At 39.7% G+C, this 72,089-nt stretch overlaps 3 protein-coding genes across 3 annotated transcripts; all 3 read left to right on the top strand.

The window, feature by feature from the left end:
- Positions 1-44,478: 44,478 nt before the first annotated feature.
- SYN1 (Rad21/Rec8-like family protein) lies at positions 44,479-48,597 on the top strand. Its single transcript, XM_079065046.1, has 20 exons — positions 44,479-44,531; positions 44,707-44,775; positions 44,872-44,930; positions 45,009-45,053; positions 45,145-45,164; positions 45,248-45,324; positions 45,411-45,531; positions 45,631-45,706; positions 45,786-45,864; positions 45,960-46,078; positions 46,148-46,212; positions 46,297-46,473; positions 46,608-46,770; positions 46,977-47,059; positions 47,149-47,344; positions 47,743-47,809; positions 47,906-48,036; positions 48,112-48,205; positions 48,292-48,404; positions 48,515-48,597. The coding sequence occupies exons 1-20, from the start codon at positions 44,479-44,481 to the stop codon at positions 48,595-48,597; spliced, it is 1,890 nt and encodes a 629-aa protein (XP_078921172.1).
- Positions 48,598-50,497: 1,900 nt separating this feature from the next.
- LOC145130013 (uncharacterized) lies at positions 50,498-54,471 on the top strand. The gene is made up of 4 exons (XM_079064863.1): positions 50,498-51,106; positions 51,423-51,908; positions 52,826-53,323; positions 54,004-54,471. Exons 1-4 carry the CDS (start codon positions 50,606-50,608, stop codon positions 54,085-54,087), a joined length of 1,569 nt encoding a protein of 522 aa, XP_078920989.1. The 5' UTR covers positions 50,498-50,605; the 3' UTR covers positions 54,088-54,471.
- Positions 54,472-59,703: 5,232 nt separating this feature from the next.
- On the top strand, positions 59,704-60,479 carry LBD21 (LOB domain-containing protein 21). Its single transcript, XM_079063405.1, has one exon. The coding sequence runs from the start codon at positions 59,760-59,762 to the stop codon at positions 60,243-60,245; it is 486 nt and encodes a 161-aa protein (XP_078919531.1). The 5' UTR covers positions 59,704-59,759; the 3' UTR covers positions 60,246-60,479.
- The last annotated feature ends 11,610 nt before the right edge of the window (positions 60,480-72,089 follow it).

Genomic DNA, 72,089 nt, shown 5'->3' with positions numbered 1-72,089 from the left:
TGTTGATTAGAGGAGAAATCGAACCTTACTAGACATGGTTCGTTCCATGATGAGTCGGGCTTCACTTCCTATATCATTATGGGGGTATACCTTAGATACTGCCGCCCATATCCTAAATCTCGTTCCTACCAAAAAGGTTTCCAAGACAGCTCATGAAATGTGGAGTGGAAAACCTCCCTCACTCGCATATATCAAGGTCTGGGGTTGTGCGACTATCGTTAGGTGTGAGACCTAAGACAACTGGAACCTAGAGCCGAGAAGTGTATATTAATTGGTTACCCACAAAAGTCCTTTGGATACTTGTTTTACAGAATAAATGAAAATGTGGTATTGGTAGCTCGAAGGGGAGTCTTTCGTGAGAGAGAGAGCTCATATTCAAAGAGGACAGTATGTGTAGAATTGATCTTGAAGAAATTCAAGAGTCGGCTGATGAAGAAACTTTGGTCGATACTAGTACTCAACATGAGGATGAAACGCCTGTTGTGCCCGTTGAAAAGTCATTACCGCTTCATCGATCTAGTAGTGTATGTTCATTGGTTACCCACAAAAGTCCTTTGGATACTTGTTTTAGAACAAATGAAAATGTGATATTTGTAGCTCGAAGGGGAGTCTTTCGTGGGAGAGAACTCATATTCAAAGAGAACAGTGGGAGTACAATTGATCTTGATCAAATTCAAGAGTCAGCCGATGAGGAAACTTTGGTCGATACTAACACTCAACATGAGGATGAAACGCCTGTTGTGCCTGTTTACAGGTCATTACCTCTTTGTCGATCTAGTAGATTTAGTATGCCACCCGAGTTTTATGGATTTCCTATAACTGCATATGGGAATATGTTTATTAGTGATAAACCACTAATGAAGTTGGATGATCCAACTAGCTATAAGGAAGCGATGACAGACCCTAAGGCTCTTAAATGGAAAGAGGCTATGAATAGCGAGATTTAATCCATGTACGATAACCAAATATGGAATTTGGTTGATCAAACACCCGGTATGAAGACATTGGGTTGCAAAATGGATCTTCAAGAAGAAGACTGAAATGGAAGGGAATGTACACACATTCAAGGCTAGGTTGGTGGCGAAGGGGTATACTCAAACCCAAGGGATTGACTATGATCAAGTCAATTAGGATAATGCTTGCCATAACTGCCTTTTATGATTATGAGGTATGCTAAATGGATGTCAAAACAACTTCCCTTAACGGAAAGCTTACTGATGATGTCTATATGAATCATCCAGAAGGTTTTGAACATGACATATATCCTAATAAAGTGTGCAAGCTTGAGAAGTCCATCTATGGACTTAAACAAGCTTTTCGTAGTTGGAATCATTGCTTCCATGAAAAGGTCAAAGAGTTTGGAATTTCTAGAAGTGAAGATGAGTCATGTGTGTATGTCAAGGATAGTGGGAGTGTTGTAACCTTTCTAGTTTTGTATTTCGATAACATACTCCTTATAGGAAACAATGTCCCAAATTTGCAAGAGGTGAAATCTTGGCTTGGGAGATGTTTCGCTATGAAGGATCTAGGAGAGGCGACGTACATGCTTCGAATAAGGATTTATAGGGCTAGAAAAAAACGTCTAAAAGGATTTAACCAAAGTACATACTTAGATAAAATATTGAAACGTTTCAATATGTAAAATTCCAAGAAAGGGGATTTGCTCATACATCATACTGTTAAATTGAGCAAGACTCAATGTCCCAGTAGTGATAAAGAGATAGATGCTATGAGTCGAGTCCCGATCCAAGTGTTGGGCATCCCGGGCGACGGCCCAAGGAAGCACCTTGGTCGGAGGGGGGGGAGCATACATCTAGGCTCGGTACTATATATATATATATATATATATATATATATATATATATATAATTTTTAAAGCCCAAATGTTTTTTATGATCTGGTCCAGGATGAGAGATACAAGGTGGAAAACAAAAAAGTATCAAGCACGTGATTTCCTGGATGAACTTGGAGTAACTAGTGTTTTTTAGTTTGATTTTCGAAAATTTGAAGCCCGAGGGAAATTAATTCTCGATTTCTCATCTACTTACACTAACTAAGGTATGTAGTTGTTAGTCTTTTTTACCGAGGTACTGATTTTGGATTAGTGATTTTTAGTCTGATTTTCGGAAATTTGAAGTCCGAGGGATATTAATTCTTGATTTCTCAGCTACTTACACTAACTAAGGTATGTAGTTGTTAGCCTTTTACCGAGTTATTGATTTTGGATTAGTGATTTACTGATTTTTGAAGTTTGAATGTAGGCATCTTGAACTCACATTCTCGATCTTGAACTTATGATTTAGACATTTAGTAATTTTGATTGGTTATTGACTTACTGATTTGTATGTGTAGTGATTTTGGTTACTGATTTGTATTTATTTTCATTCTTCAACCATCTATATTGAATATATTTTATGAAAATGTTACTAATTTTTATTGGTTACTGACTTACTGATTTTGGACTTTTGAGTGACTCTGTAATATTAATTTTGCGATTTCTGAATTCCATCCTGAGAACTTCAAAATCGCTGCTCAAGGTCAAATGATTTCCAATAGCAACTTGAAAGTTGAAAGTTGAAACAGTGACTTATTCAAGGAACAAGGAATCTAGGTTTTATCTTTCTTTGCTTTAACCCTTTTGAGTATTATTTATTTGATATGTTTCCTTGAAAACAACCATGTGGCCCTCAAAATAGGAAACAAAAAAAGGATTAAGAAAAAAAAATATAAACATTATTGCACTCATGTTTTATAATTTCTTTATAAGTATGTGTTTAGTTTATTATGCGATACAAACAGACGGGCTTTATTTTTGTACCCCGCTAAGGGAATGGAAAATCAATGGACCGACCCTGCCCAAAACCATGTGTTTTATTAAGCTAATATGGATACATGGTTTGGTTCTAACACTAAATGTGGCTTATATCAAAATCTCTAAAGCCCATGGTTTCGTTTATGTTTTATTAAATTTGCTTGTTGTTTACAAAAAAATTATTAACGGTGTCATTTTTTTACCTTGAGCGTCAGATCCGCTTGGACTAACCCTGGTTGTCGTATTCTATCAACTCTGTAGTTTACTTGTCTTTGTATTTTCTTTTGAACCGCAAAATGTATTTTGATCAAGGTCTTAATTTTTGTTTGATAATGGGCAAGCGTGAAAAGATGTAACTTCCCGAAAATAAGACCCAAAAATTTCATTTTTAAATTAATAAAACCAATATTCCAAAAACATCATCATCATAAATATCCAAACGAAACAAATGTATCAGTCATCACATCATATCAGAGTAAGTCAAGAAAATGTGGAAATAGGTGGTGTGTGTCATGCAAACATCACGAGCTCTTCCATTTGAAAACCAAAGTACCTGAAACATAAACTGAAAACCTTAAGCACAAAGCTTAGTGTGTTCCCAAATACCACATACCATACATATATTTGTCATGGGCTACCCCCATTGTCTTTTCCTTGAAATGCAATGGGCTACCCCCATGGTCTGACATCCAAGTGCCATGGGCTACCCCCATGGTCTTTCCTTGAAATGTTGTAGGCTACCTCATGGTCTGACATCCAAGTGTCATGGGCTACCCCATGGTATTTCCTTGAAATGTCATGGGCTACCCCCATGGTCTGACATCCAAGTGCCATGGGATACCCCCATGGTCTTCAAAGCAAGTATCACAAAGACAACTAGCATTCCACAAAACAAGTAATGTGCCGGCATTGGTGCCTTCGACCCATTGATATAGTGAGAAGACTCACCTCAATCCAAGATAACCGAATAATCGAATTGCTGCTACCGGAAACCTCGCACTGGCATTAACAATTAATATTTCATCAATAATTGATTCCAATTCAACCAAGAATTCTAGCCAATAAACCAACCTTCAGGGTAAAAGTCCATTTTACCCTTTTCCTTACTTTGCCAAAATCCAAAGACCAATCCACTAGCATCATAAGCCCAAATCCCTCATTTGACACCATAAGGCCCAACTATCCAAATTGGTCCCATCCCATCATGGACCTATCCCGAGAAGGCCCAATATCCTAAAAGGCCCAAAATATCCAATGGTCAACCCTGCTCAAACTTCTGGTCAATGGTCCAAGGTCAAAAAGTCAACATTTTAAGGAATCTCAAACAGGCCGAGTACGCCCCGCGTAATTAGCTAGTATGCCCAGCGTACACCCTTTGGGGCCAGTACGCGCAACGTACCAGATGGGTATGCCCAACGTACTCCCCTGAACCCCATCCTTTTCCAATAAGCACTTAACCACTTAACTCCTTGCTCCAAACTCTCAAATCTGATTCTTATGGATGACTTATGGAAACTTTACTTGCATGCATGGCTTAATGGGGCTCTAGAGCTCAAAAGAGATTAATAAAGGGTCTTAACACATGCATGAGTCCAAATAAACCATAAAGTTTGCTTTTTTATGCTTGAAGAACCCTTTAAAAGTCCAGATCTACAAGATTGAGCCTTTGAAACAACCTTAACCCATAAGAACCAACCAAAAGGGACTAAAATGGCCATAAACAAACCCAAAAGAAGATCTATACAATGAGTATACAAGATAGGGACTTTATACCTTAAAAGTCACGAATTAAAGATGCTAACACTGGATCTTTAAGCTCCTCTCCAAGGGATGAGTCTTCAACCTTCTTCTTCTTTTACACAAACCACCACAAACACTCTTCCAAGCTCCAAAACTCACTCAAGGCACTCTAGGGTTTCAATAAAGGCTAAAGGGGATGGAGGTTGGCCTAAAATGTCGAGAGGAAGGATATAATGTTGCTTATATAGGGGTAAAAATCCAAAATTAAGGTTTGGTGCTGAAGGGAGTACACCCCACGTACCCCTTCGTACGCCCAATGTACTAAAGGAGAACCCGTGATCAACTTAACCATTACGCCCCGCGTACACGACGAGTACGCCCCGTGTACTCATTGAACCTCTAAAACCCTAAAACTTCATTTGGCCCTAACTCCTTCGTTCTAAGTCCGTTTCCGACGAACTTTATATCCACGGAAAGGTGACGAGAAGTCCTACACTTCTATCAACTCACCCCCGCCTTAAAATTTCCCGAACAACGAACCCAAAATTCATAAAGACCCGAACTGCCAAATTACGATTATACCCTTGGGCTCTGAAACACATCTGAACTCTTAGATCATCTAATCTATATTACCCACAACCAAAAGGGCCAAATCCCTTCTTCCCCAAGGCCCAAAGCCTTATGACAACTGATGATCGGGCCACAACCCCGAATAATGAAGCGATCTGAAACCGAGTGTTACAACTCTCCCCCAATTAAATTAGATTTCGTCCTTGAAATCGCTCCTTACTAACACTCAGTCACACCAAACAACCTAAACAACCCATTCACACCCTGATACGAACAGAAGGAACATATCACACATACAACAACACTCCCAATCCTGCGACCGAACCAGGTCTTCATATTTCTAAACTAACCCTTGAGGAATAATCATTACCACCCCGACCGAAACCCAGTCTGACTCCTTGTCAAACAACCCGCTACGAAGCACTGACACATCAACTCCACATTGCATCCCAGACTCATCAAGACGCTTCCAACCGCCGATTATCTTGTTACTTCTATTGGGATCAAAACCACTAATCATTTATTGCTGCAGACCACTTATACTTGAAATGTAACATCCGGATTTTCAGGGATATTATCGTGTAGTTTGATCTTGTGATTAAAGAAGAGACTCGACGAGTTGAGGGTCCAACTCGCCGAGTCGAGTCGGGTTTTTCCCGTGGACTTAATGAGTGGACTCGACGAGTCCGAGGAGGGACTCGCCGAGTAGGCGCTGATTAGAGAAACCCTAATTTCTGGGGTTTGGGACCTATTTAAAGGCACTTATAGCCTCATTTGCGGCCACCCTTTCCCTGGAAGCAAACCCTAAAGGTCATTTGAGCTAGAAAGTGAGAGAGAAGCTATCTTGGGATTTTTAGTGCATCATTTGAGAAGAAGAGAAGGAGATCAAGCAAGGATCAAGAGGGGGAAAGTTGGATCCAGTGATAGATCGTCCAGAGCTTCCGAGGAAGGTAAAAGTCTGCACCTTTCTCATTATTTTGGTTAGATCTCATGTGTTTGGAGTTCTAGGGCTTTTACCACCTTTGGTTTGGGGCTTTGAGTAAAATGGATTAGCTAGAAGCCTAGTCCTCAGATCTGGACCTTATGAGGTCCATAGAGTCCAAAGGTCCCAACTTTATTCATCCAAATGAGGGTTGCTGTGCTTAACACCTTAAGAAGGGCTTGTTTTGGCATTTTGAGGCATTTATGCCATGCATGAACGTAAAGGTCGAGACTTTATGTGTCTCTGGTGTCTTAAAGGGATAGATCTAGGGTTTGGAATGAGAGATCTGACTTTGGACGTCTGAATGAGAAATCAGACCGAGGGGACTCGTCGAGTCCATGAGTTGACTCGACGAGTCACTGAGGGTTTGTCCCTAGGAACCGAATCAGGCGATAGCTCGACGAGTTGGGGGTCAACTCGACGAGCTGAGCTGGACTGTCACGAGGTTTCTGAGGAAAGTAGGTGGACTCGACGAGTCGCAAGGGTGCACTCGGTGAGTCGGGTCAAACATGGACTGTTGACTCGAGTTTGACTTCTGTTGACTTTGGGGCTTTGATCAACATAAGTAGTAGAGACCATGGAGGGGTAAAATGGTCTTTTATCCACTTCAAAGAGTTAAAGAGAGGAAGAATAGCCTTCGGTCATTAGAGTTATGATTAGAGTATCACTTAGAGATATTCATCCCTTGTGTTAGGTGGAGGCTAGTTCGAGATTCGGGAGCGGGGTCTTTACTTGCTGCTGGTCAGGTGAGTCTTCTCACTATACTTTACCTTGAGTGGTAATTAGAGTTATGTGAGAGAGTATCTTGTATGCTATGTATGTGATGTGTTGCACTGCATTATTTCTATGTGATTTATGCTGTGTGTATTCCAGAGTTTACAGAGTTAGGACCGGAAGGTCTACAGAGTTAGGACCAGAGGGTCCACAGAGTTAGGGCCAAAGGGCCCACAGAGTTATAGCCTCGAGTGGCTAATATGTGTTATATGTGGTATTTTGGGGAACTCACTAAGCTTTGTGCTTACCGTGTTATGTGTTATGTGTTTCAGGTTTTCTCAGGATCGCGGGACGGCACCGGCTTGATTGTACACACCAGAGAAAGAGTTATATTTTGAGGATCCTGGATTATTAATGGAGTTGTGTTTTGTAATTTGAATAAACGAGATTTCTATACAATATGTTATGAAAAGTATGCGATTTTAAAATGAAAAATCTGTTTGAAAAATTACGGTGTTACAAGTTGGTATCAGAGCCTTGGTTTGAGGGATTCGGAGGCGCCTTCGGGTAAATCTGGACTCAAACTGAGGATTTGAGAAATTTTTTTAAAGAAATGATTTTTCTAAAGCGAACAAGAGTTTCTAAGAGAAAAAAAGAAGGAGCAGTGTGTACAATCAGCCAGAGCCTGAACGGTGATTTCCCAAAATACCCTTATGTTTGTATTATGAGATATTTATGAGGTATGCTATAAGATATTATGCTTGCTAGAGATAGGCTAGGTATTTCATATGTTAGGACTAGAGTGGCCTGATTTGTGATGCCTTAGCCTAGGAGTTACTGTTATCTGTAATGTGCTTTCGAGTATGTGCTGAGTAAGAGTATCCAGCTGGGATCCTCTAGAGAGGGATTTGAGTAGAGGAGTAATCTAGGAGAGATACCTAGATGAGCATTTGAGGAGTCTACTGAGGGAGTAGTCAGATGCCCGCGTGGGGTAAAGTTGCTTGGGTTCGGTGGTATCCTTAGAGTATGAGGAGAGCAAGTGGGTAATGACCTAGAGTGGTTTTACATGTTGGTAGAGATTATTCGATGCTCGAGTGTTGCTTGCTTCGTGCTTTGTGGAACTCTTGATGATGAGAGTCAGCTACTACGATATTCAGGAGGTAGATGGCTGTCATCATAAGGAGTTCTTCAGCAGCTGATGGCGGAGAAGTGTGAGGACCTAGGAAGAGCCTAGGAAAGTTTGACCCTAGTCAGATGAGTACGCTGACAGAGTAGAATATTTTGCAGAGGAGCGAACACGCATGAAGGGGTTGGTGATTGAGAAGGTCGAGCAGCTACTTAGGAACTCGGGGATGGTCCGTGTGGAAAGTATGGGTAGATGTGGCAGGTGGTATGGGCCCGTACTACTGAAAGCAGAGGACCCATACTCGATACAGGGAACATTCCAGAGGTTTTAAGTAGCAGATCGAGAGGTGATTTCATGGTTCGAGTACCATGATTTGTAGCAGATTGAGAGGTAATTTCGTGGTTTGTGTACCATGATTTGCAGCAGATCGAGAGTTGATTCCATGGTTTGAGTACCATGATTTACAGCAGATCGAGAGGTGATTTCATGGTTCGTGTACCATGATTTGCAGCAGGTCGAGAGGTGATTTCATGGTTCGTGTACCATGATTTGTAGCAGGTCGAGAGGTGATTCCATGGTTCGAGTACCATGATTTGTAGCAGATCAAGAGGTGATGTCATGGTTCGAGTACCATGATTCATAGCGGATTGGGAAGAGATAACATGGTTCGGGTACCATGATTCATAGCAGATCGAGAGGTGGCCATATGGTTCGAGTACCATGACCCGTGGCAGTTAGTGTTATTAGTTCTACCAGTTATTCCGTGGTGATTGGTTAGACCGAGATCAGAGGTGAAAGAGTATGGGGTCATAGGGCCATGATGAACGAGTTTTTGAGGAGCATCCCTTGAAAGGGAAATCGAGTTAGCTCCGAGGAATTTTTGGTAAGATGGCAGATGAAGTTGCAAGGCTCAAGGATGAGTAGAGATGGCAGTTATGGAGGATTGCGGCATGAGTCGAGAAATCAGCCGATAGTGGAGATGTCACCTTCTGTGACATAGATAATATTATTTCCGTTTCCTGTGGGAAACATAAGAGGTGTTGAGAATTCGGTTTCCGAGCTTGGGGGTAGAACCCTGCGGGTTAGCATTGATGGCGACCTTCCATCAGAGTATTTGGACAGTATGTCTGCCAGGAGGTAATGTTAGAGCATGAGCAGGTTGTCAGCGGGGACTGTGATGGTTAAGGACAAGGATACACCCTACTCGAGCATAGTAGGGCATGTATTAGCTGCAGCGGCAGACGATCAAGAAGAGGATATTGGGGAGGTGGTTCTTATTGTCTATGATGAGTATCGAGTGTGGTAATGAGTACTCCAATCTTATTACAACCCACGTGATGGAACGTTGGTTGAAGAGTCGAGGATGAGGATATGTTAGTTCGTTATTTTCAGACTGAGAGTCAGCGTTACGACTGGACAGTTGAGATGTCCGATAGTGGGATAGTACGAGATTCAGAATGAATAGAGGTAGTCATGATGAGAGGTTTCTGAGGATTCCATCGGAGATTCGGGGTATTTGGAATTTTCTCGATCCCCATCGGGGAGATCATCGAGCATTACGTATCACCTTCCAAGAGTAGGTGCGATGTTAGTGGTAAAAAACAGTCTGTGGGTTAGATTGTTGGCGAACCAATTAGTGATGGTTCGAACCCTGAGTGGGGGAGAACCGGGTACTTTTGAGGAGATCCGAGATTTGTTCAAGAGCGGTTAGAGAACTGGATAGAGAGGCCTGCGGTGCGGATTCCTAAGACCGGGGTTTTTGGTGGTCAAGGAGAGGTGCCGAGTGAAATAGGGCATGTGGCACGTGTTTCAGAAAGGATGAGTGTCTCCAGGGCGAGTGGCCGTTGGTCGGAGACCTTGTGGTGGTTAGGAATCCTTCAAAGTTAAAATGGTGAATTCGAGGTGGTTGGCTTGTGAGGTTAGTTCGGCGGTTGAGAATTTCTGGTTCAGAGTATGGGCTATTATATGCAGTATGGGAAGGGAAGAAGTTGATTGGGCAACCAAATTCAGGGTCGTTATGAGTATTCTTGCATGAGTTTTGAGCAATAGAGGAGGAAGTTTCAGATTGTCATCTTCGTGTTCTGAGTCGTTGGCAATTTCTCCGTCTTTTAATTTGGGAGATGGAGTATTCCGGGGTTACAAGAGACACGAGAGAAAGACCGGTTGCGAGATTCCGAGGAGTATGATGCCTTGAGTATGAGATCAGTGGTAGAGTCAAGGCACTACGAGGCGTTGTGATGGTATTCCGGGGTATCCGAGTTTAATGTCCTAAATCTCAAATTATTTTGAGTTTGAGTTTGAGATGACGAGTGGTGTATCAGGTGTCTACGGTTCCAGTGGGAGCCCTTCGGATATTGACATCTAGAGGGATTAGCTAAGAATGTGGATTCCAGCAGGGAAGGATGTTTTGTCATGGCGGTTGCTGTCAGAATCTGTGATGCATAAATAAGGACAAGTGTGGGTGTACCTATCTATGTTAGTCCGCGGAGCATGAGTTAGTGGAAGTAGTGTCGTGTTGGCGTGAGAATGAGATTGTGGGGTTACGAGTCAGAGAAAGGGTGTTGTGATGCTACGGGGAGCCGTAGTACTCATTAGTAAGAGAGAGGGAGTTGTGATGCTACGGTTAGCCGTAGTACTCACTAGTCAGAGAGAGGGTGTTGTGATGCTACGGGGAGCCGTAGTACTCACTAGTCAGAGAAAGGGAGTTGTGATGCTACGGGGAGCCGTAGTACTCACTAGTGAGAGAGGGGGAGTTGTGATGCTACGGTTAGCCGTAGTACTCACTACTCAGAGAGAGGGTGTTGTGATGCTACGGGGAGCCATAGTACTCACTATTCGGTGAGAGGTTGTGGTGATGCTACGGGGAGCCGTAGCACTCACTATTCAGTGAGAGGTCATTGTGATACTGCGGGGAGCCGTAGTACCCACTAGTCAGCGAGAGAATGTTGTGATGAAGTGCTCTCTGATCAGAGCTTGACGCAGAAGAGTTTTAGGCTTGGGTGGCCCTAATATTTGAGTTTGTGGAAGCCTGAGGTCGAACCAGGGGCGAGGCTGGGGTCTCCATGTTTGTCGAAAGTCGTTATATTCTGAATTGAGTAGTGGTTTCCGTGGCCAAAGAGAAGTGGATCAGTGAGGTTCGCATGGGTTGCGGGTCATGAGTCATGAGTTGAGTGGTTTATTGGGGCGAGTGGTTCCAGCTCTGGGTCAGATCGAACTCTCGAGTTTGAGTTTGGCTCTGGTACTGCGTTGAGTAGGCAGAATGAGACTCCGGATTCTGAGATGGGTTCCATTTTGAGGAATATTGTTGGTCATCAGATGTTTTGGACCGGAGTGGGTCAGTTCGTTGGTGCGGGAGGTACCGCAAGGCGCTCGTATCTAGGGAGTAGTGTTCGACAGAGGTCGAGGGTGAAACGAATTTCGTATTCACTTGAGGAAAAGCGAACTTCGTGACTTGTGTGCCACACTGGGCCGAGATAGCTAGTGTGGGAAGGAAGTCAGTGAGACATGTTGAGATGTGTTATAGGTGACCTTTGGAGGTTCAACCGTAGAGTCAGAAGTTGACCTAGTGCTCAGTATTAAAAAGGGGTATGAAGAACGAAGTTGGGACTTGTGATTGTGATGTCTGAGGACACTTCTGAGCGAGCCTGGTTATTCTCTTGTGTCTGAAGGGCAGAGTGTTGAGGATTCTTTGTTCGGATGGGTTCTGATAGCAGTTTAGTGTATGATCCCTGGTGGGGTGTGGACCCTTTCGTTTCTTGGGGCGTGATTTGGATCATTATCATGTTGATATGAGTGAGCGGTAGCCGACTGTTGGATTTGGTCTTGTGAGAATCAGAGGATCAGTGAGTCATCAGGGTTTGATATTCGAGGAGCGAATATCATGGTGATCGCTTGAGTAGGCGGTCTGGCGGCGGGTCAGGCCACTAGAGCTTCCAGATAGTGGGAAGAAGTATATTAGCGACGGAAGAGTTGGTTCAGTTCTGGTCTTGGGAGTTTAGTGTGGTTTCAGGTGTCCATAGAGAAAGATATCGGTGTAGTATAAGATCCTTTCGGTGGTGCCTTTTTGGGTTGATGATTTCATTATGTGAGTGGTTAAGGAGTGATTTCGAGGGCGAAATCTAACTCAAGTGGGGGAGAATTGTAACATCCGGATTTTCAGGGATATTATCGTGTAGTTTGATCTTGTGATTAAAGAAGAGACTCGACGAGTTGAGGGTCCAACTCGCCGAGTCGAGTCGGGTTTTTCCCGTGGACTTAATGAGTGGACTCGACGAGTCCGAGGAGGGACTCGCCGAGTAGGCGCTGATTAGAGAAACCCTAATTTCCAGGGTTTGGGCCCTATTTAAAGGCACTTATAGCCTCATTTGCGGCCACCCTTTCCCTGGAAGCAAACCCTAAAGGTCATTTGAGCTAGAAAGTGAGAGAGAAGCTATCTTGGGATTTTTAGTGCATCATTTGAGAAGAAGAGAAGGAGATCAAGCAAGGATCAAGAGGGGGAAAGTTGGATCCAAGAGGAAGGTAAAAGTCTGCACCTTTCTCATTATTTTGGTTAGATCTCATGTGTTTGGAGTTCTAGGGCTTTTACCACCTTTGGTTTGGGGCTTTGAGTAAAATGGATTAGCTAGAAGCCTAGTCCTCAGATCTGGACCTTGTGAGGTCCATAGAGTCCAAAGGTCCCAACTTTATTCATCCAAATGAGGGTTGTTGTGCTTAACACCTTAAGAAGGGCTTGTTTTGGCATTTTGAGGCATTTATGCCATGCATGAACGTAAAGGTCGAGACTTTATGTGTCTCTGGTGTCTTAAAGGGCTAGATCTAGGGTTTGGAATGAGAGATCTGACTTTGGACGTCTGAATGAGAAATCAGACCGAGGGGACTCGTCGAGTCCATGAGTTGACTCGACGAGTCAGTGAGGGTTTCTCCCGAGGAACCGAATCAAGCGATAGCTCGACGAGTTGGGGGTCAACTCGACGAGCTGAGCTGGACTGTCACGAGGTTTCTGAGGAAAGTAGGTGGAGTCGACGAGTCGCAAGGGTGCACTCGGCGAGTCGGGTCAAACATGGACTGTTGACTCGAGTTTGACTTATGTTGACTTTGGGGCTTTGATCAACAAAAGTAGTAGAGACCATGGAGGGGTAAAATGGTCTTTTATCCACTTCAAAGAGTTAAAGAGAGGTAGAATAGCCTTCGGTCATTAGAGTTGTGATTAGAGTATCACTTAGAGATATTCATCCCTTGTGTTAGGTGGAGGCTAGTTTGAGATTCGGGAGCGGGGTCTTTACTTGCTGCTGGTCAGGTGAGTTGTCACACCCCAAAACCGGAACAGCGGAATCGTTCGGGGGTGGAGGACGTCATGTTCAGTATCACAACAATGAATAGTAGTAAACAAGCAACAACATCATCCATTGCATTAATAATATAATTTAATACAAGTGTGTTCTGTAAAGTTATAAGACACCAAAAATGTAAATCAAAATATGAAATGAGTCTTGAAAGAGCTCCATCTTCTCAAAATCTGGCTCCGGTACCTGTCTACTGGTGATCTGAGAATACAAGTTATTTTGAAAGAGTTTATCAGCTTTAAAGCTGGTGAGATCATAAGTATATTAGTGTATGTGTTTATATGAAAGTGTTTGTAAGTATGTAATGTATAAGTTTGTAATTGTTTGTAAATTGTTTGAACTCTCCTAGAAAACCCTATGTTTCCTACTAACAGTAGCCTTCTACCAAGGCATCTAGTGGTTGTGTGTGTGTCTCTTGTAAGAGTATGTATTTTCCCAAATCTGACTATCATTAACCAAAAATATAGTTTTTACATTATTGTTTATTGTGTGAAGATCACAAAGTGAATGTAATGGGAAAATGAAATAGTATTGTAGTGTTGTATTAAGTAACTACTGTTGTACTAACTACCTTAAACCAATTGTTATTTAAAGTACCATGTGATTGGCCTCTACCATACTACCGACTATAAACACGACGATGTAAGACGTCGGAAGAAATGACGTTTGGCACCCGTAGACTTGCAAGTCCCACTGTAGCGAGCAGCAAGGTGTAGGATAGTCAATCCAGTATAGATCTATACACAAACTCAACGCTCTCCATTTAAGGAGATTCTGGATACAAAACGAGCCATGACAGGTGATGTCATGCCCCGTTACGTGGCTCACATAACTGTGTAATGTACTTGTATATGTATTGTATGTACTAGCTGTATTGTATGTTCTCTCTCTGTCTAGTATGTATGTATGTTCTCTCTGTTTTTCACAATAGTATGTTCCCTAGTATAATGTATAGTATGTACTAGCTGTATTGTAATGTATAGTATGTACTAGTTGTATTGTATGTTCTTTCTCTGTCTAGTATGTATGTATGAACTGACTCCTTGTATGTTTCATTGTTCTAGTAATAGTATTAGTAACTTCCTAAACTATGCCTATTATAGTTTACTAGTAATGCTGTTTGTATGTATTGACATGTTTGTATACCTTTGCTACCCAAAGGCATTGAATAGAAAGAAGTAACTTTTATATCTATATACATATACATAATATATAATTAGGATTCAAACGACCTTCAGACAAATAACCGATACCTTAAGTCCACAACCAAACGAGGAACAGGAGGTAAGGTGGGCTATCAGTCCTAAGTCCTTTCAATCCTACTTATATAACTATATCTACATAGATACACATTTAATAGAATATACGTTTAAAAGAGTTTAATAAAAGTAATTGACATGCAAAAGAGTTTGTAAAACAGTTTGAAGTAAAACAGTTTGAAAAGTAAGAAATCCACTTGTCTGGTAGTTATCAATCACATGTGATTGATATAATAACTATAATTGTTCAACTTGTATCCCCCCCCCACAATAAAAGCATTTAAAATCATTTAAAAGGTTGATTAAGGGGTATGAACTCACATGTAGTGAGTGGTTTGGATGAACGGATGGTATAGGATGCTAAGTGTCAAGTGAAGACTTGAACACACACAAGGATCCTAGTTAACATATAATAACACATATATGTATCCAATTAGTCATTTAACAACTAATTAACCAAGTTAAGACACCCTAGGACATTAAAAACACCTTGATTCAAGTGTTATAAGTACTAAGGATTGCATCTAAGGGTTGTAGGGCCTTGCCTTTGAGTTTAGGGTCCAAGGGTAAACTCTTTATGAGTTTACGGTTTTGGGACCAACTCCCTTGGAGTTTACGGTCGTAAACCCATGAGTTTATGGCCGTAAACCCATGGCACTTCTACCATTTTGTGTTTTGAAGTCCTAAAAGTCATAATGAAGCACCCTTACTTCAAGTCTAAGCCTTAGGAAGTGATTGTGGCAACATTTCACCCCTTTGTAGATTTTACGGCCCATGGACCATTTCTCCATGAGTTTACGGTCGTAAAATCTAATGGTCCTTGATGTTTTCGATGTTTAAGGTCCTATATACTTCAAGGATGAGATCTAGACTTGAAACATCCCAAAAACACAGTCCGAAAATTTCGTTTTAAATCAGTAGTAAAACCATATTCATCAAACGTCATATAAGAATCATAAACAATGTATCTCAAAATATCATAATAACTGTCAAATATATCAGAGTATAAACATCCCAGGCTGAACAAATGGTGTGTGTACTGCAATCTTCCCGAGCTCCTCTTTTGAATACTGAGTACCTGAAACCAAAACTAAAAACTGTAAGCACAAAGCTTAGTGAGTTCCCCCAATCTAACACATACCATACAACGACATGTAAGCAAATATTGGGCCCCGCCCACTGCATCGGGCCCCGCCCGGCATCGGACCGAAGTCCGGACTAACTTGGGCCCCGCCCACTGCATCGGGCCCCGCCCGACATCAGACCGAAGTCCGGAATAACTTGGGCCCCGCCCACTGCATCGGGCCCCGCCCGGCATCGGACCGAAGTCCGGACTAACTTGGGCCCCGCCCACTGCATCGGGCCCCGCCCGGCATCGGACCGAAGTCCGGAACATATAACACATAACATAAACATGCATGAATCACAAAGACATCAAGCATACATAACTACTTCTCGGGTTTCCCCGGCATCGGACCGAAGTCCGGGACACATAACATATAATAGGTAAGCTAAATCACTGCATCGGGCCCCGCCCGGCATCTGACCGAAGTCCGGTACTACTAACATCTAAACGGGCCGACATTGGTGCCTTAGACCCGTTCCTACTGAAGGGAAACTCACCTCACACTGCTGAAGTCCCGTAGACACAATCCCACACTGCTGAAGTCCCGCAGACTCAACCCCAACTGCTAGATGACAGATTCCCGAACTGTCAACACCAAAATAACACCTAATTAATAATTAGGTTCTAACACATAACTATAAATACATACTTTGGATAATTACTGCATTACTCCTAGCTTGGCTTACCCAAGCCCAAGGCCCAATCCATAGGCCCAAAGTCAAATAGGGATCAAAGCCCAACATATGGCCCAATTTTCCAAATTGGGCCCAAACCTCTACATGGACTTCCCTTAAGGCCCAATTGTTCAATCCAGTCCAACATGTCTCATTCTAGGGGCCCAATATCATACAACCATCTAGGCCCCAACTATGGCCTAATTTTCCAAATTGGGCCCAATCCTTCATATGGGCCTTACCCTAAAGCCCAACTAATTACTCTAGTCCATTTAATTATTCTTGGATGGCCCAACACAAAGCCCAAGTGAAATTAGGGTTTTCTCACTTAGCCCATTAAGGACTTAATCCATTAAGTCCTTTACTCTACTAGATAATTGACATGGAGAAATTGGGCTTAATACACAATCCAATCTCAATGGCCCAAAAGTGGGTCCAATAAGTCCAAGGCCTAAATACTTGCAATTAGGGTTTTCTAAACCCTAATTAGGGTTTTCTCCCAAACATGGCCCAATAGGCCCAAAACTAATCCTTAAGCCCATTAGGGTTTTGCTAGGTCAATTAGGGTTTGCTAGTGGGGCACCACCCACTACCACCTCGGGTAGTGGTGGTCCATGGCGGCTCACGGCGGCGGCCACCACCTCACGGTGGTGGTTTGGTTCAATTTCATTATTCCAAATTCAAATTACATTTTACAAAACTAATCTCAATTAATCACACACACACACACATACTAAACTAATCACACACACAGCCACAATGTGGTAGCCGGCGGTGGTGCTTGGCGGCAGCCACCACCTCACGGTGGTGGCGATGACTTCTTTTCAGATTCCGGCCAAAGATTCCTCACTCACACACTACATCACGTACACACTAAAATAAACACCCACCGACAGCCCTTCATCGATCTTGAAAGAGGGAGTTGACGGCGGCAGCAGCCACCATGGCCGGCTGCCATGGTGGTTCCTCACGGTGGTCTTCAGCTTCACGCAATATCGAGCGACGGCGGATGGGGTGAAGGGAAAAGAAATAACAGCGGCAGCGGTGGTCTTGGGGTGGAGGTGGCGTTTGGCAGCATCTCCCGGCAACAACCACCATGGTTGGCTGCCATGGTGGTCTTCAAGCGTTTACAGCCACCCATGCCCCACACACACTCCCATGATGACGACAGAACACGCACAAACATCACATCCTTGGCGGAGAAGATGGGGATACGACGGCTCCTACGTCGGCCTCGTCTCCAGCAGTCGCCGGCAGCAAACAGCAGCAACGGACTCCGGCAGTCGTCGGTGCTCTAACGACACAGCAGGTGGCGGTCACACTCTCGCCGGCAGATGGGATGGTCAATGGTGGCTTCTGATCTCCACGAGGATGGTGGTGCGGCGCCGGAAGTCAATAGGGGAAGGTGGCGATCGGCGGAGGGAGGATGGTGGCTCACTACGGATTCACTCTGGCGGCTGGAGAATCCCGACGATGGCGGCTGCAACAATGGGTTAGGTTTAGGGTTAGACGGCTGCTGATGCCTATATACCCCGTCCCATAAACTTTATTGCCATAATGCCCAACTTAGCCCCTCCATCCAGAAATCATTACAAAGAAAATCACAAAACATACCAAATAGACCCTGCTCTCAGAAATCTTTACAAACTGAATCCAAAACTTACTTTTTAAACCCTGATCCCATAAATTTCTTTCATAATAGATCCCTAAATCACTAATAAACCCTTAAGTCTTAAAATATTTTCAATTTTAGTCCATAAATTACCAAACGCACCCTGACCTCCGAAATTTTTCACAATTTAATCACGGACTTACATTTATCAATTTATTTAAATAAACGGGGCGTTACAACTCTCCTCCACTTAAATTAGATTTTGTCCTCGAAATCATTCCTTACCATTCCTTACACGCCAACTACTCCAGTAACATGGCCATAATCCTGGGCACACCCTAGCCTCCTCAGGGTAGCCATGACCAATCTTGCAAAGCCTTAAATTCCACTGGTGAAAGGATTCCTCGCAACAGTCTACATCTACTCTGTCTGATATCTGCTGCCTTTAGATGGTCTGGTCCCCTGACAGACCACTCATACTAAATCATTATCGATGAAACCAGCCTGCTTATCTCTCAACTGACCCCTCAACATCCTGCTAGCTCGAAATTCCCACTACAAAACAGGTTCACAAACCTAATTATCCCTGTAGATCACTTATACTTGGCCAATGCTCAGCTATTTCCGCTGTGAGTGACTTGTCACTTCCCAATAAACCAGCTATCCTGCATGTACTTGCACTTAGGGCACAATTACTAACATTGCCCAAACGCTGAAACTGCCCGAACACTGAACTGCCTGAAGCAGTATGCTGCCACATGGCTGCTTCCCGAAATCTATCTAGGCCTTCCTTGTCTCGACCGATTCGCCAATCATCTGAAGTACCGGGTTTCGGCCCGGTTGCAGAGCCAAAGGACTCCCACTTAGTCGCCTCACACGACTTCTGAACAAACTCTTTCTCTAGAGCTAGTTGCCACTAGTTACCATGCCAATGAGGCTCTAATAACTTTCTGATCTAACAGATCGAGTCCATACGTCGAATCCTGACGTCACCAAACCCAAGGCTAAAAATGATTGCTACATGACCAGTGGTAGCCCTATATCACAAGCAATCTTATACAGTCCATTGCTTCTCTGATCCCACAACTGTAGTGGCACTCCTGCAGTCGTATCACTGACTCAACCTGATCTAATCCTTCTGGGTAATTCCGAAATCCAATCCGTGGATTTCCATATCCTTACTGCTACACCCGAACTGGTGGGTACTACTGTTCCTTCCGCGTCCTAACAACGCGCTCACGCTATCTACCAGCCTAGTGAATGCTACGGCTACACCCGCAAACTTACAACACTCTATCACTATATGCTTCTAGTGAATGCTACGGCTACTCCCGCAGACTTACAACACTCTAATACTATCTGACTGCTAGTGAATGCTACGGCTACACCCGCAGACTTACAACAATCTAATACTATCTGGCTGCTAGTGAATGCTACAGTTACACCCGCAGACTTACAACACTCTAACACTATCTGACTGCTAGTGAATGCTACGGCTACCCCCGCAGACTTACAACAGTCTAACACGATCTGGCTGCTAGTGAATGCTACGGCTACACCCGCAGACTTACAACACTCTAACACTATCTGACTGCTAGTGAATGCTACGGCTACACCCGCAGACTTACAACACTCTAATACTATCTGGCTGCTAGTGAATGCTACGGTTACACCCACAGACTTACAACACTCTAACACTATCTGACTGCTAGTGAATGCTACGGCTACCCCCGCAGACTTACAACACTCTAACACGATCTGGCTGCTAGTGAATGCTACGGCTACACCCGCAGACTTACAACACTCTAACACTATCTGACTGCTAGTGAATGCTACGGCTACACCCGCAGACTTACAACACTCTAACACTATCTGACTGCTAGTGAATGCTACGGCTACACCCGCAGACTTACAACACTCTAACACTATCTGGCTGCTAGTGAATGCTACGGCTACACCCGCAGACTTGCAACACTCTAACTCTATCTATACTGGATCGAACACGCGCTTGACCCGCACTCTGCTGAACTCATGTCCTGACTGGAATCCCCAACCGGATTCCCTAAGGCTTGCTAGTGAATGCTACGACTACACCCAAGGCCTTATCTTGCAAACCCCTTGGACGAATTCTCTAGGGTTTCCCCTAGGGTTTTAGTCCACCCCCTTCCAAGGGAGTTCTGGATCCTTCCATTCAACTATCAGTTAATTGCAAACTAGTCCCTGCACTTTATAATCAATTCTTTTAACCCCAAAATCAATTCTGATTAATTTCTAGCTAACAATTAATTAAACATAATGATTTCTAATTAATATATTAATCCATTAACATATTAATAAATCATTTATATATATATATATATATATATATATATATATATATTAATTTATTAATCTTATAAATTAATATCTCTCCTTTCATAATTTCCTTGTCCAGTTGCTAGGTTGAGGGCAACCCAAAAGGACTATGCTGCTATCAATTCAAGTACATACCAATTATAGTTATGGGCTTAGACACCTAATCCAACAGTCTCCCACTTGGATAAGTCTGTAACTATAATTGCTAGTATGCCTTCTAAATTTGATCAGCAAATTGTAGCTTCCAAAAAGCTGCTGCCGAACTCTGACACAGTCAGTTACGTGTCCTAAGATAAGTGATCATATAATCCTTCGTTCTGCTAGATATCCCTAGACATAAGACATGGAATGTAATCAATCTCTTTGTCCAGAATCTATGTTTCCCGATTCCTGATTTGTGATGATGTAGGACTTCTAATTGAACACATCAATTTATTCCTGGCTGGGCCCAACACATAAGTCAACACCAAATCATCGAGGGGCCCACATATATCGCTTTTCCTATTAGGGCAAAAGGAACGAATAAACATTGACTCATATGCTTGTATCTTTTACTCATCAAATTATACATGACAATACGTTTTATAACACCAAGTTACTGATGCGTTTTCGTATCACCAATGCATGACCGACTTGTAAATTGCAACTCATATATCTTCGTTTCAAGATTATAAGATATTATCGTCTCAGTATTACTTGTGATGAATTCCATGAAGTGATACTCTGAGCGAGGGTTTATCCAGTACTCAAATCTCAATTTCTGAGTACTCATGAACGTTGCAGCAATTCTATTGCCATGTCTATCCTTAGACAATCTACAATCTAGTTCATGACAGTCTTAATTCACTACTTACTTTCAAAAGTATGAGTGACTGTGGAGTTTGAATAATCTTATTATTCGGGAAGTAAAACATGCAAAAATGAAACACTATAATAAACAATTGACAAAAGGCAGAAACCAAACTTAGAAATAATACTTTATTATTTAATCACCAAAAGTCAATTACATTTACTTTGTTACAAGTTTCAGAATAAAACTAATCTAACTACTAAAACTAATATCATCTTTCAGTCCTATGCTCCGAGCATGCTGAATATGCTTAGCCCTACTCAGACCCTTTGTGAGGGGATCTGCTGGGTTATCTTCAGATGAAACCCTCTTTACTATAAGATGGCCTTCTTCAACTCTATGTCTGATGAAATGGTACTTTCTGTCGATATGTCTGGTCTTACCATGATCTCTCGGTTCCTTTGTCAAGGCAACCGCTCCTTCATTATCGCAGAACAGTTCCATAGGCTCCTGGACGGTTGGAACAACTCCGAGATCTCCGATGAAGTTCCTCAACCAAGCTGCTTCTTTCGACGCTTCACTCGCTGCTATGTACTCTGATTCACAAGTAGAATCAGCCACCGTATCTTGCTTGGAACTTTTCCAAGTATCTGCTCCTCCATTCAGTAAAAATACCCAGCCTGATTGAGAACGGAAGTTATCTCTATCCGTCTGAAAGCTGGCATCACTGTAACCATCTACTCTCAAAGTATCATTGCCACCAAGCACAAGGACCCAATCCTTTGTCCTTCGCAAATACTTGAGTATGTTCTTAACTGCTATCCAATGAGCTCTACCTGGGTCTCCCTGATAGCGATTGACCATGCTTAAAGCAAATGCCACATCAGGGCGAGTACATGTCATAACATACATGATCGATCCGACAGCGGAAGCATAAGGTACACGACTCATGTCATCTATTTCAACATCTGTACTCGGGCATTGAGTCTTACTCAATTTGGTATTGCTCTGGATAGGTAGCTCTCCCTTCTTGGAATTTTCCATACTAAACCTCTTTAGTACCTTATCCAAGTATGTGCTCTGACTAAGTCCAATTAGTCTCTTCTTTCTATCTCTCAATATTCTAATCCCAAGAATATAGGCAGCTTCTCCAAGGTCTTTCATGGCAAAACACTTTCCAAGCCAAGACTTAACTTCTTTCAAGGTTGGAACGTTGTTACCAATGAGTAATATGTCATCGACATACAACACCAGAAAAGTTACTATACTCCCACTAGCCTTTATATACACACAGAACTCATCTTCATTTCTAGAGAAACCAAACTCTTTGACTTTCTCATGGAAGCAAAGATTCCAACTGCGAGATGCTTGTTTCAATCCATAAATGGATTTCTCAAGCTTGCACACTCTATTGGGGAACTTTGCATCAACAAAACCCTCTGGCTGACTCATGTAAACATCTTCAGCCAACTTCCCATTAAGGAAAGCAGTTTTGACATCCATCTGCCAGATTTCATAATCATGAAAGGCAGCTATGGCGAGCAATATCCTAATAGATTTAATCTTAGCCACTGGCGAGAAGGTCTCATCATAGTCAACCCCTGGGGTTTGAGTGAAACCTTTTGCAACCAGTCGAGCCTTGAATGTGTGCACATTTCCATCCATGTCTGTCTTCTTCTTGAAGATCCATTTGCATCCAACTGTCTTACGACCTGGTGCACTATCAACCAAATTCCAAACTTGGTAATCATACATGGACTTAATCTCGCTGTCCATTGCCTCTTTCCACTTGGAAGCCTCTGGGCCTGCCATTGCTTCCTTATAAGTGACTGGTTCATCTAAGTTTACCAGTGTTCTGTCACTTATGAATGTGTCACCATCTGAAGTAATATGAAAACCATACAACTCAGGTGGCACACTCACCCTAGTGGATCTTCTAAGAGGTAATGAGTTATCGATTGGTTCAACAGGAACTGTTTCCTCTGGTTGAGTGCTAGTGTCATCTAAGGTTCCTTCATTGGCTGAATCTTGAATTTCTTCAAGGTCAATAGTGCTCCCACTGTCCTCTTTGAATATGAGCTCTCTTTCAAGAAAGACTCCTCTTCGTGCTACAAAGACCACGTTCTCACTAGGCCTGTAGAACAAATATCCAAAAGACTGCTTTGGGTAACCAATGAAAACACATTTCTCACTTCTAGCTGCTAGCTTGTCGTGATTCTCTCGTCTTACGAAAGCTTCACAACCCCAGACTTTAATATGTGCTAACGAGGGAACTTTCCCTGTCCACATTTCGTGAGGTGTTTTGGCAACCTTCTTTGTAGGGACAAGATTGAGGATGTGGGCGGCTGTCTCTAAGGCATACCCCCAGAAGTGAATGGGAAGCGAAGCCCGACTCATCATAGAACGAACCATGTCTAACAAGGTTCGATTACGCCTCTCAGCTACACCATTTAACTGTGGTGTCCTAGGAGGAGTCAATTGTGAGACTATCCCACATTCTTTCAGATAGTCGTTAAACTCGATACTAAGATACTCCCCGCCTCTATCGGATCTAAGTATCTTTATCTTTCTGCCCAATTGATTTTCAACTTCATGCTTAAACTCTTTGAACTTTTCAAAAGTTTCTGACTTATGCTTGATCAAGTAGATATATCCATATCTGCTATAATCGTCAGTGAAAGTCACATAGAATCGATTAGCATCTCTTGTAGTTGATCTGAAGGGCCCACACACATCCGTGTGTATGAGATCCAACAGACCTTCACCTCTTTCACAAGACCCTGTGAATGGTGATTTTGTCATCTTTCCCAACAGACAAGATTCACACATATCATCTGACTTTAGGTCAAATGATTCCAACACTCCATCCTTTTGGAGTTGGGCTATGCGTTTCTTGTTAATGTGTCCAAGACGATAATGCCACAAGCATGCCTTGTCTACACTATTAGACAAGTCAATATTAAGTACACTATTTCCTAGGCTATCAACACAAGTCACTGTTTCATACACACCATTACAAGGCAAAACTTCAAACATAAAAACACCATTCTTATAAACAGAAATTGAACCATTCAAATCATTAAAAGAATATGTAAAACCTTGTCTGAACAATGCATGAAATGAAATAATGTTTCTCGTCATCTCAGACGAATAGCAACAATTTATTAAATCTAATCTAACATCATTACTAAGCAGAAGCTGATAAACTCCGATCTTGGTTACCGGTGAAGACTTTCTGTTTCCCATGATCAGGTTTATCCTTCCTCGCTCTATCTCCTCACTTTCCTTTAGACCCTGCAAATCAGAACAGATATGAAAACCACATCCTGTATCAAGGACCCATGAACGAGAAGATAATGAGTTATTAGCAGAAATAGTGTAAATACCTGCCGAAGATGGCTTCACTTTGCCATCCTTGATATCTTGCAGATATTGTGGGCAAGATCTCTTCCAATGCCCCTTATGGTTGCAGTAAAAGCAAACTGCCTCTTTTGGATCAGAAACATGGGGAGTGGAACCATTGGGCTTAGCCTTTGGGCCATTACTAGATGACCCAGCTTGAGCCTTGCTCTTCCAGTTTTGTTTGTGAGGACCTTTCCTCTTTTTCCCCTTTCCCTGTCCAATATCCAAAATAGGGGCACTCGTAGGTGTGGAGGGTATACTTTTACCCTTCATCCCTGCCTCAGCTGTCTGCAACAAGTTGTGCAATTGGGCCAAGGTCTGCTCAGTATTGTTCAAATGGTAAGTTAGAATAAACTGACCGTAACATTCAGGAAGTGAGTTCAAGACCATGTCAATGGCCAATTCCTCATCAAAGTGAATATTGAGCTTGACCAAACGCTCTATGTAGCGTTGCATTCTTTGCACATGTGACACAACCGACTCCCCATCTTTCATCTTGCAAGCCATGAGTGACTTGACTACTTCGAACTTTTCTTGACGAGCTCGCTTATGGTACTTTTCCATAAGGTCCTTGTTCATCTCGAAAGGCCAGTAGTCCTCATAGTACCTCTGCAGTTCTGGGGACATAGTTGCCACCATGATGCATGCCACTTTGGTAGCATCATCGTAATGTTTCTTGTAGGCAGCAAGATCTTCAGGAGTAGCTTCATTCTCATCAAGCTCTTTGAGCTCCTTTTCAAGAACATATTCTTTGTTCTCGAAACGAAGAGCCATCTTGATGTTGCGCATCCAATCGTTATAGTTTGAGCCATACATAACGACTTTGGAGCATATATTGAGCAAAGAGAAGTTTTGGTTGGAGGAGGACGAAGCAGAAGTGTTTCCAGGAGTAGACATCTGAAAAGAAAGAAAGTTTTAGTTAGATTTCAAGATACCTTAATAGAATAACCCAAAGATATAATATCAAGGTTAGGATCCAACTATGAAGATTCACAACTTAGAAATGGGATGCCGAGATCCAAGTGCAAATTTCATAAAGGTAGGTGAATGACGATTCACCAATTCCACCATTAGACAAAACAAACGAAGTGAAATTCCTAATTCTTTTGAGATACATTGAAACTATTCAATGGCATGTTTTAATCTCAGATTATGCTCTTCTATTTGTGACTGGGATGCCGAGGATCACAAAGAAGATGTGAATAACCATGCAAATGTGCTTGGTAACCTCATTGTCTTTATCATTAACTATTGATGTGCTGGTAAACCACACACGCTCCATCAAAATGACAATTATGAGATACCCATTACTACTCTTTATTAGTGCCTTTTAGTGTGTTGGTTAACCACACACGCTCCACTAACGACCAATAAAGCATAATGTGCAATTTCATGGATTAGCATACTTTTCACATTTTTCCTAAAGTAACTAGAGTTGGGATTTTGAAAATAATGTTCTAGTACTTTCTTTAATATCATTATACTTTTAATGAGAAGTAGTTGTCCTATCAAATCCGTTCTGCTAACGACCCTCCACTAATCAAGGAAGCGGTGGGTGAGAGTGGACACCCATTCAACTACCATTTTATAGGCAATATCCTTATACCCCCCTTATAGATTAGCTTCGTGAATGAGGCATACTAGCGATTTGACTGACCATATTCTTATACATATATAATATTAAACTTTTAATTATGATATATATAAGGTGTGTTTTAAAACATTTTAAAACTTCAAGGGTTTATAAATTTCGAAATTTAAGCTATTAAATTTAAATAAACCAATTAACTAGATTTAATATTTATCTTTTAATTAACTATTAATCAAATTATTAAATCTTGTAAGGATTATCTAATTAAATTAATCCATTAATTTAATCCTAATCCTTATCCTTCTAAATTTCGAAAAATAGGGTAAGGATAATTATCCAATTAATCTAATTAAGTAACAATTATCCAAAACAAGAAACCCTAGTTATCCTCTAGCATATTTCAAACTTCACAAGGGAGTAGGCTAGGGTTTTCAAAACCCTAACCCTAATTTCGATTAGGGTTCTTTGGAGGCTAGGGTTTTTTTCGAAAAAACCCTTTTCATCCAAAACCCTAGAAATCGAAAATTTGGCCTTTAGGGTTTAATAGCTATAAACCCTAATTTGCAATTCAACAATTATAGCAATTCAATTTAAAACAAACAATGGCTCTGATACCACTTATGGGTTTTAGGTAAAACAAATAAACTAGAAAACAATTCCTAAGTTCACATGCAACCTACTTTGGATCTATGTTTTAACTATTGAACATATAACTTTGAATTGCAAAACAAGAACCCTAGAGGAGAGAGGCTAATTTCGAAATTAACAAACTAGGGTTTAGGAGTTACATACCTTTCAATTGTTATAGCAAACAATTGATAATCCTCTTGATCTTGATCTTGATCTTCTTGGAAGCTTAGCACCACAAATGTAATGCCTCTAATGGAATCACACCCAAGAACTAGCAAGAAGGAAACTTGGAGGAGAGAGGATGGAGAGAGTATGCAATTTCGGCCTTAGGGTTTCTTCCAAAGAAATCAATACCCTAAAATGTGAGCCAGGAGGCTCCTTAAATAGTTGAGGGAACTAGGGTTTAGGGAAAACCCTAGTTATCCTTTGCTTAGGGCCTAAGCAAGACCCAAGGCCTTATCTTGGACCCCTTGGACGAATTCTCTAGGGTTTCCCCTAGGGTTTTCGTCCACCCCCTTCCAAGGGAGTTCTGGATCCTTCCATTCAACTATCAGTTAATTGCAAACTAGTCCCTGCACTTTATAATCAATTCTTTTAACCCCAAAATCAATTCTGATTAATTTCTGGCTAACAATTAATTAAACATAATGATTTCTAATTAATATATTAATCCATTAACATATTAATAAATCATTTATATATATATATATATATATATATATATATATATATATATATATATATATATATATATTAATTTATTAATCTTATAAATTAATATCTCTCCTTTCATAATTTCCTTGTCCAGTTGCTAGGTTGAGGGCAACCCAAAAGGACTGTGCTGCTATCAATTCAAGTACATACCAATTATAGTTATGGGCTTAGACACCTAATCCAACACAAAACTGCTCCCGCTTCTGAATCCTTGGGCGATTCTCCCCCACTTTGATTCAGCTAATGCCTTACAGCACACAAAACTGGAAGAATTCCCAATCCTTCTCACCACCCATGACCAATCTGCTAGAAACCACGCTTACCATTGCTAGTGTTTTCAACACTAGCTAATCCAAAAGATCACACAACTTCTAAAAATCCGAAGAAATCTCCGGTAATAACCCGCTAGACCCAGGAAGCTCCGAATCTCAATTGGAGACCTCGGAATCTCCCACTGCATCACGGCCTCTAACTTGGCCGGATCGACTAGAATACCCTTCTGATTGACAAGGTGCCCAAGAAATTGCACCCCGCGCAACCAGAACTCACAATTGGAGAACCTTGCGAAAATTCTCTCCCTTCTCAAAGTCTCTAGCACCTCCCTCAGGTGCTTCTCGTGCTGCTCCTCAGTCTTGGAATAAACCAAGATGACGCTGCGCTTTCCCAATCCCGCAAGTGATGTACTGAATCTAACCCTGCTGGTCTCTCAAAAGTTGATCCGAAATCTAGGGTCTCCTCCCGAGACCCTTCAATATAAGCAACTGATCTGGTTCCCTCTTACCAATGTGCTCCAAGTCCATACCCCATTCTCAAGCTCCAGAAGTCATATCACTCAGGGTCTTGCACCCCGAGATACTCACAATCTCCCTGCTATCATTCTACAGTATGTTCTAATAACTTACCTTCTTCATTTCCTCATTTACTGCATACTGTGGTACCATATAAACTCTTTCCCGTGACTTGGCAGTGATCTCTGCCACAGTCTCAGTCGTCTGGTGGAGATCTAACAACTCTTGCGCCAACTGCTGCGCCTCAATCGCCTGGGCACACTCTGCCCAGAATCTGGTCTAAGATTCATCCCATGACATAGCATTAACCGCATTATCACTCAACTCACTACCAACTTCTTCCTATCAATCTCGTGCTCTATCCCTCGGGGGACAGGAAGTAAGTCATATCTTGTCTCCTTTCGAGACAATGTCTGGGACAAAAGTGTTGGCGACATCTGCCAACCACCTGCTGCTAACAATGGGGTCCCTAACCCCCACGACAATCTGAAACTTCACAAACTCTGAATTCCCGAAACATCAACGTACGGGTCCCCATCATGTCTGCAACCTCAGTGCAGAAAGCGCTCGGCCTTTCATCACAAATCTCTATAATGCTATCCTTGATCATACTGAGGATCACAGGAGTCTGGTCAATGATATTGCACATAATCTCATATGGAATGAACTCCCTCATCTGATCGTCGAGCTGCCCGACTACAGAGTCCGAGCCTGATCCCTCGTCGACACCAAAACTACCATCTGGTCTGCCACGTAGCACCATTATACTCGGCAACATACGATCACTAACATCACAATACTCATCCAAACTCGAGGGATCTCACACACTACAAGTTCCCTGGGTTCATCTCAGCCTTCCTTGATTCGAGTACGGATCCTCTGCTTTCAGTAGTACGGGCCCATACTACCTTCCACATCTATCCGTAATTTCCTCCAGAACTGCCTTGACTCCACCAAGTCCCTTTTACTGCTACTGCTCTCTGCTACTCTCATCCTAGGCTTACCCTAGGGAAATCTCCGACCCAAACCAGTCCTCAGCTGCTGAAAGCCTCCTTGTAATGCCAATTAGCCATCACCTGAATACCATCACATGTGACGAGGCTCAGATAATCCTTCGAGTAAAAGACTCGTCCCCACAACGGTTAGACTCAGACAAGAGTTGCGCAATAGGGCCAAATCCAGCACTCTGAGATTATTCAACCCTGATCACATGTGACGTGACGTATTCACCTAATGGCTAACTTCCATCACTCAGAGTCCTACAAAGCACAAAGCAAGCAACATTCGGACACAGGAAACTACTCAAGCGAATCTATTCTCATAACGAGAAACTGTACTAGCATACAATGCTAAGCTCATACTATCAGGCATAACCTAAACAGGCTATCCTACTACTGTCTACTCAATACTAGCATGCAATTCTCATAAAGCTGAAACACATATAGCAGGCACATAAGGCATCCTCCTAGATCCTTAGTCCTATTCTAGCATGTTGTTCTACTGAAACTGAAACTGATAATCATAACATAAACTTGTATGGGTAATTTGGGAGTACTTACTTGAGCTCGGCTGATTGCATGCACCACACCCTTTTTCTCTTTTCAAAGTTCTTTTCTTTCTAAAAATTCTCTTTGCTTTTCTAAAACTCTTTTCTTTTTAAGTTTCTTTTTGCTTTTCTAAAACTCTTTTCTTTTTAAGTTTCTTTTTGCTTTTCTAAAACTCTTTTCTTTTGAAAACTTTATACCACTTCCTTAGTTTGAGTTCAGACACACTCGGGAGTGCGCCCGAATCCCTCAAACCAAGGCTCTGATACCAACTTGAAACATCCCAAAAACACAGTCCGAAAATTTCGTTTTAAATCAGTAATAAAACCATATTCATCAAACGTCATATAAGAATCATAAACAATGTATCTCAAAATATCATAATAACTGTCAAATATATCAGAGTATAAACATCCCAGGCTGAACAAATGGTGTGTGCACTGCAATCTTCCCGAGCTCCTCTTTTGAATACTGAGTACCTGAAACCAAAACTGAAAACTGTAAGCACGAAGCTTAGTGAGTTCCCCCAATCTACCACATACCATACAACGACATGTAAGCAAATACTGGGCCCCGCCCACTGCATCGGGCCCCGCCCGGCATCGGACCGAAGTCCGGAACATATAACACATAACATAAACATGCATGAATCACAAAGACATCAAGCATACATAACTACTTCTCGGGTTTCCCCGGCATCGGACCGAAGTCCGGGACACATAACATATAAAAGGTAAGCTAAATCACTGCATCGGGCCCCGCCCGGCATCAGACCGAAGTCCGGTACTACTAACATCTAAACGGGCCGACATTGGTGCCTTAGACCCGTTCCTACTGAAGGGAAACTCACCTCACACTGCTGAAGTCCCGTAGACACAATCCCACACTGCTGAAGTCCCGCAGACTCAACCCCAGCTGCTAGATGACAGATTCCCGAACTGTCAACACCAAAATAACACCCAATTAATAATTGGGTTCTAACACATAACTATAAATACATACTTTGGATAATTACTGCATTACCCCTAGCTTGGCTTACCCAAGCCCAAGGCCCAATCCATAGGCCCAAAGTCAACTAGGGATCAAAGCCCAACATATGGCCCAATTTTCCAAATTGGGCCCAAACCTCTACATGGACTTCCCTTAAGGCCCAATTGTTCAATCCAGTCCAACATGTCTCATTCTAGGGGCCCAATATCATACAACCATCTAGGCCCCAACTATGGCCTAATTTTCCAAATTGGGCCCAATCCTTCATATGGGCCTTACCCTAAAGCCCAACTAATTACTCTAGTCCATTTAATTATTCTTGGATGGCCCAACACAAAGCCCAAGTGAAATTAGGGTTTTCTCACTTAGCCCATTAAGGACTTAATCCATTAAGTCCTTTACTCTACTAGATAATTGACATGGAGAAATTGGGCTTAATACACAATCCAATCTCAATGGCCCAAAAGTGGGTCCAATAAGTCCAAGGCCTAAATACTTGCAATTAGGGTTTTCTAAACCCTAATTAGGGTTTTCTCCCAAACATGGCCCAATAGGCCCAAAACTAATCCTTAAGCCCATTAGGGTTTTGCTAGGTCAATTAGGGTTTGCTAGTGGGGCACCACCCACTACCACCTCGGGTAGTGGTGGTCCATGGCGGCTCACGGCGGCGGCCACCACCTCACGGTGGTGGTTTGGTTCAATTTCATTATTCCAAATTCAAATTACATTTTACAAAACTAATCTCAATTAATCACACACACACACACATACTAAACTAATCACACACACAGCCACAATGTGGTAGCCGGCGGTGGTGCTTGGCGGCAGCCACCACCTCACGGTGGTGGCGATGACTTCTTTTCAGATTCCGGCCAAAGATTCCTCACTCACACACTACATCACGTACACACTAAAATAAACACCCACCGACAGCCCTTCATCGATCTTGAAAGAGGGAGTTGACGGCGGCAGCAGCCACCATGGCCGGCTGCCATGGTGGTTCCTCACGGTGGTCTTCAGCTTCACGCAATATCGAGCGACGGCGGATGGGGTGAAGGGAAAAGAAATAACAGCGGCAGCGGTGGTCTTGGGGTGGAGGTGGCGTTTGGCAGCATCTCCCGGCAACAACCACCATGGTTGGCTGCCATGGTGGTCTTCAAGCGTTTACAGCCACCCATGCCCCACACACACTCCCATGATGACGACAGAACACGCACAAACATCACATCCTTGGCGGAGAAGATGGGGATACGACGGCTCCTACGTCGGCCTCGTCTCCAGCAGTCGCCGGCAGCAAACAGCAGCAACGGACTCCGGCAGTCGTCGGTGCTCTAACGACACAGCAGGTGGCGGTCACACTCTCGCCGGCAGATGGGATGGTCAATGGTGGCTTCTGATCTCCACGAGGATGGTGGTGCGGCGCCGGAAGTCAATAGGGGAAGGTGGCGATCGGCGGAGGGAGGATGGTGGCTCACTACGGATTCACTCTGGCGGCTGGAGAATCCCGACGATGGCGGCTGCAACAATGGGTTAGGTTTAGGGTTAGACGGCTGCTGATGCCTATATACCCCGTCCCATAAACTTTATTGCCATAATGCCCAACTTAGCCCCTCCATCCAGAAATCATTACAAAGAAAATCACAAAACATACCAAATAGACCCTGCTCTCAGAAATCTTTACAAACTGAATCCAAAACTTACTTTTTAAACCCTGATCCCATAAATTTCTTTCATAATAGATCCCTAAATCACTAATAAACCCTTAAGTCTTAAAATATTTTCAATTTTAGTCCATAAATTACCAAACGCACCCTGACCTCCGAAATTTTTCACAATTTAATCACGGACTTACATTTATCAATTTATTTAAATAAACGGGGCGTTACAACTCTCCTCCACTTAAATTAGATTTTGTCCTCGAAATCATTCCTTACCATTCCTTACACGCCAACTACTCCAGTAACATGGCCATAATCCTGGGCACACCCTAGCCTCCTCAGGGTAGCCATGACCAATCTTGCAAAGCCTTAAATTCCACTGGTGAAAGGATTCCTCGCAACAGTCTACATCTACTCTGTCTGATATCTGCTGCCTTTAGATGGTCTGGTCCCCTGACAGACCACTCATACTAAATCATTATCGATGAAACCAGCCTGCTTATCTCTCAACTGACCCCTCAACATCCTGCTAGCTCGAAATTCCCACTACAAAACAGGTTCACAAACCTAATTATCCCTGTAGATCACTTATACTTGGCCAATGCTCAGCTATTTCCGCTGTGAGATCAACTAAACAAGGAAGAAAACACTTACTTTCTTGAAGATTTTGGAGAAACTTTGGATGATACTTGAGAGAGAAATGGTTCTTGACTTGAAAGTGTGAAAAAAAGCTAAAAATAACTAAGTGTCACTTATATAGTCCTTACGGTTTACGGCCCTAATACCATTTGGGCCGTAAACTCCAAACTCTTGAAGTTTTGGGACCTTATTGTTGCACAATAAACCCTAGGGCATCCTCTCTCCAGTTATCTATTGAAGTACTAAGCTTTAAAACACTTAAACTGACTCCAGAAAGCTTAAAAGTTAGCAGAAACAGTTCTGACTTCTATTGAAGTGAATGGTTGTACAGAATAGAAATTTCGGGTTGTCACATGATTCTTCTCACTATACTTTACCTTGAGTGGTAATTAGAGTTATGTGACAGAGTATCTTGTATGCTATGTATGTGATGTGTTGCACTGCATTATTTCTATGTGATTTATGCTGTGTGTATTCCAGAGTTTACAGAGTTTGGACCTGAAGGTCCAAAGAGTTAGGACCAGAGGGTCCACAGAGTTAGGGCCAGAGGGCCCACAGAATTATAGCCTCGAGTGGCTAATATGTGTTATATGTGGTATTTTGGGGAACTCACTAAGCTTTGTGCTTACCGTGTTATGTGTTATGTGTTTCAGGTTTTCTCAGGATCGCGGGACGGCACCGGCTTGATTGTACACACCAGAGAAAGAGTTATATTTTGAGGATCCTGGATTATTAATGGAGTTGTGTTTTTTAATTTGAATAAACGAGATTTCTATACAATATGTTATGAAAAGTATGCGATTTTAAAATGAAAAATCTGTTTGAAAAATTACGGTGTTAAATGAAAGCAGGCTCAGATAATCCTTCGAGTAGAAGACTCGTCCTTGCAACGGTTAGACTCAGACGAGAGCTGTGCAACAGGGTCAAATAATTTACTCTGAGATTATTCAATCCAAGCTGCAAGTGACTTAGCATATTCTCTGAATAACAAGCAACTCCACACACGGGTCCCAAATCACTAATACTGCCTTGAATTATCTCGATGCCCCTAGCTGCTTTGCAAAAGTTGCCGAGACCTCCCTGGTCCCAACTTATCTGCTAACTAACTGAATCACCGGATTCCCACCCGGTTGTTGAGTCAAAAGGCACACACAGTCGTCCCACACGACTTCCGAATGAAAACCTCAACTAGCAATAATTGCCCTATCTATCCTGCCACTTATGGCTCCCACCGATCATAACAGCCCGACAAACTTGACGCCTCCAAAGCCAATGCTAATAGTGATTGCTACATGACCAACTGTAGTCTTATATCACAACCAAACTCCAACGACCTACCACTTCCTGATTCCATGCATGATGTGGCCTTCCCACAGTCTCAAGAACTGACCCATCCTGGTCTAATCCATCTGAATAAATCCATGACCAATCATGGATTTTCCACACCCTCACCGCTACACAAGGACCAGTGAATGCTACGGGCCACCCCGCAGTCTTACAACACTCCCACACTAACTGCCAACTAGTGAATGCTACGGGACATCCCATAGTCTTACAACACTCATATCTTGCCATGGCCACTACTCATGGTCTTACCGCTCATCTATCAATCCATCCATACTCACCCTGAGTCAAACACGCAGCAGACCAAACGCCCAAACTAGGGCTCGGGTCATGCTTGGAACCCCAACCTGGGTCCATCAAAAACCCGATTATCCATCACCAAGAAGGCGCGAACCAACTGCTCGAAGTTTCATGAACTCCCAACTCACACCATCCTCAGTCCAGACGGATACCTGAGTTGTCTTCCCTCCCAACAAGAGTGTGAAACTCATCCTAGTTTCACGACTGATTCGGATTCCGGAAACCTGAACAATTCTCCCCCACTTGAATTCGTCGAAGCTCTCCCAGCACACAAAGTTTGATGAATTCCCAATCCATATTTCCTCCTTATGGTCAAACCGCCAACAACCTGCGCTTACCAAAACTAGTGTTCCATCACTAGCCCATCCCAATGCCTGCACAACTCTCGAAATACATATAAGCACTCCCCGAAATCTCAGCAAATCCGACAACCCCAACGCTTTCAATGATACAACACCTAAATCCTGAAGTCCTTTATGCTGGTGATAAAGACCAAAACCCTAGCAATAGATTACTTCCCCTGGCACTCCCAGTGGCCAACCAAGCTCATGCGACTGCCACCACTATCTTCTTGCTACCACTCACTCCTTAGAAACGGTAGTGATTGCGCCCAAAAGTTCTTCCATAGGCGACTGCCGCTCCTACCGGAACAATTGCTAAAACCACTGAACCCTGACTTAACTGGAAGACTAACCCACTGATCCTTGACCAATAATTGGAACAACAACCAAACACACTGAAACCTGCTCAACGAGATACAACCCCTTACTAACCCACTAATGATTCATGGAATGCAAATGACATATAACAATTCTTGAAGATATAACCCAACCAGTAACAGAGAATTATACCAAAGATAAAGCTTACCCAAACCGATACAAAATCCCAAGAAATACAAATTCTGATCATAACCAAGAAGAAAGCAAAAGATAACATACCCGCAAGATCGTCTGAAGAAACCCTGAATCTTTCTTCCTGCCGAAGTACATGCGATGAAACTTGAGCTGCCCCAACCACTAAGCGGGGGAAATTTGCCCTGATATGACCAGGCTGATGACAACGATGGCACGAATCTAGCTCCAATGTGCATTCTTGGCGGAGGTAGCCCGTCCATCCGCACCTGCCATACTTAGACTTGCTGCGCACATCCTCATGTGCCCCTTCATCCTTCGTGCAACCACTACGGCCCCTTGGGTCTCTAAAACTAACTATGGCAGCGTCCTACTGCTCAGATCGCCGATCCACACCATGAGTCCGCTTCCTCTTTCCCAGTTGCCTATCCGAACCACTCTCCTGCTCCCGGGTTACCCTGACCATCCCATCAACCGCTTGAACAGTCGAGGTCCGACTCTCGAACCTGGTGGCCAATCTATCAGTGACACACCCAATAATGTCAGGTGACTCCTCGCGTTGGGCTCGTAAAACTTCCGGGGCAATCTAATCATGTTGACGACTCTCCTGAAGACATGGTGCATAACCCACCTCCGATCCCAAATGACAAGATCTAACAATAGGATCCTCCTTCCTGAAGGGTCCTAGGGATCTACAAGCTTTGGGCTCCAGATGAACCCCCAACTATCCCGTTACGATCTCGGCCCGAAAGGCCCCGAGACGACTATCCAATAGCTTCAGAATCCCATCCTTGACTGAACCAAAGATCATAGAAGTCCATTCAAAAATACCGCGGGGATCTTCGATGAGATGAACTCCCGAATCTGCTCGCTAATCGGCTCAGTGCCTGCACCTGGGCCGGAACCAGAACCTGAACCTCCTCCCTGAGTGCTCATCACCAAACTGAAATACAATCATATAAATAATCGGAACATACTCAAGAATCCTCATCCCACAAGCTTCCTATATTCTCCAAGACACTCCCCAATTCGAGTATGGATCCTGTGCTTTCAGTAGTACGGGCCCAATACTACCTTCCACACCTATCCATAATTTCCTCAGGAATCATCTCGAATCCTTTAAGCCACCCTCTCAAACTGATGCACCCTTGATCGCTAAACATCATAACTAAACCCACTGAAGCATTTCCTAGGCTCTCCTAGGTTCTCGAACTCACCTTGCCCTCAGCTGCTGAAAAACTCCCACCAATGTCAACTAACTACCTCATGAATATAGTCACATGCAACAGAGACCAGATAATCCTTCGAGTGAAAGACTCCACCCTAGAATGGTTGGACTCAAACGAGAGCTGCACAATAGGGCCAAATCCATCACTCTGAGATTATTTAACATGTGCAACATGTGACTTAACATATTCACTTAGCAGGTGATCCACATCACTAAGAATCCCACAAAGCACAAAGCAAGCAACATTCAGGCAACGAAAAATTTAACCAGCATACACTAATCAATCCATTCTATCCACTTATCTAAAAACCATACTAGCATGAAATTCTAAAAGCTCATACAATCAGGCATATAAAGGCATCTCTCCTAGCATAAAATCCGGAGTAGATCCTTAGCCCTAATCTAGCATGCGATTCTCATAATAATATAACATAATAAACATGTATGGGAATTCTGGGAACCACTTACTTGAGCTCGGCCGATTGCACGCATCACACCCCTTTTATGAAACATTTATTTTATGAAAAATCTACGAAACCCTCAGTTTGAGTTCAGGCACACCCGAGAGTATGCCTGAATCTCTCAAACGAAGGCTCTGATACCAACTTGTAACATCCCAAAAATAAGACCCAAAAATTTCATTTTTAAATTAATAAAACCAGTATTCCAAAAACATCATCATAAATATCCAAATGAAACAAATGTATCAGTCATCACATCATATCAGAGTAAGTCAAGAAAATGCGGAACGAGGTGGTGTGTGCCTTGCAATCATCCCAAGCTCTTCCATTTGAAAACCGAAGTACCTGAAACATAAACTGAAAACCATAAGCACAAATCTTAGTGAGTTCCCCAAATACCACATACCATACATATATTTGCTATGAGTTACCCCTATGGTCTTTTCCTTGAAATGCCATGGGCTACCCCCATGGTCTGACATCTAAGTGTCATGGGCTACCCCCATGGTCTTTTCTTGAAATGTCATGGCCTACCCCCATGGTCTGACATCCAAGTGTCGTGGGCTACCTCCATGGTCTGACATCCAAGTGCCATAGGCTACCCTCATGTTCTTCCAAGCAAGTATCACAAAGACAACTAGCATTCCACAAAACAAGTAATGCGCTGACATTGGTGCCTTCGACCTATTAATATAGTGAGAAGACTCACCTCAATCCAAGATAATCGAATACTCGAACTGCTGCTACCGGAAAGCTCGCACTGGCATTAAAAATTAATATTTCATCAATAATTGATTCCAATTCAACCAAGAATTCTAGCCAATAAACCAACCTTCAGGGTAAAAGTCCATTTTACCCTTTTCCTTACTTTGCCAAAATCCAAAGACCAATCCACTAGCATCATAAGCCCAAATCCCTCATTTGACACCATAAGGCCCAACTATCTAAATTGGGCCCAACCCATCATGGACCTATCCCGAGAAGGCCCAAAATCCTAAAAGTACCAAAAATATCCAATGGTCAACCCTGGTCAAACTTTTGGTCAATGGTCCAAGGTCAAAAAGTTAATATTTCAAGGAATCTCAAACAGGCCGAGTACCCCCCGCATAATTAGCTGGTACGCCCAGCGTACACCCTTTGGAGCTAGTACGCGCAGCGTACCATATGGGTACGCCCAACGTACTCCCCCCTGAACCCCATCCTTCTCCAATAAGCACTTAACCACTTAAGTCTTTGCTCCAAACTCTCAAATCTGATTCCTATGGATGACTTATCACATAAAGTTGGCAACTTTACTTGCATGCATGGCTTGATGGGGTTCTAGAGCTCAAAAGAGCTTAATAAAGGGTCTTAACACATGCATGAGTCCAAATAAACCATAAAGTTTGCATTTTTTATGCTTGAAGAACCCTTTAAATGTCCAGATCTATAAGATTGAGCCTCTGAAACAACCTTAACCCACAAGGACCAACCAAAAGGGACTAAAATGGCCATAAACAACCCCAAAATAAGATCTGTACAATTAGTAGATAAGATAGGGACTTTATACCTTAAAAGTCACGAAATGAAGATGCTAACACTGGATCTCTGAGCTCATCTCCAAGGGATGAGTCTTCAACCTTCTTCTTCTTTTACACAAACCACCACAAACACTCTTACAAGCTCCAAAACTCACTCAAGGCACTCTAGGGTTTCAATAAAGGCTAAAAGGGATGGAGGTTGACCTAAAATGTCCAGAGAAGGATATAATGTTTCTTATATAGGGGTAAAACCCCAAAATTAGGGTTTGGTGCTAAAGGGAGACGCCCTGCGTACCCCTTGGTACGTCCGATGTACTTAAGGAGAACTCGCGATCAACTTAACTATTATGCCCCGCGTACACGACGGGTACGCCCTGCGTACTCATTGAACCTCTAAAACCCTAAAACTTCATTTGGCCCTTACTCCTTCGTTCTAAGTCCGTTTTTAAAGAACTTGATATCCACCTAAAAGGTGACGAGAAGCCCTACACTTCTATCAACTCACCCCGCCTTAAAACTTCCCGAACTACAAACCCAAAATTCATAAAGACCCTAAATACCAAATTACGATTATACCCTTGAGCTCCGAAACACAATCGAACTGTAACGCCCCATTTCAGGTATGTAATTTAAATAAAGTAAGTTTTATTTTGAGGGGTACTCGACGAGTCCGTAGCCCGACTCGTCGAGTAGAGACGGGATTTGCACGCGATTTAAGTCGGCTACTCGGCGAGTCCATAGGTTGGGACTCGGCGAGTCTGCCAGTCTGGATGAAACCCTAACTTTAAGGGTTTGCACTCTATTTAAGCATCATTATAGCCTCCTACCCCAGCCTCCAGCACTCTTAGATCATCTTATCTGAAAACCCTAAACCCTCCATTTCTAAGTTGAGTGTTTTGTGCCATTTTGAGGATTTAGAAGAGAAAGAAAGAAGGAAGATCCAAAGGAGAAGAAGAAGATTCAGAGTCTCTTGACCATCAGCCTCATATTCTGGTACTAAAGCTTGTACCTTGCTTATTATTTCCATTTGATAGTATTGTATGCTTAGATGTGTTTCTTTTGGGACTTTTTGGATCCAAACTCGAGAGTGGGACTTCTATAAGGAAATGGATCATAGATCTGAGTATATTTGAGTTGTAGGAGCTCAAAGTAGTTGCCTTTATGCACTCAAGGACGAGTTCCAAACCCTATGACCCCATTCTTAGCCTATTTTGATGTTTTAGCCTCATTTCTTCATGCATGCACGTAAAGTTGGAAACTTTACGTGTAAAACCAACCCTAATAACCCAGATCTATGAATTGAATGCACTGGAATCGACCAGAACGGACTAAATAGTGATGACATGCAAGGGACTCGACGAGTTGTTCATCAGACTCGACGAGTCGAGTCGCGAGTCCCCGATTTTTCCCCTTTTGAGTTATTACGAGTGGAATCAGTGAGTAGGAGGTGGACTCAGTGAGTTGGGTTACAGACTCAGTAATGGAGGGACTCGGCGAGTCAACGCCCTGACTCGGCGAGTCCAAGGCAATCTTCTTGCCTCAAGAACAGACTCGACGAGTTGTTCATACAACTCGGCGAGTCGTAGACTGGACATGCATAGCATGAAGGAGGACTCGACGAGTTGTTCATACAACTCGACGAGTCAGATGAAGACGGACTTAGTGTTTGTGTCGAGTAAGAACTCGTCGAGTCGGTGCTAAAACTCGGCGAGTAGAAACGTATAGAGATTTGAGGAAAGGATAGGGACTCGGCGAGTTGGCGAACCAACTCGACGAGTCGAGTCAACTGGCAGTTGACTTTGACCAGGAAGTTGACTTTGACCAGGAAGTTGACTTTGACCAGGGGTAAAATAGTTATTTCGCCCTCAGTTAAGTATTTGATTGAGTATATTTATGGGAATTGTAGCCGGGAGGGATACCGGAGCAGCAGCAGACAGTTCCCGAGTAGCTTCTTCAGCAACCAGCTTACGAGGTGAGTTTCCTTTCAGTAGGAACGGGTCTACGGCCACAATGCCGGCCCGTGTAGTTAACAGTAGTTCTGGACGTCGGTCCGATGCAGTAGTTTAGTGTGCTTGAGGTTTTTGTGATTCAAGCATGTGTTTGTGTTATATGTTCCGGACTTCGGTACGATGCAGTAAGCAGTATATGTGTTTAAGCCAGTAGTTGTGATTATGCTATGTTATGATCAGTCAGTTTCCGGACTTCGGTCCGATGTAGAGGGCACGGCCCTGGTTAGTTCCGGACTTCGGTCCGATGCAGTTTTCGGACTTCGGTCCGATGCAGAGGGCACGGCCCTGGTTAGTTCCGGACTTCGGTCCGATGCAGTTTCCGGACTTCGGTCCGATGCAGAGGGCAAGGCCCTGGTTAGTTCCGGACTTCGGTCTGATGCAGTTTCCGGACTTCGGTCCGATGCAGTGGGCAAGGCCCAGTAGTTGTTTTATATGTTATTGTATGGTATGTGGTAGTTTGGGGGAACTCACTAAGCTTTGTGCTTACAGTTTCAATTTTGGTTTCAAGTACTTCCGCTAGCAAGGGGAAGAGCTCGGGATGATGGCATGGCACACACCACAGCTTCAGTTTAGCCTGGGAGTTCACTCTGATAGTTTGATATGATTTGACACATTTTCTGATTTGATACATGGTTTATAACTTTTGAGATACATGTTCCATGGTTTTTATGATATGACATTGATGTTGTGATTTTTAGTAATGTTGAAACAAAAAATTTTGGGTCATGTTTTTGGGTCGTTTCACGAACTCTTGGATCATCTAATCTATAATACCCACAACAAAAGATGGCCAATTCCCTTCTTCCCCAAGGCCCTAAGCCTTATGATAACTGATGATCGGGTCACATCCCCGAATAATGAAGCGATCCGAAACCGAGTGTTACAGAATAAGGGGTCAAATCGTGGTGGTGGTCCGAGCGGACAGGAAAACTGTCAAAATCACCATGTAGCTCCCTTGAATGCCCCATATAACTAAACCCAATTAGGAGGTAATGTGGCGATAACTATGCCTCTGGATATCAGACGTCGATAAGCAGTAAGTATCCTGGTGGGCATGAACAAGTGGTTGTGACTTTAAACAAGGGTGTTTATATCAATAAAGAAAACTTGAAGGTCGAGCGCGATAAAAAAACACAAAAAATATATTGTTGAGTTCACTTATGATACCTATGTTGTTGAAAAGTAAATTTTTTATTCTTACATATATAAAATCATAACCATTGCAAACATTTTATGTTTGAACTTTTGGTCAACATCTTTCCAGTTATGAATCTTGTAAATATTTAGTGTGTTTTATGCTGTATGAATTGAGTGATCATATGTGGTTTTATGTTGTTCTCATGGTAGAATTGTCCTTTATTCACATGATCTAAAAGATTTTGGGTATACATACCATTTTTTGACTAACAATAATGAACGTTTTGCATATATTCATGGGTTTTTCAATTTAATTTTTGTCCTTGTAGATGAAAGAAGTAAAGCATACTATATTTATCTGCTTATTTGAACAATGATCTATGTATTCTGTTATCATTTCCAGTTGTTCAATCCATTGTGATTTGGTCCCTTCTTATGGAGAGATCTTTGTCATAAAAAAGAGCTCACATGCCTTATTTTGCAGATCAAAGAGCGAATTAATTCCCCATTCATACGAAATAGTATTTTAGTATAAAACAAAGGCATTGTGGACGACTACTATTACTAAATATGCATCTAATGCAATGTCTTGAAAGCAAGCTACAATGACCATATTCCGAAGTTATAATAATTTATTGATCAAAGGCTATAGAGGGGCTGCTCTACATTCAGCTACATCAAGGGGCAGATCTTTACCAACTTTTTAATCTACTATTTTAAGGAAACCAAAAAACTTGATCGCCTACCTCGAACCTGAAAAGGTCTTTACTAAAAACATAGAAGGTAAGATCGGGTTTTGAGCTATATTGTTGTCACACAAGATAAGCACATTAGTCGCTTGCTAGTCATGCAAATCTAAGTTCTCTTCCATATAACTTTCCGCCCAGTCAAGTGCCAAAAAACACAATAAAATCACACAATGGACACTGTTGTTGTGATTCTGGATCGCGTGGAAAGAAATAAGAGCGGGAAGGTTAAGTTTAGATAGAGGGCTCCACAATCCACATAAAGCCTGCGATTTTTATGGGAGCCATAATCTAGAGTTTACTCTAGCAATGTCACGTCCCTCTAATATAACATTGCCATCTTATGACTTGCTTTTTCCCATATGCCTCTTGGCAAGATCTTAAGCAACGACCTTTTGTCTCCTCTTAACATGAGAAGAAACAAATTTGCCAATGACTCTTGACATCATGTCTAAATCTTCCTTTATTATGAGAAGAAACAAAATTGTCACGACCTTAGACAATTCTAAGTCAACTGTGCGGTACTTAGTTCTTCAACACCCTTTATTGGTTGCTAATTTAGTCTAACCCGAATAGTGAGCTAAAAGAAACAACGCAATAAGACCGAAAGCACACAAGAGAGAGTTAGGGGGAATATAAAGAACATGTATTGCACTACAGAGAAGCTTACAAATGTTTGTATGGTTTGGCCAAATAAAGGCCTCACATATTTAGACACCTCCACATCCTCAATGGACGATTAAGATCATTTCGATCTAACAACTACAATTGTGTATCTAAGGGTGTTCTATATAAAGATCTAGAAATTTACTAGGCTCCAAACACTTATAGAGAATTATATACAAGTATAGATCAAACTAGAAAAGTATGGAATAATCTGTAATGGATGTGATGCAGACGTCTATGCCAACTTGGGTGTCAAGTAAACGCCTGACAAAGCCTCATTTTAGCAATCCAGAACATTTTGTTTACTTGCCTCACTCATATGTGATATTTAAAGAAAGCATTCAGCTCATCAGATATTAAATTTAAAAATACGTATGTTCATTATTATTTAATGATAAAAAAAAACAAGATACATCATGAATAAAAATACACATCCATATAGATAACTTAGGAGGCAAGTATGCAACTAGAGTCGATGAAAGGACCCGTAAGTAAGGAAAATTACTTGAATCTAATGAATAAGAATAAGATATAGTAATGTTTGTATTTCAAATAAATAATAAAATTATCAATTTAATGTTAGTACTTTTGTTGATATACATTAACATTAAGACTTTTTTTTTACTTAGTCTTATACTTTTAAACATATTTATCATAAAAAAAATTAGAATTTAACGAATTAGAGTAATATACAACCAAATTGTTATTTGTAACTTATTACTTATATGGATGTCGAAAATTAATAAATCCAATAATTGTTAACATGTTTACGTGATCATCTTTCTCTTTCCTTCGTTTAGATAAATTACAATGGTAATAATAAGATGTAACAAGCTAAATTAGAAAATTGGGCTATATATCGATGCACAACGTACAAACACTCGAAGCATACATTTAGGGGAAAGTACACGTGGCAGGTTAATAGATGGGTAGCATGGAAAACTATGATGTGAACGGTAGCACTAGAACGGAACCACGACATTCTTTCCACGTGCTTCCTTCCTCCCGCCTAAAATCCGTTATTGCGAATGCACACTCTCACTCTCAAATCTCACTTTGTATGTGAGATCTTCCTCTTCACACACACAGATACATAAGCAAACGACCGCCATTAACAACTCTCTGTTCGTTTTCATATCTGCAACTAACACAGAGAAAATGTTCTACTCTCACCAACTCCTTGCTCGCAAAGCTCCTCTCGGACAAATCTGGTATCGAATCGATAGTAATAATCCCCTACGTGTGTTTTCGATTAAGTGAAGCTTAATTTAGTTTATTGATTCGAGGTTGAATGAACTTTTAGATTCTCATAGTGGAGTAATTGCAGGGATTTGATTGAATCTCGTCATTAATTTTATTTCATTCTCGTTTTTTTGGTTTATTAAGGATGGCGGCAACAATGCATGCGAAAATCAATAGGAGGAAGCTCGACAAGCTTAACATCATCAACATCTGGTATTGATTCACTTAATTTTGTACCTAATTAATAACATCAGTTATTTTTCGTTTTTCAGTTCGCTTTAGTTGATGATCTCACTGATTGAATTGCAGTGAAGAAATTTTGAATCCATCAGTTCCAATGGCTCTCAGATTATCTGGAATTCTCATGGGTAAATTGGTTAAACAATTTATTCGACATTTTTGTTGTTGACATTGATTTTTCTCAAATTGCTTTTCGTAATTCTCAGGTGGAGTCGTTATTGTCTACGAGCGCAAAGTAAAACTTCTCTATGGTAATCTCTTCGATTTGATTCATTCATTGCTTGAATTATGTGTTGCTAGAAAATGCGATTGTTCTTAAACTCCAATTCTTTTTATTTACAGAGGATGTGACTCGTTTTCTGGTACACTCTCAGTTCCGTTTGTCTACATTCCCGCTTTGCTTTTCCATGTACTTGATGAAAATTGAAAGAGATGAATTACCCAGGTGGAAATCAATGAAGCATGGAAGGTTAAAACTGTTCGAGATCCTACCATACTTCCTAAGGGCAAGTCTCATGCCAAGTAAGTCGTAATTTCCGTTCACACATTGATGATTGGTTTTTTTTAATTTCATAGTTTTGATTTCCATTTATTGTTACATTATGTAGATATGAAGATGTCACACTCCCTGATAACATACCCACAGACCTAGGAGAAATTGAGCAACCTCTTCAGTTTTCTAACTCAGAAACACAAAGAGGGTTTCATAGAAGTGCTTATACTGAAATGGTAATATGTCCAATAGAGTGATAAAAATGACTATCTCCCTTAACGTTCTATTCTACATCAAAGTTCAAAAAACAGATTTATTCCTTTTCTTTTGTGCAGAAACTTGACAGCATAAATGAAGCCTACATCAGCCACAACCAGGGCAAGAAAGATATCCCTCAGGATCATCATCAAGGTCTTTTAACTTCATCGAAATTTATCATAGATTATCAGATTTCTCAAACCTTTACTGACGAATTTATATGTGATCTCAGCTAATATCGATGATATCACAATGTGTGACAAATTTGATTCACACCAGACTGAAGCAGGTCTCTTCAATCTTTTTGAGAGGTAGGTTACTTGGTTTTGATGCTAAGTGAACTTTCTACATAGAAAAATGAGCATACCTTAATCGGTAAATTTAACTTTAACATTCTTATGTGCAGGTTTGACATCGATGGGGAAGAAGAAACACAAGTGAATTCAGCTTTCCATGATCATACTGACATACCAGATACTCTTGTCCCCTCTCCACCTCCACAAGAAGAACCTCAAATTCAAAACCGTAAGTATCAGTTTATCGTCTCAATTGTAGTCATGTGTAAGAAAAGTTACTGACCTTTATGTTTTGTAGCTGATGAGATCCATGAGCAACATCCAGGAGAATTTCCCAATCCCCAAGTTTCTGATGAAGATAAGGTAAAATATTCATTCAGTAATTCACTTCCACAATAGTAACATTTAAACATATGAGTTGGTTTAAATGATAATTAAATGTTGTAGGCACAGTACAACAGTCCACACAACAGTCCACAGAGGCGAAAACCAACTAGAAGAACTACAAGAAGAGTCACAACTACTTTAATGGATCATGGACAAACTATAATTCCTGGACCAATGTATCAGTTTTGGCTTCAGAATACTTCTGATATTGTCTCAAGAAGAGGACAGAAGAGAAAAGTATGTTTTTCACCCATGTACATTTTCTTCTGATCTTTATATAAACTGCAAATTGCGTAGAATAGGAACATACTTTACACTATCATGTTTTTTTTTTTTTAATAATTGACTACTGCATCTGAATATCAATACAGCTCATGCGCAATAACACACACTCTGTAAAGATAGCCAGACTCATGGATCTACCACCAGTTTCTCTTGTTTGTGGCTTGGTTGGAAACACGGATATTTATTATCCTCTTCCAATATTAAAACTATGGACAAAAAGCATTCAACCTTTGCATGATTCTCCTTCTGGTATGAGTTCTCTTTTAACATACTTCTAGTATGAGTATGAGAAGTTACAGTGTGGGAGGATTGGGCTCTAGGCACAGTTTGGTAGTTTTGGGAAATGACAGTGTGGACCAGCTTAGGGGTTATTTGCTTTTACAGAATTATAATTATGATATTTTGTTAATTATTACAATGATAATGAATATAAGAATTTCATCTATTGGATTTAGGGAACAACTCGCCACCTCATCCACCAGCACCATCATCATCATCACCCCCAGAAAGAAACAATTATCATGACCCAATAAGCCCTGTAAGCCTAATCATTTAACAGTTTTCATTCATTTAATCAATAAATATATAATTAACATAAATTTTCTTATGATGAACATGAACCTCTAGCCTTTTGAAGATAACCATGGTGAAGTTGGATCTGGATCATTGGGGGTATCCATAGAGAATATAAGGGTAAATATTATGGATAACAATGAGGTGATGCCTCCTTCAATCCCCATGGAAAAGTCAACAACCAACCATGTCAACAGTGGAGTAAGTGTATCCGCAGTCAACAGGGGGACAGTTACACCTTCAAATTCTGGTATATTTATATAATGGACATTTTCTTTATAATTCGTAATTTTATACTATCATTTTTTTCCTATTAGTACAGAATGAGGCATAAAAATGTTGTATACATAAACTATGTTTCTTTTCTGGACTAGATAAATAGTTTGAAGGAAAGACTAAATGACCATTTTACTCTTTATATTCCATAAAACAAATTTCACAAAATCAATCAAGTTTAACAATTTTCATCAACTTTAACTTCAAATAGGCAAATAGGTAAAAGATTGGTGTCTTAATGCATTAAGCTAGTTTTTTTTTTGGCTTAACCCAATAAGTCATTTCTGTCCAGATTAAGTCAAAAAGAAACATCAGATGTCAACAACAGGTGCTTAAACCTTTAATCTTTTTTTATTATTATTTTAACAACAGGTGACGATGTTAGATCCATGCCAAGTGCAGAAGTTGCACCACATGGCTCAGATGTCAACTCTGGAAGGTTAGTGACGTAAGCATGGTTTAAATTAAGTAGAGTTAGAGATAGAGAGCCACAAGTCAAGTGTGAGGTTTGAACTTTGACGTTTGAGTTTTTCAGGTCAAACAAGAAGAGACTTTTCTCATCAACTAGACGAAGTGGGAGTAACCTTGAACCAGTTGTAGAGGAGCTCTATGGGAATTACTCTGATCCAATTTTCAAGCTATCTGAACTATCAGAAAACCAAAATGGTAAATACGGAGTATATAACTATTTTTAAAATGTCTCCTCACTATTTTTACACCTAATCTGTTTACTTTCATCAGATCTGGTGGTAGAAACTGGAACAGGACCAACACAAACACAAAAAGACCCGATAGCTGATCAACCAGTGGAGCAGTTAACTGATTCTATCCGAATGTAATGAACACTATATATATTATGTTTTTTTTTTAATAGTATATAGAGTAAATGAAAATATGTCTGTTTTTGATATGTGTATGTAGGCAACTGAAGATGCATTTTGATGCACCAGGGTCTCCTCAAACGGAATCACTTAACCAGCTTGCATTGGGATTGAACAGGAAAGCGGCTGCTGGTTTATTTTATCAGACTTGTGGTATTTTAATTTTCTTCCTAATCATATATACTTTTTTTTTAATTTATATATTTTTTTAAATATATATGTAATATATATATATATATATAAATTATGAAACATGCATACAGTTATGGCGACCCGTTGTTTCATAAGGGTGGAACAGAGAGTTGCTTATGGAGACATTCTAATTTCTAGGGGTGCCAAGATGTGAGAGATAGAATTAGAAAGAGACTTGGAAGAATTTATGCTGTTGTTATGTTTCGTTTTATTATATATAGTTTAACAATATACTTTAAGTTGCACTAAAGATATAAAAAAAGCCTTAGGATAAATTCTAGTTTATGAGGACTATATGTATCTGCAAAGATATATGTGCTGCTTTTTTGAATATATATATCTTTGCCCAGCTATTATAAGGACCCTTTTTACTACATAATGTGTAGTATATTTTTTTGTTAGTTGACCTACTTAATTAGATAAATGTTTACATGTTCCTACCAAAACTTATACCGTTGGCATGGGCTATATTCAACTTTATAAGTTATTAATAATATGAAATTTATGTACCAATATATTTTCTTTCTGTTTTTAAATATACATTTTTATCTATAAAGAAATGTATGCAACATATCAATATTGCTTGAGTGAATCATATCCAATGTTGTAGATTGATTTAATAGTTTTAACCTTAAAATACATAGTCTATATTCTATACTCACAAACAAATGTTTTAATTTAATCCACATTAATTATTAATGCTTATGGAAAATATATTTAACTTTTTCAAATTAATGCTAGACATGCTTTTTTGGCATCGATATAAAGTCACTCATTTAATCATTTTATCATCATATTAATAGAAAAATGAGAACCGAAATTAACTTGATACCAAAAATCTTATAATAAAAATAACAAGATACACGAAAAAATGATTGTATATTTGGACAGAGTTCAATGGACCTCCAAAACGTCCGTGCTTTTATACTGCATTACATTGTTCTCTCTCTCTCGTATTCTTTTTCTTTGTTTTGTGTTAGCTAGTTTCTTCCATAGATGTTCAAAAAAAAATTATACATGACTTGCAAGATTCTTTAGTAATTACAAGTGAAACTCTCTGATATTCTCGATCTTTTGCTCTAAAGTATTAAGCATTGTGTCAACCGTAACAATTCGCATCAATAGACAAATCAACCAACCTTGATTGAGGCCTGGGGTGTTTGAGTTTTCAAATTTGCAAACTTTAAAATATGAGAATGTATCGTGTTTCCTTTATTATTATTATTATTTTTTTTAATTCATTAACAAAAATTGTTGTGCTAACAAATCCAAAGATGAGATAACCAATCTAAAAGGTTAAAAAGGTAATCGTAAATTTAAATCATTTGCACTATGAAATCGTTAGATTAAGTGATTAACTAACACAAATAAAATTATATTGTGTACTATAAAGGATTTGAAGAGAACTATAATTTGTATTATAAAAAAGAATCATTTTCTGAGCTTGTTAGTTATTTGTTATAAAACCAAGATGAAGGCTGGTTGATTTATATGTTGTTACGTTACGTGTTAATTAGAGAAGACGCAATGCCTTACGCTTTAGATCAAAAAACCAGAAATGACTTTGTTTATTCGAAAACTAGGTGTGAGACCCGTGTACTACACGAGTTTATTAAAAATAAAAATTTAATATCAATAATTAAACATTAAATATTTTATAAATTAATATTTTTACATAACATAATGTAATCTTTTGGAACATTTATAAAATAAATCAAATATTCTTTAGAACATTTATGAGACTTTATTATTAAATTAATAGAATGATTCTCTTTCCTTATAAAACTCATTAGAATTTTGTAGAATTTTATTTTTAAAAATAAAAATTCCCAAAAAAGTGATAACTGAAAAATAATAGTTCTAAAACTCCCACAAAATTACATGCGACAAAACTCTTAAAATTTGACGAATGAAAAAAAAATAAAAAAAATAGAAAAATAAAAACATTCATGCACGATCCCTTTATTTTTAGGCCCACTTAGCCTAGTCTAATATCATTTTTAGGTTAGCCTAGCCCAGCAGCCCAAATTGGATGAAAACCGAAGGAACAGCAAGGCACATCGATTGATCACGGTGCCTTTGGCTTCGACGTCTAACCTCTCTCATCTCTCCCAGCTTTGGACTGCATCAAACGAACAACACACAGAGCAGCGAAATCGGAAATGGTGAGAGACGAAAATGAAAATCCAGTTTCAGAAGTAGATGAAGACGAGGAAGAATTATCAAATGGAGAGGACGAGGAAGAAGAAGATTTTGATGAGGATGAAGATGAGGAAGACGAGGAAGAAGAAGAACCACCAGTAACATCGGAATCTAGAATGCGAGCCGAAAGAGCAAGAATGGAAGGAGTCTTTCATCGGATTTCTTCTGAGAGAGTTCCATTGAGAGTCCATGATGTGTTGATCAAAGGAAACATGAAGACTAAAGAATCGTTAATCGAAGCTGAAATCGGAGCCCTAAAAACCGCCACGTCAGTCCAAGAGCTGCTTCAGGCGGCGACGATAGCGAATGCCAGGCTTCAGAAGCTTGATATATTTGATTCCGTAAATATCACGCTTGATTCAGGACCGCCTGAATTGCCTGGGACTTCTAATGTGATTGTTGAAGTTGTTGAGTCCAAAAACCCTCTCACTGGTGATATTGGCATTTTCACGAAGCCTGAGGTACTAGTTTCCGTTTATTTTCCGACTTTGCAGTTATATAATAATACTGTGTGTTGTAATATATTGATCATTTTGTTGATGATAAGTGTTTTTGATTGCTATCTATGTTTCTACTATCATTTACAGTTCATATCGTGTGACATTCAGTCATTTATGATACTAATTTTGATCATCAAGGTTTTCAATATTGAGTTACCTTTGTAGGATGAAGTATTCGTTCATGAGGCCAAGGGCCAAGGGTTTTTTCTTCTGTTAAAGATGCATTTCATTTCTAATATAGTAATATAACATATTTCATCACTTGCTTGATCTGTAGGCTAGATCTTGGTCACTTGAAGGATCACTTAAACTCAAAAACTTATTTGGATATGGAGATTTGTGGGATGGTTCTTTATCTTATGGGTGGGACCAAACATCAGAAGCTAGTGTTGGCATCTCTTTGCCAAGATTCATGAGATTGTTCACTCCTGTTATGGCTCGAGTATCCCTTCTTTCTCAAGATTGGCTCAAATTTTCCTCTTATAAGGAGCAAGCACTAGGCCTATCTCTTGGCCTACTTTCAACCAAGAACCATGATTTAGCATATAATCTTTCTTGGCGCACGTTGACTGACCCATCACAAATGGCTTCTGAGTCAATAAGAAGGCAACTTGGACACGGTTTACTATCACATTTGAAGTATACTTTTAAGATTGATAAGAGGAACTCACCTCTTAGACCCACTAGAGGGTTTGCTTTTGTTTCTTCTTCTCAACTTGGAGGCATTTTTCCAGATTATCGCAGCTTGCGTTTTGTACGCCAGGTATGTCCTCATCGTATTCCAAATTTTCAGTTGTTCTTGACTCGTTTTGCATGTGAAATAAGATGCTTTTACATATAATCAAGATTCCCCGGCTTCATTCCCAGAACAAAAAAAAAGCTATAATCTTAATGTTTGCAACATGTGTATGTGCTAGATACAATCCAATACAAAAGAGTCATACCTCAAAAAGAGACATACCTGCCTGCTGTCGAAAGGATTGTTAGGCCAAAATTAGGGCATTGTTATCCTAATGATTTTAGCTTTGAACTAATTCATTACTTAGATGGAAAGTTTGCATGTTCTAAGGGTCTGTTTCTTTAACTTAATGAGCTTTATTGGTTAAGCACTTAATATGGAAAGCTAATACATTATTATTTTTTCCATCCAACTCCTCTGACGTTAAAGTTGATGATTGTTGTTAAAAATTGTTTGTTGGAATGTAAAGGTAAAATGATTATTTAGTCCCATTCAACGGTTAGGTTTATTCAGTATAGAAAAGAAAAGAAATGTGCATTTTGTATAGTACCACACTTATCCAAACAAACACATTACCGCATTCAGCCACCTTAATGAGAAAAGAAAAAGAAACAATCCGTAAGAATTATGATAGACAGGAAAAGCATCATTGGTGGCTACAGTTTGTAGGTGATAAGCTTGTGAGATAGTCCAACAAAAAGCAACTTAGTATCAACATCAGTCATCAACTGATGAGTTTGAAATATATGTTGTTGTTCTGAAATTGTAAGGGAATTTGGAATGTTAGCTCCCAAAGGCCAAAGTAAGTAGCTCCTGAAATATATTGATTATTATGACATCCTCATGATTTCAGTTTGATCAATCATGTAACTCTACTTTGTCGTACTATATATTGTTAAACAAAATGAATAAACACATGTATTCTGATTATTGTTTAATAGGAATTTGATCTTCGATATGCTTTACCTTTGGGTTTTGCACGTGCTGCTCTCAACTTTGGAGTTGCTGGTGGTGTACTTTTCCCATGGGGAAGTGAATTCCTGAACACACCAACATCATTACCGGATCGATTCTTCTTAGGTGGGAACTCCTCTCCCGTTTGCTCATTGGGAGGGCCCACATCCTTATTGGGCTTCAAAACCAGGGGATTAGGCCCAAGCGAACCAAAACGCCAATTCAAAACAAATTCTGAAACTCCTGAAAGAGATTTTGTTGGTGGAGACCTTGCTGTTACTGGCTTTGCAGACCTTTCTTTTGATCTCCCTCTGAAGGTATTGAGGGATTCTAATATTCATGCACATGCGTTTGCTTGTGCTGGAAGTCTAACCAAATTAACTGAAAATTCATTTCGTGACTTTTCCTTCCAAAAGTACCGCGACTCCTTCCGTAGCTCTGCGGGCTTTGGGCTTATTGTACCAACTAAATTGTTTCGCATGGAGGTTAGTGTTACTCACTTATCAAGGCTGCGTACTTTCAAATTAAGGCATTATATTATACTTTCTTTTTAACTTAATAAGCTTAATGGGTTAAAGTTAAACACTTGACTGATTTGGACAACTAACTATAGTATACTATAATTGACTTGATTTGGACAGGACAGAATGGCTGGCTTAATGGGTTAAAGCCAAAAAAAAAAAAAAAAAAAAAAAAAAAAAAAAACTGGCTTAATGTATTAAATAACTAGCCCTTCTTCTTTTTTCCTCTCACATGTTAAAATTGATTAATATTGTGAAGTTTGTTTGTTGGAATGCAAGGATAGAATGGTCATTTATTCTTTATTGGGTGTAGACTCAAGAAAAGAAACAAAAGAAATAGGACCCTCATCTATGTATGTGTATGTGTAACACTTTTTATCCTGACAGACTTCATCATCTATTCAGCTACTTTATCCATACATGACTTAATGGAGAAAAAAAAAAACAAAAGAAACTGGCTCTTACCTGAACCTGATTATAGATGAGCTATAATTGGGTTGATTTTTTAAAGTAGGAAGAAATAAAAGTAGGGATGGGAATGGGAATGGGATGATATAATAAACAAAGGGATCAATGAAACTGCATTTCTTCTATCTTTTGTACGAGTATTACTATTAAAGTTGATTGTTTACTACTTTATTTAGGTGAACTACTGCTACATAGTGAGACAACATGAACATGATCGAGCAAAGACTGGTGTCCAGTTTAGCTTTTCTTCACCATTATAGGATTCTCATCCTGGTGTCATCTCAACTTCACAACAAACAAGCCATTAGCCACTCCACCGCTGTCATCAGGTGAAGTGAAGGGTTCTTGTAATTTTGAAAAAAAAAAAAAACTACAGAAAATTAATAATCTCATCTCAGTTATATGACAATTGACATGCTGCTTTGTTTGAATTGTTATATCTCATCTGTTGATGTTGTTAAGAATTTGTTTTGGAATTCTTCGGAGATATGTGAGTGTGAGTGTGTTTCTGGTTGTTTAGAAATTACATGAAAGATAGTGAGTGAAGTTGGAATTATTGGGTGGTGTAATGTGTTGTTGTGTGATGCGATTCGATTCGCAGACGATTAATTTTGATTCAAAGGCAGGGCAAGGCGTTTGATTGATTTGAGATCTTTGGGGGTGTGTGTGGTGTGGGCCCAGCTGTTTGATTGAGAGTGAGTATGAGCGCGTGAAAAACACTCATGAGTCATGGTATATGAATATGAGATTAAAAGGTGATCCAAGTGGGGACACAGCGATCTAACTGATTTGATATTAGCGGACCCTCACCCACCCACCCAGACCCACCCTCACCCTCATCCTGTAGTGTTGTTCTTGGGTTTACCGTTTTACCAAAAAAAAAAAAAAAAAAAAAAGCCAAGGTTTATTGGTTTATACCATCGCAAAACGGTTTTTGCATTCAATTTATTTCCTATTTATTTATTTATCTATCTACTATTTTAGCTGGAAATAAATTTGATAAACTGTGTTCTAATGAAAATATCCGTATGAAGATGTCGTTTTACGATTACAACAAGAACTTACATTTCAAATTGAAATTATTATCTTCTATTAAATTTAACTGTGTAATATAAAATTATAAATTATGTTAGTTTTTTTTCAATACAATTTGTATTTTATTTTGTTATTATTAAGTTAGAGAATAAATGATAGTTTTATATAATAATATAATAAAATATATTTATTCATAAAAAACAAATAAATTTATTTTGGACATAATAAGAGTTAATCACAAAACGATTAGAAAAAAGGAAATGTTACATAACAAAATAACACTTTATTTAGTGAATTACTGTAAAATAATAATAATAATAATAATAATAATAATAATAATAATAATAATAATAATAATAATAATGATTTTATGTAAAAATGTCATACTTTTTTACAAGAAAATGATGTTTTTTCATAGAACATAATTGTTACTTTTGGTAAATAGGAACATTTTGAGAATTCCGCCTAACATTTGAGACATAAGATCAAGTGGCATGGGTCGCCACAACGTCGTTAAGGCTGATGTGGCTGCCTATAACGCCGTGATAACATCAAAAAACATCCCCTCTTTTTTTTTCTTGTTGCTTCTTGTTGTCTCAATAACCGGATGAAACAAGATCATCTATTGGTTGCACAAATTATCTCTCTCTATTTCTCTCCTCTTAACAAGTGTTATAACACCATGAACACAACCCCTCTTCTTGTTGCTTCTTGTTATAACACCACCAAAACGGACTTGCAAAACAAAAGTGGGTTTTAGACGAAACCCATGGGTAGTAATAGTATAATATGTAAAAACAAAAATGTTATTATACAGAAACAATTTATGCGTTATAATGGATAGTATAATATGTAAAAACAAAAATGTTATTGTTGTATGAGGAAAAACTATTGTATGCAAATTAACTCTCATTTGTAAAAACAATAGGCTTCCATAGAAGCCAAGAATGGAATATTATGAAAGCCAAACACTTAATTGACTTTATTGAACCTAGTTTTTTATACATTTAAAAGAAATATTCATATTAGTCAAATCATGATTTCTTTATTTGGCAAAAAATAGATTTCTTTGTGAAAAAAATAAAAATATGTGGAAGATGGTTGTACGGACTATTCAAATTTCAAAACGCGATTTCATAAAAAGTTTATTATACAATACTTTTAGACCAAATAAATTATCATTTTTGTGATATAACCATCCCATTTTTTGTATTTTAGTGATTGACTATAAATAATCAATTAAACAAGACTTATTTATAAACATGAATAGCTTATAAACCAAATCTGTTTATCATTTATTTGTGAGATCAATGATGTGATGTGACTTATTAATAACTGATTTAGATTGTTAATGGTTGTCGCCGGTCACCGTCGCCGTCACCGTGGCGTGAATGATTAAATAGTTGCGAAATCAAATACGGGGCCGTTTCACATCCACCTCGAGAGTCGAGGCCCCAGCCCAAGTGGAGAGAGTAAAGCCCATTATCTCTGTCTTCTTTTTCTTCATTCCACCACTTCCCTTCGAAGTGACAATTTTCTTTTCATTTTTCTAATTCTTCAATAAAATATATAACAACCATAAAACTTCTATTTACATTTATAGATTTTTATGTCATAAGAAAACATGTGGTCGTGATTATGCACTTGATCTTATCAAGACTCAAGAGTTTTGTCGTATGATTGATGATTTTTTATTATGCTTTTCTTATTATTATTTTTTTTAATAATGAATTTATGCGTCTAGGATTTGAATTTTTTGTTCCTTTATTGTGGCTTTCATTATTAGAATTTAGACACATTCAATGTTTTTGCACACTTTGAAAAAACAAGTATATGCTAGGCTCTTGAAAATGATGTAGAATAATGCTGAAACTAGTCAAAAGAATTATACTCAATTTTTCAATTTGCTGTCTTTATTATATCATAAATGATTTGAAATTTTTGTTACAAATTTATGATTAACCGTTCCGTTGTTTCGAATATTATAGCTATATGTCATCTCATATGATGGCAAGGACTAGAAATGAACTTGTGTTACGCTACATCCTTGTTGAGATTTGATATAATCACTTTTTGTGACATGGTTTCCATTTTTGTTACTAAAAAGAAAATGATTTCAAGTCTAAGATATTCAACCTATAATCAACTCTTGATTTCTAACTACCACGTTTGAAAAAACTCATATCACCCTCCTCATATTCAGAAAAAGATATTATTTTTTAACTATTGATTTTATTTAAATTTATGATAAAAGCATATCAACCGGTATTATCTAAGTGATCCGGTAATTATGGCCGATGACATGAGTGGTTCATGTAATCCCTTGGCCTCTTATAAGATATCTATAAGTAAAACTCAATAAAAATATTATGTGGGTGATGATCAAGTTCTTAACTCATGATATATTATAAGATATCAAACAGATAACTTTGACCACCCATGTCATCAATCATATCACATCCAGTTATTACATCACTTAAATGAAACAAATTAACAGACGTTTGTCCAAAATTTGGATAAAACAAATAAATAAAAAATATTATATCTTTGCTTAACAAAAAAAATAATATGGGAGTTTTTTTTTTCCGTATATAGACATGTCACATCAACGTCACATCATTTTCTGTTGTGATCCTTTCATTTCTGGTCTACCCGATGAAATAGCCATCCATTATTTTCTCACATTTTTTAATTTTATTTTTAGTACAAACAAAAAAATTATTTACTAAATAAATATACAAAATTATTAAAAATAAATATAACTTGTTTATAAAAATAAATACAAAAATAATTGTATTCATACTTCTTTGCTATTTTTTTTTACTTTTTGGACATGCATTATTTGATTCATGATTAATTGCAAAATAAATATAATTTTTTGTTCTTATATTTATCATAACAAGTTTATTTTTCATTTTATATATCTCATATGAGATTAAAATATAAAAACAAGTGGGATGTTGATGGTGATTATTGATGTTATAAAAAATGAGTTAGATCGAGTTGTATTATATAAGCGTATGAATAAATAAAATAAGAGAATGAGTGATGTTAAATCTTGCTATAGATGAGACAAAATTTATGGTGATACGGTGAGGAGGCGATGTTCATCATAGTGCATGTAGTTCCATCTCAGGCTCAACACCATACATACTGCGGTGGATATACACCTTATATATTGCCTGAATAAAAATAACTCTTTATATAAATAAATTATTATCAACAGATTTTCGCTATTATTGTGATAAAGTAATAAATGTTAAGGTGAGAGGGAGTAGTGTCACACTTCCTTATTTTGTCACACTTCCACGTAGGTGACACATCAGTATTTACCACAAAATTGTGGTTTCATGCCACACTCATTTTTTTTAAATAATTAAAAATTTTAGTTTTAATTAAAAACAAATTATTTCATTAATTAAAATAAAAACTCATTACATTGCATTAGTTGAAAAAAAAACATCACACTAAAAAAGTCCTAGAAACTTAGAAAAAAAAAAGAGAAATTAAAAAATAAAAAAAAAACAAATGAACTATATGAAGTCGTCCTCCGAGAACTCGTCTTTTTCAGAAGAATCGAACGATAGCATTTTTAAATTTTTTTTAGAGGAAAAGTAATAGAAAGATAAAAAATAAATTATAAGGTTTGAAAAATTTAAATATGAATGGTTAAAGGTTAAAAAGGAAAAAAAAAAGAATTATTTAAAATTAAGACCGGTCAAATTGGTTTGGAAAATGGAGAAAGAAGCACGACTATGGGGTACCGTAGTGTGGCCTCCAGCGCACCCAGACCGCACTGGAGGGGTGGTGTTCGTGATGATGTGGTAGGAGACTACGGTCTCCACCGTAGCCACTCCTTTGAGTCTAATTGTTTAACACCATGGGCTTTTGTATGTTTTAATGTTTTGATTGATTCAATATCTAAATAAGTATAATTAATACTTTAATAGTTTATAATAAAAAGGTTGACATGATCCAAGAGTTGAAAAGGCCCATCCACTTTTCGGTTTCGGTTAATGAGGTAATACTTGCTTAAAAAAGTTTAAACCACCATGTCCCACCACTTTAGATTGTTAAATTGATTATGACAAACAATTATACATATGAACCTAAAAGCAAACAAAATTATTCAAACCACCTCATCATACATTCAGCATAAATCCAAGGACCATTTTTGTGACTCGCACTATTTTCTAACATACACCTTGTTAGTTATATGCTGCGTAGTTCGTGTATTTAATTCTACAAACAACACATGTTATTTGATAAACTAATATTTTATTTAATAATAAATATCTTTATTAAACTAAAATGTATATTTGTTTTGTAAGGGAAAAGATACGAAGATGGTAGTGGTAGTGGTTTTGTTGGGTCCATCAAGTGAATGTAGGTTCCAAAGCAATGCTTGTGTAGGTTTACTTGTTGTGGATGTATTCAACTTTATGTATTGAGGGGTTTCTTCTTTGGTTGAAATCTCTTTTCTTCAATCAATTCAAATATCACAATGTGAATCTACTTTTATTTTTTTATGATGAACAACTATCATGACCTATCTAATCTTATGAGGCCACAATTGTCTCATCCACTCCTTTGTGGAGATGAACCATCATATGTCCCCCTTTAACTCCATCATTCACTAATGCTCTTAAGAAAGAAAATCCATCTTAATAGATTAATTTAGTTTTCATTTCATAAATATGATTCAATTTTAAAAACTAGAAACAAAAATTATTTATATCATGTTAATTCTTTTTATACAAAAACTAATAAAATGATTGATGACTCATTAAAGCAACACTAAATATTTCTTGGGTGGGGAGGGTACATAGATAAAAGCCCCTTCCCATCAAACGCTATATATTTGCAAGAAAGGGGAAGCTAAAGAAAAGGCAATCCCATGAGAGGGCAAGAGCCACGTTCAACATCTTCTTGTGCGGCTTGCAAGTTCATGAAAAGGAGGTGCACCCCTCATTGTCTCTTTGCACCTTATTTTCGAGCCGATGAGCCCAACAAGTTTGCCAAGGTTCACAAGGTCTTCGGTGCAAGCAATGTCACCAAAATCCTAAATGAGGTCCCTGAACCACAACGACATGATGCGGTCAATTCCTTGGTGTTTGAGGCCGAGGAGCGGCTCAAGGACCCGGTGTATGGATGCATTGGCGCGATAGCATCTTTACAGGATAAGATGTTCCAGTTGCAACATGATCTAGCTGTGGCTAAAGCCCGACTAGCTCGATGCTCATCCAAAACATCTTATGCTTCTTGCTCGACTACATCACCATTCTTGATGTTGGATGGTGACTTTGGTATGTCCTCTTTCGGTGATTTCACAATGGATCAAGGTGGGCTAACAAGTGACTTTCACCAACACCCTTTTCCATGACACGACGTCGTTAATTTAGAGACGACGTGATCTACTAGAACTAGAACTTGCAACTTAAGGACTTCTACGAGACTAATATTTCGGTTCGTCAGTTGTCTTTATCTTTTTATCGGTTTGGACTCGGCATAAAAGTTAAAATCCTATGTGAATTCGAAGCAACTGATTTAGGTATTGATGGGTTTTGTTGTAATTATTGATCTTGAAAAAATGCTACAAAGAGATGCTTATTCTTCTTGCTTTTGTGTCCTCCTTTTCTTGTGCTTTGCAAATGCAATTGCGCTCCTCTATGCATAAAGCAACCAACATTTTGGCATGCTTGAATGCAACCATTACTTTTCAAAATTTGTATCAATAATCATTTTCAAAAATTATGATATACGTTCTCTCATTTCCCGATTATTAATTTTATTTTTTTATTGGGATTAAATAGTTTTTAATTTGTATTTTAGTTTTTGTTATTATTATTATTCCCGATGTTAGACTATTTATTTTAGAAATTAGAAGGGATCACAAATGGATTGTTGACATAATTAACGTCCTCGTATCTTTTTTCAACCAATTTATAAAGGTGTACTTGATATGAAGGAATAAAGATGAACTTAAATATATAGAAATTGAAATCACCTAAACCCAAGAAGCCAGAAGGGGATGAGTTTTATTTCAATTCCTGTTTTTCGTTCTTATTTTTATGTTTGCCCCTTTTGTTCTGCTCGATCATTCGTCTTCATTCCATCCTTGTGTAGTTGTTGCTATCTTCTTATTTATTGTTTGAAGTTATATATATATATATATATATATATATATATATATATATATATATATATATATATCATTGAAAACTATTTTGACTTTTTGAGTTTTAATTAAAACATAAACTACAATTTTTTTGAAAATAATACTTTTAATAGTTTCATAATTGTCTGTAACACTTTTATTTAATTATACCTTAAATAAATTTTAAATGTAAAATAAAGAGTTAATTACATAACTTGTCCCATGCTCTCCCAAATCCGCAGATTTAGTCCAAGGGACCAAGTTGTTACATTTTGGCCCATATTTCGTAGTTTCATTTCACATTTAGTCTCTGCCCGTAACAAACTTGCAAAGATTATGTTACCTCTACTCATGTATAACGCACATAAGGGCAATTTGGTCGTTTCCTCCGTATCTCTCCTAATAACTGATTTTATTTTCTTTTTTGTCGACTTCATCTTCTTCCTTCTTGTCAATCTCCCTTCTAGCTATTCACTTACGGTGACGACTATTGCATACATCTATCTATTAGCATTTGGCTTTTGCACACGCACATAAAATTTCTTACAATTTGAGTTCAAAAACTTATACTTCACGGTTGGTTAAGTTTTTGTTATTGTTTGGTAACAATTTTGTGTGAAAATCAAATTGATAGTTTTTTCGGTTATATATGAAGCATTGCACATTTCATGAAAAGTTGCAATTGTTGAGAATTAGTGCTACAAATTCACGGGTTGTGACTTCATTTACATTTGATTATTTTTCTATCTTCTTAAAATTATCATAAAAATGTTCAGAGTCATGTTCGCAAGAAAAGTTTGTAGGATCGTTGCCTACAACTCTTAAACGTCGAGGAGGTCTTGGGAGGAACTTAGTCTTGATCTCATCAAACTATCAACGACCCGGTGAGGGCTAATATTACTTAAGGATAACGATCTTAATTTATTACATTAGTAGTTTCCTTTATGTTTTTATCCTCTAGCTTTAACAAATTTCTTGTCATTTCTTAGATATTGTAACATCCGCAACTTCGGGATAGACAATTAAGATATAGTAAGTGATAAGTATTATAATTTGAACCCTCGAATAGGGAAATCGTTAGTCTCGCACGTCGCAGACTACTTCTTATAAGTCTTGTAAGGAATTTATCGACAAACGATAAAACAATATTTTTATAGAAGGTTATTTAGAATAAATAACCCCAACCAAAGTTATAGTAGATGTGACAAGGATTGCGTACATAAAAAGAACTCAGAAATCTGACTTCGCATGAAGAAGTTATGCTTCTTCGAAGTTCTACGATTAAACCGGCACGGCTATGCGCGTCGTTAAAAATAAATTTTAGATAGGTTGCTTATTAGCCTAAGAAATCTAAACGAAATTCATAGTAATAATAAAACCGATAGTGTGCATGTAGAGAACGTCCAAATCTGACTCCGTATGAATAAGTTATGATTTTTTGAAGTTTCAGCGCAGCTGTGTTAGCACAAAAACTGAAAATCAAATCGGTTGATTGTTAGACAAAACAATCTAAACGAGAATTGAAGATCTTGTGATTAGGAGTTCATCAATGTAAACACAGTCGAAAACGAAGTTTGTATGAAGGAGTTATGAGTTTCGTACGAACTTTAACAATCTAAACCGGTCTAAATATGAATTTTTGTAAGAGCAAGAATTAGTTGTTGAGACGTTAATGAAAGTTGTAGAGCTCGTCGAGAGGATTTCGGGGATATAAATAACGTCGAAAACAGAGCTTGTATGCGAAAGTTATGGTCGTCCGAAGATCTGCAAAAATTTACATGTCTCGATGACGTGGCAGCACCAGAGTGCGCCACGTGGCATGGTCGGCAGTCGGCTCTCCCGCAAAGACAAGGTGACGTGGCCCAAGGAGTGTGCGACACGTGGCACCACAAAAATGGTGACACATGGCAGTCTTCTAGAAGCAATGTCGTAGAAGGATCGGAGTGTGACACGTGGCAGGCGGATAGAGGACCAACAAAGCTCGAGGACGCGGCGCGCCTCTTGTCGGTGCGCAGCGCACGCCCGCTGCAGTATATAAACCCCTCGATTTTTCTTCATTTCCACACCAATTTCCAATCTCTTTCTCTCTAACTTACTACTCTTTTTTTAGTCCGGATTTTTGGGTTTCCTTGGGATATTTACCAAGGTTCTTAAGGGGTCTAGGTGTCCACCAAATAGAGCCTTTGGTTTCAGAGCTCTGCCCGCGTAATTTCCCATTTTTCGGTAAAATCCTGTAAGTTAAGATGTACTTATTTTATTTCAACTGTAACTTATATTTATGTTCATAGTCGTTATTATGAACCTATAAATAAGATTTATCAGTGATTCCAAGTTATTATACTGAGTGATCTACTTACGAGAATAATATAAGATGGATTTGGTGAGGTGTTTAGTATGGGATATCCAAACAGTATATTTGGTACTTATATTGCTTAAATTCTTATTTATAGCCAAAAAGGATATTCTCAAAAGAAAAGGACTAGAATTGAAGAATGATGAAACCTTGGAGCTTATTGCTTACATTAAGAGGAAAATAGAGAAGAAAATCGAGCATATTGAAGTTCCCACATCATGGACAACTACATCCCACGACATGGCATTTGGAATCTTCTCAATTAATGCATAATGAAGTCCTCACGACGTGACCACGTGCCAAACCTAGAATCTTCTACGGACATGCACGAAAGCCTTGGTGCATATCGGATCACCATATTTTGGCAAGTATATATTTTGAACTTTAAGTCGAAATCAATGACTTTTGGGCAGAGAGTTGCAATAGAAAAGTGACTAATATCCTTCTAAGAACCCTTGGAAGGCAGAAGAAGATTGGAGATCAAGATTTGAATATTTTTAGAGGAAGAACATCATTAGATCATTCGGTTTGCTAGTTTTTACTATGTCTAATCTAGTTAACTCAGATTCCATGTTTGTTTCTGCTTTAATTATGGGCTAAAAACCTTAGACTTTCGTTTAGTGATGATGAACCCTAATATTATGTGTTATTTTCCCTTTTCATGGATTATTGAAGTTGGTTTAGCTTGTGCTTGATAATTCACTACCTAGTATGTTAAAAGTGAAACATTCCAAAAATACGGTCCAAAAATTACGTTTTCAAATTATTATTAAAACCATAAATCCTCCATACTCATAAATAAAATTGTGTATCATGTATCACAAAGTATCATAATATCTATCACATGTCAAAATCTCATATCAAAATATCAGAGTAAAACTCCCAGGCTGAAGACTGTGGTGTGTGTCATGCGATCATCCCGAGCCCTTCTCCTTGCTAGTGGAAGTACTTGAAACCAAAACGGAAAACTGTAAGCACGAAGCTTAGTGAGTTCCCCAAACTACCATATACCATACAAATAACATGCAACTAGGAGATACGGGCCCCACCCATTCTCATGGAGATTCAGGCCCCGCCCACACTCCTCTGTCTAGGAGATTTGGGCCCCGCCCACACTCCGCTATCTAGGAGGTTCGGGCCTCGCCCACACTCCGCTATCTAGGAGATTCGGGCCCCGCCCACACTCCGTTGTCTAGGAGATTCGGGCCCCGCCCACACTCCACTACTAACATGCATACAAGTATCACACAGACAACAAGTACATCTAGCAATCAATCACATATTGGTGGTTGTCGAGGCCAACAAAATTAATAACCCTAATTATTACACACTAAAATAGTGTATAGTGGTAAAGGGATCGAATCCACGGGGATTGGTTCAATTTAATAACTCTATGAAAAATCTCTTTGTAAAAATACTTGGAAAATGACAATAAATTAAAACTGGGGGTTTTGGTGTTTTGAAATACTTGAAACAAACTAGAATTAACTAAGATTTAAATAGACAATTTCAATAAAAATAAGAGTTTGATGTAAAATCAATAAGAGAAGGATGGTTGACTTAAGGTTCCTCACTTTGACTTTTGATGAACATATCATTAGAATCAAATGGTGCAATACTTGTTTTAAACCCTTAATTTGGCTATAGTAATCCAAGGAGCTTGAGATTACCTAGACTTTTCTTAATTGTTGAAATGGTTAGAGAAGCTCATAACAATTTCCTTAGTTAAAGTCACTAATTCCATTAAGCATGTAATTAGTGAAAGTCAACTAGCATTAAGAACCAAAAAAAAGTCACCAAATCCAAGAGGGGTCAAATGCTTTCACCACCATGTTGGAGAAAATGTTTTTATGATTGTGTGAAGTAAAACTAACACAAGAATCACTTGTTGCTTGCTAATTTGAAGATCCTTTACTTAATCAAGAAATTAGCCAACTAATCACCACAAACACATTTAAACTCATGAATAAAAACATGCAAGTAATGATAAGATGTTAAAACACAAAACATTTTCATAAAGATTCAAACACAAATTCATGGATTCTTCAATATTCAACAAAAGTTCAAAGGATTCAACAAAAGTCAACCAAAATTAGTTTAGCCAAGCATGACTAAACTCAAGGAAACAAAGTTAGTTAAGATTGTACCAAACATTTAGCAAGAATTAAGAGATGAAATAGTGAAGTTCTTGAGGGTTCTTGGCCTTCAAAAATGCTCCAAACTCCAGAGAGAAAAGTATCAAAATCGGACCTCCAAGATTCTGCTAAAGAGGCACACCAACCTTCCCAATATAGAGCTCTAAGTAAAATCTCGAAATTGCCCTTGTCAGGAATCCACGCGGGCCGCGGGGAATCTTACACGGGCCGCGTGACTTCGACTGAAATTTTTGGGCTTCTTCAAGTCTTGGGCCCCCACAGCTAATCCATTGGCCCAGTTCGAATCCAATCTGCTTCTAGCCCATTTCTCTTCAATATTTCTTCAATTTGAGCCCAATTTGTCTCTCCACATCACTCAAAACTTCCGCAAACTCCCCAAACATCGATCTTGCACACTCAAGAATTCTCCCGTGTCTTTCAAATTTAAAGTTCAACACTTCCACGCCTTCAAGCATGAAATCCCCATTTCTCTTCAAGTCCAATCGCCTCCCAAAAATCCTGCTCTGCTAGCCTCCAAAAAATCTGCAATAATGCTCAAGAAACTAGAAAGTACCCGAAATGGTCATAAAAATAACAAAAAGGAAAATATGCATGGAAATTAACTAAAATGCGAATGAAATATGCTAAAATAAACTATAAAAAGAAGTAAATAAAATGAAGCTATCACATATCTATACTCAAATAATACTATAAGCATCGGTCCCCGCCCACTCTAAACTACTATAAGCTTCGGGCCCCGCCCACTCTAAGATACTACATATCACTTATACGGGCCGGCCTTGGTGCCGTAGACCCGTTCATACTGAAGGAAACTCACCTCGCAAGACTGGCTGCTGAAAACTCGAGCGAGGAATCCCTGTCTGCTGCTCCGGAAACTCTCCGGCTATCAATTCCATAATAACACTTAATCAGAATCTGCTAATCCTCTCTTAGGGTAAAATGACCATTTTACCCTTGGTCAAAGTCAAAGTCAAAGTCAAGGTCAAATCCCAGTCAACCCAACTCGTCGAGTTATCTCCCAACTCGGCGAGTCCTTGAATGCTTAAACCCGTGGTCAACTGAGTCAACTCGTCGAGTTCTTGCTGTCATAACAATTGGGACAACCCGCTTCGACTCGTCGAGTCCTTCCCTGGACTCGGCGAGTTCCCTTGTCTGATTGAGCCATCTTAATGGATTAAGCTCCTACCATTCAGATCTATGTTCCTTAGTTCGTTTGCTCACTGGAAAGGCCATTCTAAGGGTAAATTTTCCAACTTTACCCGTTCATAACTCTTCTTAATGGGTTTAGACAAAACCCTAATTCCTTTAGGACATGGATCATGTCCAAAAATCCTTAGAATCTCAAATCCACTCATACAAACCTAGATCTAGGGTTTTAACATATGATGGACACATAAAGTTCTGATCTTTCCTTCCATGCATGGTCTTTTAGGGCTAAAAAGGCCATGAACTTGCTTATAAGCTTGCATGGGGCTTCCATGGTCATAAAGTTTGCACCTTTATGACATGGAACCCTTCCTAGATCCAAGATCTGAGATATAAGCCACTTGGGACATCCCAACCCCAAGGACCAAGGTTCTTGAACCAAAACCTTCATAAAATGGGAACAAATAGATCTAAGAGAAGAATGATCAAGTTGGAAACTTGATTACCAGAAAATGCAGTGAATGAAGTGTAGCTCCTGGATCTACTTCTTCCCCTTTGAACCTTCTATCTTCTTCTCCTTCCACAAGCTTCAAAATGCACAACAACACTCAAAAATGGCAAGAACAAGCTCCAAATCACTCAAGGTGGATTAGGGTTTCGATAATAGGGTTTGGAGGTGATGGAGGTTGGGGTGGAGGCCAGATATGATGTTTAAATAGGGTGCAAACCCTGAAGATTAGGGTTTCCTCCTAATGGACCTACTCGCCAAGTCCAGGCTAGGACTCGTCGAGTAGACCACTTAAACCCCGCGACCAAGCTGGCATCTACTCGATGAGTTAGGGCTACCAACTCGTCGAGTAGCTCTTACAAAAATGAATATATTAATAAATTAAATGCGTACCAGGAATGGGGCGTTACAAAAATTTTCGATCTTTGTTGCTTAGATTTAAAGTTTTGTGTAGTTAAACTGTCGCGGAGATCCTGAAACTCTTGCGCCAACATGCATGAGTCTGGCGGAGATCCTGAAACTCTCGCGCCAACTGCTGCACCTCGATCACTAGTGCAAACTCAGCCCTGAACCTGGTCACAAAATCATCCCATGACATGGAATCAATAGCCTCATCACCAACAGAGCGTCCAACATCCTCCCACCAATCTTGTGCCCTGTCCTTCAGAAGACAGGAAGCAAGTCTGACATTTGCCCCCTCGGGGTAATTGCTGGTGCAGAAAGCGTTATCAACATCGGCTAACAACCGCCTGCTCACTATCGGGTCCTTCTCCCCGTAGTAGTCTGGAGCCCTACATGCCCAGAACTCCCTGAAAGTCAATGAACGCGCCCCTACCAAGGCCACCATCTCATAACGAAATGAGCTCAACCACTCATCCAAAATCTCCAAAATGCCATCCTTGACCGTACCAAATATCACATGAGTATGATCAAGAATGCAACGCGTAATCTCAGACAAAATGAACTCCCTCATCTGATCATCCAACTGCCCGGCTCCAGAACCTGAGCCCGAGCCCTTCCCGGCACCAGAACTGCCTATCGGCCTGCCTCGCAGAGTCACCATACTGAAAATAGACCATATAAACCATAAGAATACGCATCAAAATATATCGAGGGATCACAAACTCTACCAGCTTTCTGGTTTCATCGCATCTCTCCTTGACTCGAGTACAGACGCTCTGATTCCAGTAGTATGGGCCCATACTACCTTCCACATATATCCGTACTTTCCTCAAGGATTGCCTTGAATCTGCCAAGTCACCTTATATCCATACAATTAACCCTCATCAAGATAAGGCTCCCAGCACTAGATCTCATCCTAGGTTTTCCTAGGGCAAACTCCACACCACTCTCCGCCATCAGCTGCAGAAGGAACTCCCGATAACTCCCTCTAACTAGCTCACGAATACAATTACATATCACCAAAACTAGATAATTATTTGAATGAGAGGTCTCACACTACAACGGGTGGACTCAAATAAGAACTACACAATAGAGTTCAAACCTAACCTTCTAAAATTATCTAGTCTCAAAAGTATGTAACTTAACATATTTACTTACTAGTTAGATGAAACTAGTTAGAACTCCTAAAAAGCACAAAGCAAGCAACATTCGAGCATCAAGTAATCAAAACCAAGCATAACCTAATCAAACCATCCTATCACTGACTGGTCAGTACTAACATGCAAGTCTACAAGCTCATACAATAGGCATACAAATGCATCTCTCCTAGCATTCTATCATGCAAACATTGAGCAGATCATTAGCCCTAACTAGCATGCGATTCACAGATTCACAATTCAAATCATATTAGATATCATGTATGGGTATTTCGGGAAAAATTACTTGAGCTCGGTCGATTGCATGCACCGCACCCTTTCTTGTGTTAGAAAACACTTTTCTTAAAAATACATTTCTTTTTGAAAAAATTTATCAAATCCTCAGTTTGAGTTCAGACACACCCGAGAGTATGTCTGAATCCCTCAAACCAAGGCCTGATACCAACTTGTAACGTCCCAAAAATAAGACCCAAAAATTGCATTTTTAATTTTATAAAACAGAAATTCAAACATTGTCATACAACCCAAAATGACCAAAGTATGTCACAACATCATGTCTTATCAGAGTAAATCTCAAAATGCGGAAAAAGGTGGTGTGTGCTCTGCAATCATCCCAGGCTCTTCCCTTTCGATCCTGAAGAACCTGAAACATAAACTGAAAACCGTAAGCCCAAAGCTTAGTGAGTTTCCCAAAATACCACATACCATACATAAATAAACACATACTGGGCCCCCACCCCACATCGGGCCTCGCCCGGCATCGAGTCCCACTCGGCCTCGGGCCCCGCTCGGATTACAAATATGTCATTCATTAGGCCCCGCCTGACATCGGGCCCTGCTTGATACACATAATAAACATATAAACATATAATCATGCTAACACATGCAATAACCACAAACCAATAGCATACAAGACAGCTATCGGGCCTCGCTCGGTATATCAGCACATAACAAATGAAAGAGTCACGCATATATCTAGCATCATATCATAATAATCATGGGTCGTCATTGGTGCCTTAGACCCACTAAACACAGTGAGGAAACTCACCTCAGATTGCTGAAGCTCACAGATAAATCTCTGGCTGCTAGCCCGCTAAAATCACCGCGCTATCAATCATAAAATAACATCCATCTAATAATTGGATCCTGACTCACGCTAAGAGTCCAAATTAGGGTAAAGACCGTTTTACCCTTTCCCTAACTTGACCCAAGGCCAAGGCCCAATCCAACTGTCTAAAAAGCTCAATTTCCAAAAATAATCACCCAAATCCCAATTATGGCCCAATATTCCAAATTGGGCCTAAATCCCTTCATGGGCCTTCAGCCAAAAGATTCCAATAAAATATCAATAGCCCAAAAATAGATTTCTGATGGCCCAACAAGGCCCAACACTACTAAGGTCCAGCATGGGCCCATTACCGAGAAGCCCACAATTCCGAAGCCCACTGCTGAGTATGCATGGAGTACACAGCTCGTACGCTTAGCGTACTCGCCTTACGGCTTGAACGTGCAGCGTACCTGCTTGTACGCCCAACATACTCCCCCAACTTGGCCAACTTCCATTATTCAGCTCTTAATCGATTAAGACTTCATCCCAAACTCATATCTGACTTCCTTAAGGTTTATCATGTAAAGTTGGCAACTTTACGTGCATGCATGGCTTAATGAGGCTCTTAGAGCTCAAAAGAGCTTAACAAATGACTTAAAACATGCATGAGTCCATAAGTACCATAAAGTTTGCATTTTTATGCATAAGGGACCCTCAAAACGTCTATATCTACACGGTTTAGCTTCTACAATGACCTTAGCTCATCAAGACCAACCAAAAGGGACCAAAATGATCATAAACAAGCTAAATAGTAGATCAATGCAAAGAATAGACAAGGTATGGACTTTATACCTCAAAAGTCACCAAAAGATGGAGCTAAATCTAGATCTCTAAGCTCTCCTCCAAGGAATGAGTCTTCCAACTTCTTCTTCTACCACTTCAAGATGCACAAAACCCACCAAAGTTAAAAACCAAGGCTCAAGAGCACCACACAAGGCAAAGGGACAAATTAGGGTTTTTCAAAGGTATGGAGGTTGGTTAGACAAGGCCAAATGAGGCTATCATATGGGTTTATATATTGTACAAGCCCTAAAGTTAGGGTTTCAAATCTACTCATGTACGCCCAGCATACTCCACGTACGCCCAACATACATGGATGAGCTCCTCGACCATAATAGGCTAGCACGCTAAGTGTACCACCCAATACGCCCCGCGTACTAGTTTAAGGACCAATTTAGCAAACTTTTTAATATGAAGGGAAAAACATGAAACTTACAAATTTTAAAGTGTTACACTCTTCCAATTTCATTTTGGGGGTATGCCTTAGAGATTGTCGCCCACATTCTTAATCCTGTCCCAACTAAGAAGGTTGCCAAAACACCTCACGAGATGTGGACATGGAAGGTTCCCTCGTTAGCACATATCAAGTTTTGGGGTTGTGAAGCTTTCGTTAGACGAGAGACTCACGAAAAGCTTGAACCTCGAAGTGAGAGATGTATTTTCATCGGCTATCCACAGAAGTCATTTGGATATTTTTTCTACATACCTAGTGAGAACGTGGTCTGTGTAGCACGAAGGGGAGTCTTTCGCGAGAGAGAGCTCATATGCAAAGAGGATAGTGGGAGTACAATTGATCTTGAAGAAATTCAGGAATCAAACGATGAAGGAACCTCTGAAGTCGCTAGGGCTCAACCTGAGGAAGAAATTCCAGTTGAACCAATAGACGAATCATTACCTCTTAGGCATTCCAGTAGATTTAGAATGTCACCTGAGTTCTATGGTTTCCATATTACTACAGATGGTGATACGTTTATCAGTGATAGTACATTGGTAAATTTGGATGAATGTTCTAACTACAAGGAAGCAATGGCAGGCCCTGAGGCTACCAAATGGCAAGAGGCATTGGACAGCGAGATCAAGTCCATGTATGACAACCAAGTTTGGAATTTGGATGCAAATGGATCTTCAAGAAGAAGACAGACATGGATGGAAATGTACACACTTTCAAGGCTCAACTGGTTGCGAAGGGATTTACTCAAACCCCAGGGGTTGACTATGATGAGACCTTCTCACCAGTAGCTAATATTAAATCTATTAGGATAATGCTCGCCATAGCTGCGTTTAATGACTATGAAATTTGGCAGATGGATGTCAAAACCGCTTCCTTAATGGGAAGTTGGCTGAGGATGTTTACATGAGTCATCCAGAGGGTTTTTTAGATGCAAAGTATCCAAATAGAGTGTGTAAGCTTGAGAAATCAATCTATGGAGTGAAACAAGCTTCTCGTAGATGGAATCTTT

The sequence above is a fragment of the Lactuca virosa genome, chromosome 8 (genome assembly GCF_052849685.1).
Source record: "Lactuca virosa cultivar CGN04683 chromosome 8, Lactuca_virosa_CGN04683_v6, whole genome shotgun sequence".
Classification (NCBI taxonomy): domain Eukaryota; kingdom Viridiplantae; phylum Streptophyta; class Magnoliopsida; order Asterales; family Asteraceae; genus Lactuca; species Lactuca virosa.
Note: the sequence above shows the minus strand (reverse complement) of the source record. Positions and strands in the feature narration are given on the sequence as shown.

Coding starts and splice junctions, on each gene's coding strand:
- SYN1 (XM_079065046.1), top strand. CDS start 44,479: ATGTTCTACTCTCACCAACTCCTTGCTCGCAAAGCTCCTCTCGGACAA. Junction 46,079..46,147: donor AGAACCTCAAATTCAAAACC/GTAAGTATCAGT, acceptor TATGTTTTGTAG/CTGATGAGATCCATGAGCAA. Junction 46,771..46,976: donor TTTGCATGATTCTCCTTCTG/GTATGAGTTCTC, acceptor TATTGGATTTAG/GGAACAACTCGCCACCTCAT.
- LOC145130013 (XM_079064863.1), top strand. CDS start 50,606: ATGGTGAGAGACGAAAATGAAAATCCAGTTTCAGAAGTAGATGAAGAC. Junction 51,107..51,422: donor GCATTTTCACGAAGCCTGAG/GTACTAGTTTCC, acceptor CTTGATCTGTAG/GCTAGATCTTGGTCACTTGA. Junction 53,324..54,003: donor CTAAATTGTTTCGCATGGAG/GTTAGTGTTACT, acceptor TACTTTATTTAG/GTGAACTACTGCTACATAGT.
- LBD21 (XM_079063405.1), top strand. CDS start 59,760: ATGAGAGGGCAAGAGCCACGTTCAACATCTTCTTGTGCGGCTTGCAAG.